General features: G+C 48.4%; 4 protein-coding genes across 4 annotated transcripts; all 4 read right to left on the minus strand.

The window, feature by feature from the left end:
• Positions 1 to 15818: 15818 nt before the first annotated feature.
• Positions 15819 to 16787, minus strand: LOC120395408 (olfactory receptor 51G2-like). The gene has a single exon (XM_039519771.1). The coding sequence runs from the start codon at positions 16752 to 16754 to the stop codon at positions 15819 to 15821; it is 936 nt and encodes a 311-aa protein (XP_039375705.1). The 5' UTR covers positions 16755 to 16787.
• A 19415-nt stretch (positions 16788 to 36202) lies between these two features.
• Positions 36203 to 37171, minus strand: LOC120395409 (olfactory receptor 51G2-like). Its single transcript, XM_039519772.1, has one exon. It carries the CDS (start codon positions 37136 to 37138, stop codon positions 36203 to 36205), a length of 936 nt encoding a protein of 311 aa, XP_039375706.1. The 5' UTR covers positions 37139 to 37171.
• Positions 37172 to 50925: 13754 nt separating this feature from the next.
• On the minus strand, positions 50926 to 51909 carry LOC120395407 (olfactory receptor 51G2-like). The gene has a single exon (XM_039519770.1). It carries the CDS (start codon positions 51874 to 51876, stop codon positions 50941 to 50943), a length of 936 nt encoding a protein of 311 aa, XP_039375704.1. The 5' UTR covers positions 51877 to 51909; the 3' UTR covers positions 50926 to 50940.
• Positions 51910 to 67695: 15786 nt separating this feature from the next.
• Positions 67696 to 68634, minus strand: LOC120395388 (olfactory receptor 51G2-like). The gene has a single exon (XM_039519753.1). It carries the CDS (start codon positions 68632 to 68634, stop codon positions 67696 to 67698), a length of 939 nt encoding a protein of 312 aa, XP_039375687.1.
• Between the last annotated feature and the right edge of the window lie 2719 nt (positions 68635 to 71353).

The following is a 71353-nucleotide window of genomic DNA, read 5'->3' on the forward strand; positions in this document are numbered from 1 at the left end:
AATTTCCTACTATTGAAATAACATACACTAAGCAGAAGGGGACAGAGATCCAGAGATGGACGTCTTCCTGTCCAGGTATCCCAGTGAGAAGGAACACTGCAGAGTTGAATTTGGTTTCATTGACAGCTGACATAATGTAATGAGCAGATCCAAGGAGTTTTGAACTTTCCTTCCTGAAAGGAAAAAGAACAGGAAAGTAGACGTTATTTAATGAGATATCTTTCTGCTCTCAGTACAAGTCTGGAAACTCTCAGGAGCTAAAGAAAAATCAAGAAAAACAATGTTTTGGATTTACACCACCGGTAGCAAGATAGACATTCCCAGACTGGATCAGACCTGCAGTCCGTCTAGCCCAGTATCCAGTGGCCAGTTTCACATGCTTCAGAGGAAGGTGGAAGGACTCCTGCAATAGGCAGCTATGAGATAACCTGCTCTCAAAGTTTCCCCCTGACACCCGCTAGTTAGAGATAGGCATATTGGACTGCATTAGTAGGAACATTGCCAGCTGATCGAGGGAAGTGATTATTCCCCTCTATTCAGCACTGGTGAGGCTATATCTGGAGTATTTGGGGGGTCCAAAGAGGATGGAGCTCGGCTGTTCTCAGTGTTGGTAGATGACAGAACAAGGAGCAAAGGTCTCAGTTTGCAGTTGGGGAAGTCTAGGTTGGATATTAGGAGACACTACTTCACTAGGAGGATGGTGAAGCACTGGGATGGGTTACCTAGGGAGGTGGTAGAATCTCCATCCATAGAGGTTTATAAGGCTCAGCTTGTAAAGGTCCTGGCTGGGATGATTTAGTTGCTGTTGGTCCTGCTTTGAGCAGGGCATTGGACTAGATGACCTCCTGAGGTTTCCCAACCCTAATCTTCTGTGATTCTATGATTCACTCAACAAGGAGTTCATAGCATAAAACATTTCCAAATAGCATATGGAGTATTTCTGAAATACTTTCTAAAGCAAAACCCATTAAGCAGTAAAGTTTCCACTGCTCCTTCCTGTAGATTCCACCAACTCTGCTGCTGGCTTTCAATATACATGCATGTCATCAAAGTTTGATGTGTAAAATTTGTATTACAATGAAAAGTTTTGGCATAACATTAACACATCTGTACTTTCGCACACACATGTCAACCCATTCTTTCCCCTCTGATCTTCTCTCACAGATGATTTCTCAGATTAGAGTGGGCTTAAAATGTAGTGTCTCTCATCAAGATTTCTTCAGAAGCTGAAAAGATCACAGCGTCTCCACCCTCATTCAGTCACTGTCAGCAAACAAAAGTCTAGGAGCTCCTCTGTCCCTGGGTTAAGAGCTGACTGGTTCGCCTCAGGTTCTGTTCTGTCAGTCTGTAGCCTGTATCCGGAGTGTCTGAGTTGGCAGCAACCAGGGCTGAGTTCAGTATCTAGGGGTTCCATTTCAATACTGCAATACAAAACCGTCTCGAGTCCCCACCCAGTGACCTGGTGCCTCTAAGAGTCAACACTACCCCTCTTGCAAGCACGGAGTCTGAGTATAGCAAAATCCTTTTAATAAAGGAAGGAAACAATGTGGCATTATATTGGGGAAACAGAATTCATAACACAAACCATGAGCAAAGACCCACCCACAAGTAAGTTTGGCAATGTCCTTTTCCCCTCAGGGTCTTCAGTCCAGCAACCCAAAAATCCCCCAAAGTCCCAAGAGTCCAATACCCCAAAAGTAGCCCTCCCTGGTCAGTGCAGCCCCAGAATTCAGAAGTTTATCTGCAGAGTTTTACCTCCCAGCCTGGGCGGAAATGGAGGGTGTAAAGGGGCACCTTATGTGGAAAATACACATTCCCTGAACTCTCAGTCTCTAGTACATAGTAACCCAAGGAGCTGTTATTCAGGCAGGATGATGGTTTGCAGAAGTGGATTTCAAAGTCAAATGCATGAGTATTCATGGAAATGGAACGTGGTTTCCCACAGTAAAGTAGTCTATTACTCTCTCTCTCTCTGACTGTCTCTGTCCTGTATTCATAAAATCTGTAGCATCCAGGAATGGTATTGGGACAGACATGGCGCTGAGCTGCCATAATGAATGTGTCTGTTAAACCCGGTTGCTGGGATGTTTGCAGTATAACTATATTGGGTTAATTTTTGGGATGTTTATGTTAAGGCTTTATTGGATGTAACTAATACGGTTCTTCTCAATTTAATAGCAGGCTGCTGGAAAACAAACAGGATGGGAAGGCAGAGATAAAGAAAAGGAATCACTCAGTCAGCACTTCAGGGAGGTTGAGAGACAACACCGGAGCTACAAGCTGGAAAACGCCTATTTCTGGGATCCAGCCACATCACACAGCTTGTTTTGCCAGTGCTGGGAGCCTGTCCAGAGATGGGGCAGCTGTTGCTGAGAAGCTCTTCAGACTGCAAGGACGGACACCGCTGGGGAAATCTGAAGGCCCTTGGCCTGCCTGTGTCTGCATCAGAGAGGGAGGACTTGGGGTCAGAGACATGTACAGACTGTTCTTGGAAAACCGTCTTATTCTCCCATGTTATACTTTATTCTTACTGTTCAGAGTGTTTCAGTTCAAGAAGGCTGGCTGATCACTCATATCAGCATTAGTCACATGCTCACAAAGGAAGGAACCACAGGTGTGAAACACTCTGGGACCTGCTGGATAAGCACAGTCCCCCCACAGTGTGTTGTAGCCCAGGACCCAGTCTGAGAGTGGGAGTATCGCGGGATTCCACCCCAGGAGAGGGCAGGTTACAAGGTCTGACATCTGGCACTCAGAGACCAGAGAGGGAGCAGACATGCAGGTCATCCTGTAACTCTCAGGGGTATCTATAGGGCAGAAGTTTTGGAGCCTCAGCCAGTCAGGGAACAGAAATATGCCGTATGGGACCTGTTACCACAGAGCAACACAGCTCTGAATTCCTGCCTTCACAATCTAGCCAGACAATAAATCGTTTGAAAATGCATTTGCTGGTTCAATTTCCAGGAGCAAATAAACCTGAGGCGATTGGGAACTAGTCAGAGATATTCCGTGGGGTCTCCTCTCACTCAGCCCCTGGTAGGATCGGGCACAGAACACATGGCACCACGAGAAATGGGACCCCATTAGAAATCCTGACTCGGGGCATCGGGGTTATAACACTCTGAATGTCACATTTCTGTGTAGCTTGAATAACCCACTGAGGAGCATGGGCATATGTAGGGGAGGGGTTCCCAAGCTACCTAGCACTGCCTGCTCCCAGCCCCCTCACTGAGTCACCCCGGGAGCCCAGCTGAGTCCTCTGCCACTGCACAGAACATCTGCCAATGGATGCAGCTTTTACACATTACTTTGCATTTTAAAGATAGTGAAACCTCCCAACGTACCCAATTCCTGCTAGAAGGGGAGCCGCTGTCACCAGACGTCTTCACCCAAAAGGACAAGAAGTCAGTGCTGAGGTTGCACAGGCAGCAGACAGCATCTGTTCAGACAGGGAGGCAACTGTCTTTATGAAGCATGTTTGCACATTCCCTTGGGGGCCACTTGGCCATCAGGGAACCTCAGCTGCTTGGCTTCGTGTTTACCAGCTTTAACCCCATCACAGCCAATGGCAAATTGCAGGAGGCCAAATCACAGGGGACGTGCAGTGAGGCTACACAACTGGGCTGCAGTCTCTATTCCTGGAATCCAGGCTTGTCATTGCTGTTCGTATGGTTCCGATTAGTCACATGGTTTCTTTGGGGGTGGTGAGTGGTAACGATGCTGCTGTCACAGCTTTGACCTTGCTGAAATAAAGCAAACAATAATAATAATAATAATAACAATAATACTATAGGACCAGATTTCTCTCCGGCAGACCCCCTTCCTACAATACAAACCCATGGTGCAGGCCAGGAAAGGGAGATTTCACAAAACTCCGTACATGGAAATTTCCACCAGATCGTTGCAGGAGTCGTGGTCCCTTCCCTTCTCCCTGAGGAATGAAAGACAGGACCCAGGATCTAGGGATTCCCAAAGTTAGGCACAGATCTCAGTGATCCACTGGTAGCTAGGCCCCCCACCCACAGTCTCTGTTCCTTCACAACTGCTCTAGAACCCTTTCCAGCTCCCTGCTACCACAGGTTCATCAGAAAAGTGCTACCAGGGCCTGTCACAGTAGCCACTGCCCACGGGATCTGCTGAAGGGGCCTTGTACAGGGTGGTGGGGGCTGCACAGAGATGGGAAGGCTGGTTAGAGTAGCTGATGGGCACAATACCCCAGCCACAAACTGAGTCAGTGCGAACTTCATTTATGTTGCGTGGAAGCAGCAGATGAAAAGCTTCCCTTTTCTGTTGTGGATCCAAGGAGCTGCAGCTGGGAAATACCATGGCAGCAGAGCTTTCAGGGAAAAATTATCTATTTTGTATGAAACTTATCTAGTTCAGTATTGGACCAGTTAGTCTTTTGGCTTGCAGAACGTTCCCTGGCAATGGGTTCCACAGCTGACTGTACTTTGTGTAAAAAGTCCCTTATTTTGTTTTAAACCTGCTGCCGACTAACTTCCTGGGGTGACCCCTGGTTCTTATGAAGGGGTAAATAACACTTCCTGATTCACTTTCTTCACAACACCCATGATTTTATACACCTCTGTTTTATCCCCAAGCTGAAATGTTTCAGGCGTTTTAATGTCTCCTTATATGGAAGCTGTTCCATAGCCCTAAACATTTTTCTCACCCTTCTCTGTACTTTTTCAAATTCTAGTATATTTTTTTTGAACTGGGATGAAGAAAACTACAAAAACTAATCAAGGTGTGGGTATACTACGGATTTATATAGAGGCATCATGATATTTTCTGTCTTATCGTCTGTCACTTTCCTTATAATTTCCAACATTAGCAGGGGGTGGAAACCCCCGGCCCCACTCCTTCTGCCCCACCCCCACAGTCGGAGTGTTGACAGCCGCCCACCCCCCGCTCCTGGAGAAGCCCAGAGCTTCCACAGACGCCATGGCTGGAGCAATGAGCCTGTAGCAGGGTGGACCCTGCTCCTGCCCTGAGGGGTTTAAAAGCAGCCTGGCAGGGCTTGAGAGCTGCTGCTCTAGGCTGGGCTGATTGGGGAAGTGTCTGCAGTTGGGGCCATGCCCCAAACTGAGCCAAGGGCCTTATAAGAAGGCCAGGGAAGCTAGAAGCCAACAGAGTCTCTCTCTAGCTATAGAGGGAGATGGGCCTGGCTGCAGGGAGTTGGACACAGGGTACCTGAGTGAGGCAGAGCTGGGGAAAGGCAGAGGAGCCGGGGAGCTCCAGCCTGGAAAGCCCCAGGCTGTGGCCTAGCAAAGGGCTAACAGGTACTGGGGGTTGCAGAGGGCAGCCCAGGGGTAGGCCAAGGCAGCAGGTCCAAACCCCTTTGTCTGTGATGAGTGGCTGATACTGCAGTCTGCCCCAGGGCGCGGGGCTAGACAATGACTGGCAGTAGCCATACACTGAGGCAAGGTGGGGATAGAGGGTGGGGGTTCCCCGAGGAGGGGAGACCCTAAGAGAAAGAGGTTACTGCCAAGGGGTGGCACCCCATGTAAAAGGGCACTGGGTCCAGGGAGGGACACGGGGGCCAGAGAACAGGGAGATCACCAGCCTGCAGAGGGTGCTCCAGTGCTGGACTGAGCTAATTCCCAGAGTCACCAGCAGGAGGCGCTGCAGGGGTGAGTCCGACCCGTCTACAGAGCCCCTCCAGCCAGGGCTGGCTCTAGGCACCAGCGCTCAAAGCATGTGCTTGGGGCGGCATTTTCCCAGGGGTGGCTCTCCACCACCGCCTTTTTTTTTGGCTTGGGGCTGCAAAAAGCCAGGAGCCGGCCCTAGCCAGAGCCCTGCCACTGGAGAGCCAGAGCATCGTCCCCTGGAGCCGAGCCCGGGCTGCGGCGGCGAGAGAGGCTCCCGGAGTGTGTGAGGAGCCGGGGAGGGAGGGAAGCAGGACCTGGGATGCAGGGAGGGAGAAGGGGCCCTGCTGCCACCACTGCTGCTGCCCTGAGTCTCCCCAGGGTGGTGCGGCGTTTCCCCGCCCAAGTGGGCTGTGCAGGGCGCTGCCGGGCTAGGCAGGGGGCGCGGATCCCGGCTCATGCGCTGACAGGGCGAGTGGCTGGGCAGCCCGAGCTGCCAGGGAACTGCCACCAGCCCCTCCTGCCCCCGGACCCAGCCCGTCACGCACCTCCCCCACCTCAGCCTGCCCTGGGCGGGGAGAGGCAGAGCCCAGCTCCGAGCGGGGCAGCGGGGGATACTGCCCCGCCAGGGGACCCCCGCGGCTCGGGCACCTGGGGGTCAGTGTCTGTCCTCTCGGCTCCGCCTGCGCGGGGCTGGGGAAGCAGCTGTCAGCGCCTGCCTCTCTCAGCCCTTGCACCCCCCATCCCGCTCGCAGCCCCTCCACTTGTACCTCCCTCCATTGCTCCTTCGCTGCACCCCTTCCCCTTGTACTCTCCCTTCCCCCGCACCTCTCCCCTTGTCCCATCCCGCAGTCCTCTCCTCCCACACCTCCCCCTTCCCCTGCACCTCTTCTCCCGCAACCCTGATATCCCCTCTTCTCCTCCACCCTCCTCCGCAAGTACATCACACCCCGCTTCTCTGCCAGTGTAGAGCCCCCAAGCATCCCCACATCCACTCCTCTGCCTGAACCCTCTTTACTAGATCCCCAGCCCTTTCCGGGTACAAGGTTTGAGGGTTAGTCCCTGTGCCTTCCATGTGCATTTGGAGCACTAAAGATGGGGTTGCAGGGGACGGGCAAGGGGGGTGTTGAGATTTATACTAAAGTGAAATAAAAATAGGAGAAACGGTTTGATCCTCACTGCAAGCGTAAACAACTCCACCAGAGAGGTCCTTTGGGGCCATCTGCCTGTCCCAAGTCAGGGTAAAGGAGGAGGGTTGGGCGTGGGGCTAGCAACTCCACCCTGTAAAAATCAGCTTGCTACAGAAACGCCAACAATAGAGTTAACAGAGACTTTTAGCCTGGAAAAAGAAGGGTCTTCAACTCGAAGATGCATGACGCTGGGTGGTGAAAGCCGCGAGGAAGCCACTAAGCCGACCACCCTTCTTGCAGCCAGGAGGATTACCATCGGCACATGGAACGTGAGGACCATGTACGAGTCAGGAAAGACGGCGCAGGTTGCAGCAGAGATGAGGAGCAACAACCTGACCCTACTAGGCATTAGCGAGACAAGATGGACGCAAGCTGGACAGAGACGACTGTTGACAGGAGAGCTGTTGCTGTATTCAGGACATGAAGAGAGCGACGCACACCACACACAGGGAGTAGGCTTCATGTTGTCCAAGCAGGCACAGAGAGCACTGATTGGTTGGGAGGCACATGGTCCCAGGATCATCACAGCATCCTTCAGAACTAAAATGAAGAGGATTAAGATGAATGTTGTTCAGTGCTACGCTCCAACCAATGACAGTGAAGAGGAGGACAAAGACTACTTTTACAACAGACTCCAGAAAATATTAGAGACTCTCCCAGACAAAGACATTACCATCCTTATGGGAGACTTTAATGCCAAAATTGGACCTGATAACACAGGATACGAACAAGTCATGGGGACCCATGCTCTGGGAGAGATGAGTGAGAATGGAGAGAGATTTGTGGATCTGTGTGCACTTAACAATCTGGTCATAGGAGGCAGCATCTTTCCTCACAAGCGGATCCACAAGAGTACCTGGGTATCGCCAGCAGGCATGACAGAAAACCAGATCGACCATGTCTGCATTAGCAAGAAGTTCAGAAGATCCTTGCAGGACGTTAGAGTTAGAAGAGGAGCAGACGTGGCGTCCGACCATCACTTAGTGGTGGCCAGATTGAAGCTGAAGCTGAAGAAGAACTGGATAGACGCGTCAGACAGAAGAGCGAAGTACAACGTCAACCTTCTGAAGGACCATAAGACCAAGGAAGATTTTGGATTGACGCTGAAGAATAAGTTTTCAGTACTACAGGATCGGTCTGAGGAAGAGGAAGACAGTGTACTCCACAGATGGCAGAAAGTGAGAGACACACTTAGGTCAGCATGCCAGGAAGTGCTTGGAATTAAGAAACACCAGCAGAAAGAGTGGATCACAGCAGAGTCCTTGACAAAGATAGAAGACAGAAAGAAGAAGAAGGCAGCAGTCAACAACAGCAGGACTAGAGCAGCAAAGGCCAAAGCTCAAAAGAGTATGCTGAAGCCCACAGAGCAGTGAAGAGGAATATTAGGAAGGACAAGAGAGATTATGTGGATGGACTGGCAGCAGAAGCAGAGCAGGCAGCATACAGCGGTAACATGAAACAGCTGTACGATACTACCAAGCGACTGTCTGGAAAATTCAGCAAGCCAGAACGTCCCGTTAAAGACAAGCAGGGAAAGTCTATAACAGGAATAGAACTACAGATGAACAGATGGGCGGAGCACTTTGAGGAACTCCTGAACAGACCAGCACCACCAAATCCACCAGACATCGACCCAGCCAACGAGGACCTCCCAATCAATTGCGATAAACCAACCAGAGACGAGATCAGAAAAGCCATCACCATGATGAAGAACAGGAAGGCGGCTGGACCTGACGATATCCCAGCAGAGGCCCTGAAAGTAGACCTGGATGCCTCAGTGGAAATGCTGTACCCTCTTTGAGAAAATATGGGAAGAAGAAGTGATTCCGGCTGACTGGAAAGAGGATATCTCATCAAAATCCCCAAGAAAGGAGACCTCAGCAACTGTGCCAACTATAGAGGAATCACACTCCTGTCGGTGCCAGGAAGGTCTTCAACCGAGTCCTCTTAGAGAGAATGAAGGATGCCGTCGATCCACAGCTACGAGATGAACAGGCAGGTTTCCGGCAGAACAGATCATGCACGGACCAGATAGCAACGCTCCGCATCATAGTCGAGCAGTCTATGGAGTGGAACTCCTCGTTGTACATCAACTTTGTTGACTATGAGAAAGCATTCGATAGCGTGGATCGAGAGACCCTCTGGAAGCTCCTTCGGCACTATGGCATCCCAGCAAAGGTGGTCAACCTGATCAAGAATTCATACGACGGCATACACTGTAGAGTGATCCACGGAGGGCAGCTCACAAACAGCTTCCAGGTGCGAACCGAGTCAGACAAGGATGCTTGTTGTCACCACTTCTCTTTCTTCTCGTCATCGATTGGATTATGAAGACATCCACTTACAAGCGTAGGAATGGAATCCAATGGTCATTGTGGACCCAGCTTGATGACCTGGATTTTGCCGACGACCTTGCACTCCTTTCGCACAGTAAACAGCAGATGCAAGAGAAGACCAACGTAGTGGCAGCCACGTCATCACAGGTTGGCCTCAACATCCACAAGGACAAGACCAAGATCCTTAGGATCAATTCCATCAGCAACGACCCAGTCACACTGAATGGAAGCCCCCTGGAAGAAGTGCAGTCCTTCACCTACCTAGGTAGCATCATCGACCAGCAGGGTGGCACAGACGCAGACATCAAAGTAAGGATTGGTAAGGCAAGAGCAGCCTTCTTACAGCTCAAGAACATCTGGAGCTCCAGAGAGTTGTCTTTGGCAATAAAGATTCGACTGTTCAACTCCAACGTGAAATCAGTCTTACTGTATGGAGCTGAAACCTGGAGGACAACCAAAACAACCACCAGGAAGATCCAGACCTTCATTAATAGCTGCCTCAGAAGGATTCTCCAGATCCGCTGGCCAGACACCATCAGTAACATCCACCTCTTGGAGAGGACCCATCAACTCCCAGCAGAGGAAGAAATTAGAAGGAGAAGGTGGGGCTGGATAGGACATACACTACGCAAGCAGCCAACCAACATCACCAGACAGGCACTGCAGTGGAACCCCCAAGGCAAGCGGAAAAGAGGCCGCCCAAGAAATACCTGGCGACGCGACCTTCAGGTTGATAGCAAAAAAATGGGCTATACCTGGAACCAGCTAGAGCGAATGGCCCAGGATAGAAGACTATGGAGATCTGTTGTTGGCGGCCCATACCCCGGTTGGGGTGACGGGCATGAATGAATGAATGCAAGCGTAAACAGGGATTGCTGTGGTGAACGAGGAGGTCACGCTTGGGGGGGAACCCAGGGCTGGAGCCGCAGGGGGTGCGGGTGGGGTGGGGCGGAAAGCCCAGGGCTGGGGTGGGGGCAGCCAATTTTTTTTTTGCTTGGCGTGGCAAAAAACCTAGAGCCGGCCCTGCCTCCAGCCCAGATGTTGGAGGATTCCTGAGGTGGCAGGAGCCACCTCAGCCTTGCTAAGCCTACTCTCCTGAGACCTCAAGTCGCCCCACAGCAAAAGCTTGTCTCTTCCCAAAGAAGCTCAGCTTTTTATATTCCCATTGCAGGTTCCAGGGTAGCTGAGGAGGTGGCTGTGAAACTGTCCCTGATAAGAATCATAGTGGTATGCTTCTGATATGATTATGACACAGTTATATGCATCTTGTACATAAAAGGTCTTATGAGGTTTCTATGGAAAAATTATGGTTTGCAGACTATGTTGATCCTATTTGTATGCCTGTATCATTTTGGCATCTGAAGTTATTAATATTGATTATGTATCTGTATTTCAAATCTAGTTACACCTCAAGAATATGATAGAATATCAGTGTTAGAAGGGACCTCAGGAGGTCATCTAGTCCAACCCCCAACCTGGGTGACACCCACTAGGAAAAATTCTTACACTCCAGACAGCCGGATGAGAAGGGCCTATTCCAGGTAATGGGACGCTGGGGGAAACAACAGTCTTTAGGCGAAGGTTATAACCCATCTGGTGAGCCTTCCTGAGAATGCTTGCTACCGTCTATGGATAATGCATGCTATGACTCAGCCGGGCTTTCAAGGACATGGAACCCAGACCACAAGACACTAAACTCCATATTGGTACCTGTATTTTTCTCCTATATAATGTGGGGAATGACATCATCTCTTGGCCTCACTTGTTACCCGGGGTTCTTTCAACCCAAAGCTCTTGGTAACTTTTACTCTGTGAGAGGAGATGTCAGGAAACAAATCAGGGGAGACACGGCCGTCCGACCAATGGCTGGCACACACAGGACAACACAAGAGTGCTTTCACTTAAAACTAAACTTTACTTAGTCTCAAGCACTTTCATACGTCCATAACAGGTCAGTAAAACACTCCCAACCCTTGATAATTACCAAAGCTGAGTGTGGCTTTCAAATGACACAGTGGCAGCCTGTCTGTCATTGGGGAACAGAAGATGCATCCAGAGGGAAAGACCAGTCCCGAAGAGTCCCCAAACAAGTCCCCTTATTTATACATTAGTAATAGAATGACATGTCCCTTAAAGGAACCTTCTTAAGTGAGCATTTCAATGATCAAGCAGAAGTTCCTTCTGATTATTGATTAACCAGGTGTGAGTTTTTCCAGAGCCTGCAGCCTTGAGACCCCAAGAGATATTCCTGGGGCACATCCTGCTCTTCTAAAATGTATCAGCAACTTCAACTCTATTCTTATCAGGAAGGATGCAGGGTCAAGCTGCCCTTTCTGTGGCACCCAAAACCCCGTCCCCTCCTGCCTTGGTCAAGCTGAGATTGCTGAATGGCCAATTTACAGCTTGCTGACTAGGCTGCCTTTAACAATAAGCCATAGTGGTTTCAAACAAAGACTGAACTGGGGGAAATCCTAGTCCCATGCTAAAGGGATTTCTAGCCTGCGTATGGAAACTTGGTGGACAGCTTGTATCATCAGTCAGGTTGAGAAATTGATAATTCATATCCAGTTTATCTAGCATGTTAACCTTAGTTCGTGTTTTTGTTTATTTGCTAGGTAATCTGCTTTGATCGGATTTCTATCACTTTTAATCACTTCAAATCCATCTTTTTTTAAATTAATAAACCTGTGTTATGCTTTATCTTTACCAGTGTGTTTTGAATAAAGTGTCTGGGGAAAATCTCATCTCTGTGTACAAAGGCTGTTGCATATATTTCCCACATCAAGGGGAAAGTGACCTGTATTAATGAGCTTATTCTGTACAGACTCCTGTGCAGTGCAAGGTGGTATAATTTTGGGTTTATACTCCAGCAAGGGTGCAAGGCTGGATAGCCGGGAAATTGGCTGTTGTCTCCTGCCTGTCTTGGAGTGGCTGAGGTAAAGCGCTCAGGAGGCTCAGTTGGGCGTGCGGTGCCACCTGCTGTCGTGTTGGGTGATAACAGGGCTTGAAGGGACTGTGTGTCACCAACAAAGCAGTGTAACATTGGGCAGCCCAGCTGGAGGGTTCAGAGGCACAGCGGTTCCCACAGCTCCCAGACTGCACCCCGGGGGTGACAACCTGTCACGTGTGTTACTCAGCTTCCTGGTTTCACAATTTCCATGGAGTGCAGCGAGATTACTGAAGAAGCTGAGTAGCCCATACTGCCTCCTCAGCTACCCTGGAACCTGCATGACACAATAAAAATTTCCCTGTGCGAACCCTGCAACTGCTGGGCAGTGGCGACAGCAGCATCAGGGGAGGCTCAGCCTGTCTTGGCCTCTTATATTCACCACCTATGGTTCCCAGCACTCTCTTTGCTTTTTTGACTGATGCTGCACACTGAGTGGATATGTTTAGAGAACTATCCAAAATGACTCCAAGATCTCTTTTTTGAGTGGCAATAGCTAATTTGGCACCATCATTTTGCCCGTACAGTTGAGATTAGATTTTTCTAACATGTGTTATTTTTTTGCATTTAAAATCACTGAATTTCATCTGCCATGTTGTTGCCCAATCCGCAGGTTATGTGAGATCCCTTTGTAACTCTTCATGGTCTGCTTTGCACTTAAATATATTGAATAATTTAATCTCATCTGCAAATTTTGCCATCTCATTGCTTTCTCCTTTTTCCAGTTCATTTATGAATATGTGGAACGGCCTTGACCCACTCCAGAGCCCAGGACGACCCCACAATTTACATCCCTCCATTCCAAAAACTGACCATTTACTCCTACTCTTTGTTTCCTAACTTTTAACCGGTTACTTATCCAGGAGAGACCCTTCCTTCTTTTCCCATGACTGCTTACTTTTCTTAAGAGCCTTTGTTGAGGGAGCTTGTCAAAGTTTTTCTCAAAAGTCCCAGTACACTATATCACCTGTTCTAGATCACCCTTGCACACGTTTGCTAGTCTGCTGAAAGAATTCTGATAGATTGGTGAGGCATGATTTCCCTTAGCAAAAGACACGTTGACTGTTCCACAGCAAATGATGTTCATGTGGGTGTCTGATAATTCTGTTCTTTACTATAGTTTAAACCAATTTCCCTGATACTAAAGTTAGGATGACTAGCCTGTAATTGCTTGGATCACATCTGTAGCCTTTTAAAAAAAATCAGCATGATATTGTTGGAACTTTGTGGTTCCTAATGAGTCAGATGCTGGGCAGAATGAAGGGACTTCGATGTGATGCGATTCAATTCCATGCAATTCAATTCAATTCAACAAGGCTTTATTCAGTGTGTACAAAAGGAAGCCCCGGGTACAAAAAATTAGGCAGAGTCCCTCCAGCAACGAGCCCCTCCCCTTGCTATTTTATAGCACATGGCACTTACATAACAAGTTATATAACATGAACCTCTAACCAATCATATTTAACCTTTTCATAAATAGATTTGTTTATCACATGGTCATAGTTCTTCATTCCACATGTGAGCTCACCCCCCGCCCCCTGGCCTTCTCTAGAACGTTCCTAGAGTGGTGAGCCACAGCATGCTTCCCAATGCATAAGCACCCTGCAAACCACATTTTATCCAAAATGAACACAAGCAAACCCTTCAATATTATCTACCATTCACCCTGTACAAAGCCTAACATATACCACAGTTAGTAGTTCTGAAATTTGATATTTGAGTTCCTTCGGAACTATTGGGTGAATGTCATCTGGTCCTGGTGCCTTTTAATGTTTAGTTTATCAGTTTGTTCTAAAATCTCTGTGATGGGCTGTCCCCGCTGGGGTGCAGTGTGGAAGCCGGTGGAATCACTGAACCCCCTATCCATTCAGCTCGGTTGGGCTCTCCACAGTGCTCTTCTGGTGACAAAACAAGCTGCTCCAGGCCCTGCTATCATCCAACATGACAGCAGCTGGTGCCAAAAACCAACTGAGCTACCTGAGTGCTTTACCTAAGCTACTCAAGGACAAACAGGAGACAACAGCCAATTTCCCATCTCCCCAGCCTTCTATTGCACAGGGATCTGCAGAATACATGCTCATTAATATAGATGGCTATTATCCACCTGTGCAGAGGCTCAGAGACAGCCAGTGGCTTTCCCACAGTCTCACACAGCAAGGCAATCAACCCTGTTGTCCTGAGTCACAGAGCCATACCAGGCCACAGGCCCAGCCTTCCAGCTATCTGACCGGTGACAGGCCTGCCTCAGTTCTCTGCTGTGCCACAGAGCTCCCACCTGAGCTGTAGAGAGCGGGGAGGGCCAGGAGCCTGTTACAGGGATTTGATCCTCTGGCCTGTTCTTCCGCTGCTTCAGTGGAGTTTAGAGCAGCCTGGGGGCTGGGTTGCAAGAGTGCAGCCCACTCTGGCCAAGATCCTGTGGACCACACTTCCTGAATTGGGCAGGGGAGTCCCAGAATACAGCATTCAAGTCTCAGTGTGGGCTGCAACACTCCGGAAAAGCATTTGTCCAAATGCCCTGTGGTGCCGATCCACTCCTGTTCATGGGCAGAGCCCACTTTTCACTGTTGGCAGACTTTATCCGGCCCTCGCTATGAGGCCCCGACCCTGCTCCTTTTTCCCCAGAGGCTGGGTCCCCTGACCAGGGCAGATGGAGGGTCTGGGGTTCCCCAGAGCGGCACTTGCTGCCTGGGCTTCTTTTACCACAGCCTGGCTCTGACATCTGCCCTGGCCAGTGGGTGGGGCTTTGGGGAAGAGAGGAGCAGGAGGTGGGAGTTCAGGGGGAGGAAGAGGGCCAAGGTGAGGCCATTGAGGGCTCTTGCATGTGCGTTGCTTTTTCCTTTTGAGAAAGTGGTCACGCTACACTGAACGGGCTGGACTGCGACAGGAGGTTGCTGTGCCTCTGTTGGGGAGCTGAGGCCCTTTTCCAACCCTTTGCATTGCTGAGGCAGCAGAAATGCAGGGGAGGGGAATATAGGCCTGAGTCTCTTCCCAGGACTCCTGTGTGCCAGACCCTCACTCACTCACACAGCCAGGTCTGCAGCACTTTCTTGTGGAGGGGGCTCTGCAGGTGTGCTGTGTGCAGAGACACCAGTGGTGGTGGTGGTGGTTGGGCGGGTATGGGAATGGCTTCCCTTGTGGCTCCTGCATTAATGAGGTCTCTGGTATAATTCAGTTGCAAGCACCTGGCTGAGGGAGTGGGGGAAGGGTGGGTGTCTATGTCCCTTGAATAGCCCCTGTCCACAGCTGGTGCAGCCCCCATGGATCACGCAGCACCCAGAGCGCTCAGGAACGGCGAGCACTGTGACCACAAAACATCTCTGCAGCTTTTTTCATGGCCCAAGGATGTTTAACCACAGACGGGACAGTGACAGGCCAGGTGTAATGAGAAACAACATGCAGGTCCCTTCTCTTTACGGAGAGTATTGTCAGGGATTCTGAGTCTGGAGCAACTACTGATACGTTATTTATGGGCCAACATACTACCGGTCCCCTGGCTCTCCACAAACACAGTCACTTGGTAAATACTGCTGCCTGCCTTGGTCTCCTTCCCCAGTGCCCTGTCCTCCTCTACAGTGGGTGGAAACAACCCCTATACCATTGCATTAGGCCTTAGACCCCATCTGAACATGTCTGTACAGAGTGGAGATCACTAGCTCATGTATCACAGATATAAGGGTACAGGATGGAATAAGTCACCAGGTCCTGTGTTTCTTGTTTCCTATGTCACCAGCACTGGGGCGGGTGCTAAACTGACCCTTCACTTCACGAATACCCTGATTATCCTCGAACGAAGGTGTTTGCTTTTCACACTGTACACGATTGGGTTCATCAGAGGAGGAACCAGAATGTAGACGTAGCCCAGGACAATCTGAAGCAAGGGAAAAGAGCCATTCCAGTATCTGTGTATCAAAGTCAGGCTGAACTCTGGTGTGTAGAAGAGCAGGACGGCACAGAGGTGAGAGACGCAGGTGTTCAGGGCTCTGATGAACTCTGTGTGGGACGCGATGCTCAGCACTGTTTTGAGAATCATCACATATGAGAGAAAAATGAGCAGCGAGTCCAACACCACCGTTATGACTGTAATAAACAAGCCATAGATGCTGTAGACTCTGATATCCGAACAAGCCATCATCATGACCTCTTGGTCCATGCAGTAGGAATGGGAGAGGATATTCACTCGACTATATCTGAAGTGTTTCAGGAGAAGGGGGAGTGGGAGCATTACGGCCACCCCTCTTAGCACACACACCAGTCCCATCTTGGCTATTCTCGGTAGGGTTAAGATGGAAGAATATCTCAGCGGGTCACGGATCGCAATGAAGCGGTCAAAGGCCATCAACAAGACCGTGGAGGATTCAATGCATTGAAATGACTGGATAAAGAACAACTGGGCAAAACAGGCATCAGAGCTGATCTCTCTAGAGTTAAACAAGAATATGCCCAGTATCGTTGGCATGGTGGCTATCAATAAGCCAAGGTCTGTGACACCCAACATGGAAAGGAAAATGTACATGGGCTCATGAAGGCTTGGATCTGTTTTTATAATGAACAGAATGACTGAATTTCCTACTATTGAAATAACATACACTAAGCAGAAGGGGACAGAGATCCAGAGATGGACGTCTTCCTGCCCAGGTATCCCAGTGAGAAGGAACACTGCAGAGTTGAATTTGGTGTCATTGACAGCTGACATAATGTAATGAGCAGATCCAAGGAGTTTTGAACTTTCCTTCCTGAAAGGAAAAAGAACAGGAAAGTAGACGTTATTTAATGAGATATCTTTCTGCTCTCAGTACAAGTCTGGAAACTCTCAGGAGCTAAAGAAAAATCAAGAAAAACAATGTTTTGGATTTACACCACCGGTAGCAAGATAGACATTCCCAGACTGGATCAGACCTGCAGTCCGTCTAGCCCAGTATCCAGTGGCCAGTTTCACATGCTTCAGAGGAACGTGGAAGGACTCCTGCAATAGGCAGCTATGAGATAACCTGCTCTCAAAGTTTCCCCCTGACACCCGCTAGTTAGAGATAGGCATATTGGTCTGCATTAGTAGGAACATTGCCAGCTGATCGAGGGTAGTGATTATTCCTCTATTCAGCACTGGTGAGGCTACATCTGGAGTATTTGGGGGTTCCAAAGAGGATGGAGCTCGGCTGTTCTCAGTGTTGGTAGATGACAGAACAAGGAGCAAAGGTCTCAGTTTGCAGTGCGGGAAGTCTAGGTTGGATATTAGGAGACACTACTTCACTAGGAGGCTGGCGAAGCACTGGAATAGGTTACCTAGGAGGTGGTAGAATCTCCATCCATAGAGGTTTATAAGGCCCAGCTTGTAAAGGTCCTGGCTGGGATGATTTAGTTGCTGTTGGTCCTGCTTTGAGCAGGGCATTGGACTAGATGACCTCCTGAGGTTTCCCAACCCTAATCTTCTGTGATTCTATGATTCACTCAACAAGGAGTTCATAGCATAAAACATTTCCAAATAGCATATGGAGTATTTCTGAAATACTTTCTAAAGCAAAAGCCATTAAGCAATAAAGTTTCCATTGCTACTTCCTGTAGATTCCACCAACTCTGCTGCTGGCTTTCAATATACATGCATGTCATCAAAGTCTGATGTGTAAAATTCATATTACAATGAAAAGTTTTGGCATAACATTAACACATCTGTACTTTAGCACACACATGTCAACCCATTCTTTCCTCTGATCTTCTCTCAGAGATGATTTCTCAGATTAGAGTGGGCTTAAAATGTAGCGTCTCTCATTGAGATTTCTTCAGAAGCTGAAAAGATCACAGCGTCTCCACCTCATTCAGTCACTGTCAGCAAACAAAAGTCTAGGAGCTCCTCTGTCCCTGGGTTAATAGCTGACTGGTTCGCCTCAGGTTCTGTTCTGTCAGTCTGTAGCCTGTATCCGGAGTGTCTGAGATGGCAGCAACCAGGGCTGAGTTCAGTATCTAGGGGTTCCATTTCAATAATGCAATGCAAAACCGTCTCGAGTCCCCACCCAGTGACCTGGTGCCTCTAAGAGGCAACACTTCCCTCTTGCAAGCACGGAGTCTGAGTATAGCAAAATCCTTTTAATAAAGGAAGGAAACAATGTGGCATTATATTGGGGAAACAGGATTCATAACACAAACCATGAGCAAAGACCCACCCCCAAGTAAGTTTGGCAATGTCCTTTTCCCTCAGGGTCTTCAGTCCAGCAACCCAAAAATTCCCAAAGTCCCAAGAGTCCAACACCCCAAAAGTAGCCCTCCTGGTCAGTGCAGCCCCAGAATTCAGAAGTTTATCTGCAGAGTTTTACCTCCCAGCCTGGGCGGAAATGGAGGTGTAAAGGGCACCTTATGTGGAAAATACACATTCCCTGAGCTCTCAGTCTCTAGTACATAGTAACCCCAGGAGCTGTTATTCAGGCAGGATGATGGTTTGCAGAAGTGGATTTCAAAGTCAAATGCATGAGTATTCATGGAAATGGAACGTGGTTTCCCACAGTAAAGTAGTCTATTACTCTCTCTCGCTCTCTGACTGTCTCTGTCCTGTATTCATAAAATCTGTAGCATCCAGGAATGGTATTGGGACAGACATGGCGCTGAGCTGCCATAATGAATGTGTCTGTTAAACCCGGTTGTTGGGATGTTTGCAGTATAACTATATTGGGTTAATTTTTGGGATGTTTATGTTAAGGCTTTATTGGATGTAACTAATACGGTTCTTCTCAATTTAATAGCAGGCTGCTGGAAAACAAACAGGATGGGAAGGCAGAGATAAAGAAAAGGAATCACTCAGTCAGCACTTCAGGGAGGTTGAGAGACAACACCGGAGCTACAAGCTGGAAAACGCCTATTTCTGGGATCCAGCCACATTACACAGCTTGTTTTGCCAGTGCTGGGAGCCTGTCCAGAGATGGGGCAGCTGTTGCTGAGAAGCTCTTCAGACTGCAAGGACGGACACCGCTGGGGAAATCTGAAGGCCCTTGGCCTGCCTGTGTCTGCATCAGAGAGGGAGGACTTGGGGTCAGAGACATGTACAGACTGTTCTTGGAAAACCGTCTTATTCTCCCATGTTATACCTTATTCTTACTGTTCAGAGTGTTTTGGCTCAGTAAGGCTGGCTGATCACTCATATCAGCATTAGTCACATGCTCACAAAGGGAGGAACCACAGGTGTGAAACACTCTGGGACCTGCTGGATAAGCACAGTCCCCCCACAGTGTGTTGTAGCCCAGGACCCAGTCTGAGAGTGAGAGGATCGCGGGATTCCACCCCAGAAGAGGGCAGGTTACAAGGTCTGACATCTGGCACTCAGAGACCAGAGAGGGAGCAGATATGCAGGTCGTCCTCTAACTCTCAGGGTTATCTATAGGGCAGAAGTTTTGGAGCCTCAGCCAGTCAGGGAACAGAAATATGCCGTATAGAATCTGTTACCACAGAGCAACACAGCTCTGAATTCCTGCCTTCACAATCTAGCCAGACAATAAATCGTTTGAAAATGCATTTGCTGGTTCAATTTCCAGGAGCAAATAAACCTGAGGCGATTGGGAACTAGTCAGAGATATTCCATGGGGTCTCCTCTCACTCAGCCCCTGGTAGGATCGGGCACAGAACACATGGTACCACGAGAAATGGGACCCCATTAGAAATCCTGACTCGGGGCATCGGGGTTTTAACACTCTGAATGTCACATTTCTGTGTAGCATTGCTTTGAATGTCACATTTCTGTGTAGCTTGAATAACCCACTGTGGAGCATGGGCATATGTAGGGGAGGGGTTCCCAAGCTACCTAGCACTGCCTGCCCCCAGCCCCCTCTCTGAGTCACCCCGGGAGCCCAGCTGAGTCCTCTGCCCCTGCACAGAACATATGCCAATGGATGCCAATGGATGCAGCTTTTACACATTCCTTTGCATTTTAAAGATAGTGAAACCTCCCAACGTACCCAATTCCTGCTAGAAGGGGAGCCACTGACACCAAAGTTCTTCACCCAAAAGGACAAGAAGTCAGTGCTGAGGTTGCACAGGCAGCAGGCAGCATCTGTTCAGACAGGGAGGCAACTGTCTTTATGAAGCATGTTTGCACATTCCCTTGGGGGCCACTTGGCCATCAGGGAACCTCAGCTGCTTGGCTTCATGTTTACTAGCTTTAACCCCATCACAAGCAATGGCAAATTGCAGGAGGCCAAATCACAGGATGTGCAGTGAAGCTACACAACTGGGCTGCAGTCTCTATTCCTGGAATCCAGGCTTGTCATCACTGTTGGTATGGTTCCGATTAGTCACATGTTTTCTTTGGGGCTGGTGAGTGGTAACGATGCTGCTGTCGCAGCTTTGACCTTGCTGAAACAAAGCAAATTTTAATAATAATAATAATTAATAACAATAATACTATAGGACAAAATTTCTCTCCGGCAGACCCCCTTCCTACAATACAAACCCATGGTGCAGGCCAGGAAAGGGAGATTTCACAAAACTCCGTACATGGAAATTTCCACCAGATCATTGCAGGAGTCGTGGTCCCTTCCCTTCTCCCTGAGGAATGAAAGACAGGACCCAGGATCTAGGTATTCCCAAAGTTAGGCACAGATCTCAGTGCTCCACTGGTAGCTAGGCCCCCCACCCACAGTCTCTGTTCCTTCACAACTGCTCTAGGACCCTCTCCAGCTCCCTGCTAGCACAGGTTCATCAGAGATGTGCTACCAGGGCCTGTCACAGTAGCCACTGCCCACGGGATCTGCTGAAGGGGCCTTGTACAGGGTGGCGGGGGCTGCACAGAGATGGGAAGGCTGGTTAGAGTAGCTGATGGGCACAATACCCCAGCCACAAACTGAGTCAGTGCGAACTTCATTTATGTTGCGTGGAAGCAGCAGATGAAAAGCTTCCCTTTTCTGTTGTGGATCCAAGGAGCTGCAGCTGGGAAATACCATGGCAGCAGAGCTTTCAGGGAAAAATTATCTATTTTGTATGAAACTTATCTAGTTCAGTATTGGACCGGTTAGTCTTTTGGCTTTCAGAACATTCCCTGGCAATGGGTTCCACAGCTGACTGTACTTTGTGTAAAAAGTCCCTTATTTTGTTTTAAACCTGCTGCCGACTAACTTCCTGGGGTGACCTCTGGTTCTTATGAAGGGGTAAATAACACTTCCTGATTCACTTTCTCCACAACACCCATGATTTTATAGATCTCTATTTTATCCCCAAGCTGAAATGTTTCAGGCTTTTTAATGTCTTCTTATATGGAAGCTGTTCCATACCCCTAAACATTTTTCTCACCCTTCTCTGTACTTTTTCAAATTCTAGTATATTTTTTGAAATGGGATGAAGAAAACTACAAAACTAATCAAGGTGTGGGTATACCACGGATTTATATAGAGGCATCATGATATTTTCTGTCTTATCATCTGTCACTTTCCTTATGATTTCCAACATAAGCGGGGGTGGAACCCCCTGGCCCCACTCCTTCTGCCCCACCCCCCACAGTCGGAGTCTTGACACCCGCCCACCCCCGCCTCCTGGAGAAACCCAGAGCTTCCACAGACCCCACGACTGGAGCAATGAGCCCCTCCAGCCAGGGCTGGATCTAGGCACCAGCGCTCCAAGCATGTGCTTGGGGCGGCATTTTCCCAGGGGTGGCTCTCCACCACCACCGTTTTTTTTTGGCTTGGGGCTGCAAAAAGCCAGGAGCCGGCCCTGCCAGAGCCCTGCCACTGGAGAGCCAGAATATCGTCCCCTGGAGCCGAGCCCAGGCTGCGGCGTTGAGAGAGGCTCCCGGAGTGTGTGAGGAGCCGGGGAGGGAGGGAAGCGGGGCCCGGGATGCAGGGAGGGAGAAGGGGGCCTGCTGCCACCACCGCTGCTGTTCTGAGTCTCCCCAGGGTGGCGCGGCGTTTCCCCGCCCAAGTGGGCTGTGCAGGGCGCTGCCGGGCTGGGCAGGGGGCGCGGATCCCGGATCGCGCGCGGACAGGGCGAGTGGCTGGGCAGCCCGAGCTGCCAGGGAACTGCCGCCAGCCCCTCCTGCCCCCGGACCCAGCCCGCCACGCACCTCCCCCACCTCAGCCCCGCGCTGCCTGCCCTGGGCGGGGAGAGGCAGAGCCCGGCTCTGAGCGGGGCAGCGGGGGATACTGCCCCGCCAGGGGACCCCCACGGCTCAGGCACCTGGGGGTCAGTGTCTGTCCTCTCGGCTCTGCCTGCACAGGGCTGGGGAAGCAGCTGTCAGCGCCGGCCCCTCTCAGCCCTTGCACCCCCCTCCCGCTCGCAGCCCCTCCACTTGTACCTCCCTCCATTGCTCCTTCGCTGCACCCCTTCCCCTTGTACTCTCCCCCAGCCCTCTCCTCCATCACCTCCGCCTCCCCCTGCACCTCTTCTCCCGCAACCCTCCTGATGCCCCCTCTCCTCCTCCACCCTCCTCCGCGGGTACATCACACCCTGCTTCTCTGCCAGTGTAGAGCCCCCAAGCACCCCCACACCCGCTCTGCTGCCTGAGCCCTCTTTACTAGATCCCCAGCCCTTTCCGGGTACAAGGTTTGAGGGTTAGTCCCTGTGCCTTCCATGTGCATTTGGAGCTGTTGTGTATTTGGTTGTCATGGCTTTTGTTACTATGGCAACTGAGTTAGACTATTAAGGGATAGCTCAGCCGGTTTCAACCGGCTGTGTGAGCTCTCTGTATATCTGTAAATAAAATGGAGGTTTTGGTTAGCTGCCTGCTCTCTGGCCTCAAGTGATTGCTTCCTACACCGGCTGCCCCAAGGATATAACACTGGCGACGAGGGTGAGACTCCGGTGCTGCTCCAATAACAGAAGGAAGTAGAAGTTAAGGTAAAGAACAAACAAACAAAAAAACTGCTTGTTTTCACTGACTGTGAAAGTGAAACTAAAAATCATGGCTACTCTGACCAGGCCCCTGGAGCCTTTTGATGAGAATACAGAGCAGTGGCATGTGTATACTGAGCGTTTTGAGCTTTTTGGTATTGCAAATGACATTACAGAAGCGAAGAAGGTGCCAATATTCTTAACTGTTGTAGGGGCTAAAACCTACTCTCTGCTATGCAGCTTACTACACCCTGTTAAGCCTGAGACTAAATCTTACAGTGACATTGTGGAAATCCTGGGGTCTCATTTCTCCCCAAAACCACTGGTAATTGCTGAAAGATATAGGTTCCACAAAAGAGACCAAAAGGAAGATGAAACAGTTGTACAATTTGTAGCCATTTTAAAAAAGCTAGCAGAACACTGTGAATTTAAAGAGATGTTAAATGATGCCCTGCGTGACAGGTTAGTGTGTGGCCTCTGCAGTGAAGCTATACGGAAGCGCCTACTGACAGAGGCTCAGCTACTTACAGAAGGCTGTTGATATTGCTGTCTCCATGGAACTGGCTACAAGGGAGGCACAATACATCGGTGTATCCCCTAGGGTGCAAAAAGTGTCACAAGAACTGACCCACAAAACGGTGCAGAGTCAAGAATGTTACCGCTGTGGTAAGCTGGGTCACCAGGCATCAGAATGCTGGTGTAAGGACCTGGTGTGTCGACACTGTGGCAAAAAGGCACACATTGAGTATGCCTGTAAACAAAAGAAAAAGAGGCCTGTGGTCTGGCCGACAAAAAGAGGAACCTTGCATACCCTAGAGCAGACCCAGGATGATCAAGGTGACACCTCCTCACAAGAGGAAGTGCCACTGCATGTTTTGTCTTTGGCAGCGGGCTCACATGAATACTGGGTAACCCCTTTATTGGAGGGCAAACCTATACGCATGGAACTAGACACCGGTGCAGCTGTCTCGCTGGTTCCTGAGACTGTGTATAAGGAAAAGCTACAGCATCTTCCGCTTAAGGCAACAAAACTGTTCTGAAGACGTATACAGGTGAAGCTGTGCCCATGTTGGGCACTATTGATGTTAAGGTGGAGCTCAATGGACAGGCGGCTAAATTGCCACTGTTTGTGGTGAGAGGTGACTACCCAGCCTTAATGGGTAGGTCTTGGCTTGGGAAGATTCAGCTGAACTGGGCAGAAGTGCACCGGATGACTAAAGAAGAAACCAGTCTAACCCCTATACTAAGGAAACATGCTGCTGTTTTTGGAGATGATTTGGGAAGTATGAAGGGAATCACTGTGACATTGAACATTAAACCTGGCAGTCCACCAAAATATCTGAAAGCCCGAACTGTGCCATATGCCATCAGGCCAAAAGTTGAAGCAGACCTGGAGTGCCTGGTCACCAATGGAGTCCTAATACCAGTTACCCATAGCTCATGGGCCACTCCTATCGTTCCAATAGTGAAGAAAGATGGCTCTCTCCGGATTTGCGGTGATTTTAAAGTCACTGTCAACCCAGTGTTGTGTGCAGAGCAATACCCACTTCCCCGCATCGATGACGTCTTCGCAGGCCTGGCTGGGGACAAAGTTCAGTAAGATTGCTCTGAGTCAAGCATATTTACAGATGCACGTCGATGAAAAGTCCCAAGAGCTGTTGACTATTGTGACTCATAAGGGGCTTTATCGATACTGTTGCCTACCCTTCGGAATCACATCGGCTCCCGCCCTGTTCCAGAGGGCTATGGACCAGATCTTGTGTGGCTTGTCAGGAGTTCAGTGCTATCTGGATGATATCCTGGTCACTGGAAGAAATGAAGAGGATCACTTAAAGAATTTAGAGGCTACCCTACAAAGACTGGAAGAGTATGGCCTACGAGTTCGCAAAGACAAGTGTGAATTCTTCAAGCCCTCTGTTGAATATTTGGGACACATCATCGATTCTGCAGGTCTTCATAAGGCCCCTGCAAAAGTTAAAGCTATTGTGGAGGCTCCCCCACCTCGAAATGTAAGCCAGCTGCGCTCATTTCTAGGACTACTGAACTATTACGGGAAGTTCATCTCACAGTTAGCCACACTGCTAAAACCACTTCATGAGCTCCTGGGGCAGAACAAGGCCTAAAAGTGGACTGAAGCCTGTGATGTTGCATTTAACAAAGCTAAGGATGCATTGTTAAATTCTGAAGTTCTAACGCACTTTGATCCATCCTTACCCCTGCAATTGGCCTGCGATGCTTCCACTTATGGAGTGGGAGCGGTCGTGTCACACATTATGCCTTCGGGAGAAGAAAGACCTATTGCTTTTGCTTCACGCACTCTAAGCAAAGCAGAAACTAACTACGCCCAAATCGAACGTGAGGCATTAGGAATTGTTTTTGGAATTAGGAAGTTTCATCAGTACCTGTTTGGGCAAAAGTTTACTCTTCTTACAGACCATCGACCTCTGACATCAATTTTTGGACCCTACACAGGCATTCCCCCATTAGCTGCTAGTCGTATGCAACGTTGGGCATTGATACTTTCTGCACACACATATGAAATCAAATATCGGAAATCCACTCTGCACGGCAATGCAGATGGCCTCTCAAGGTTGCCTTTACCGGTCAAACATCAAGATAGTGCCCAAAAGGAAATCTTCTACTTTGAACAGGTAGAGAATACACCCATCACTGCTACTCAGATAAAGAAGGCAACCCGCGTTGACCCAGTATTATCCCAAGTTATGGACCTGGTGATGCATGGAAAAACTCGACAAACCTCTCCGGTCTCACCCGACCTTGTTCCCTACATGTCCAGGCGGACGGAGTTATCGGTCCAATCTGGTTGTTTGTTGTGGGGGAGGCGTGTCATTATTCCACCACCCCTGAGATCACAGATGTTAGAACAGCTACATTCCGGTCACTGTGGAATAGTGCGCATGAAGGAAATTGCACGAAGCTATTTTTGGTGGCCTAGATTGGACAGTGCTATTGAAGAGAAGGCAAAAGCTTGTATGTCATGTCAGGGTGTAAGAAATGCACCCCAGTGGGCACCCCTACACCCATGGGACTGGCCTGAAAACCTGTGGCAACGTATTCATGTTGACTTTGCTGGCCCCCTTGAAGGAAGCATGTTCTTGGTGGCAGTAGATGCCCATTCTAAATGGCCAGAAGTCTCTATAATGCAGTCCACTACTGCAGAGAGTACTATCCAAAAACTACGAGGACTCTTTAGTCATTTTGGTCTGCCAGAACAACTTGTGAGCGACAACGGACCGCAGTTTGTCTCTCAGGAGTTTCAAAATTTTATGAAGGCAAATGGGATACACCACATCACGTCAGCACCATATCATCCGTCCACCAACGGATTAGCTGAAAGATTTGTGCAGACAATGAAAAACGCTTTGAAATCAGCAAAGGGACAACACTCCATTCAAAAGCGTCTGGATACCTTCTTACTTTCCTATAGAAACACACCTCATGCTACGACCCAGGCTTCCCCAGCCTTTCTAATGATGGGACGACAGCTGCGCACTTGCTTTGATCTGCTGAAACCTTCTGAACCCAGACAAACTGTGCAACATCACCAGCAATATCAAGTCATCAGACGGGCACCCAGAGCAAAAGACCGAACCTTTAGCCCAGGACAGCCAGTTTTGGCTCGGAATTATACTTCCAGAGCTAAATGGGTCCCGGCCACAGTCATCACTCAAACAGGACCTGTTTCCTATACAGTCCGGACTGCAGAGAATCTTACCTGGCGGCGACATGTAGATCAGCTGTTGCCAGGTCATGCCAGTCTTCAGGACCCATCTGCAGTTGAGGGGTCTGACTTCACCCCTCCTGGTGAGACACCGAATCATGAGTCACCTGTTCCTGACTGTTCTCCTCCATTACTGCCGGCAGCTGAGATACCCCTTTGCCCAGCACGAGCTGATACCACCTCCTCACCTATTCGTGCTGCGGACCTTGAGCCCCTAGTACTTTCGGGTGCAACAACACCAGAAGTTCGCCGTAATCCACCTAGAGACAGAAGGCCTCCTCATTGGCTGGATCTTTAGTTAGGGCGAACCCACGGTTATGGGGCAAAATAATCCCCAGGGTTTAGCTGGGAATGGAGGCAGTCTACTCTCCTTCTCTAGTTTAGTGTGTGTTTTATTTAGGGGATGTTCTTATTAGGGGGGGAGGAATATGTTGTGTATTTGGTTGTCATGGCTTTTGTTACTATGGCAACTGAGTTAGACTATTAAGGGATAGCTCAGCCGGTTTCAACCGGCTGTGTGAGCTCTCTGTATATCTGTAAATAAAATGGAGGTTTTGGTTAGCTGCCTGCTCTCTGGCCTCAAGTGATTGCTTCCTACACCGGCTGCCCCAAGGATATAACAGGAGCACTAAAGATGGGGTTGCGGGGGACGGGCAAGGGGGGTGTTGAGATTTATAGTAAAGTGAAATAAAAATAGGAGAAACGGTTTGATCCCCACTTCAAGTGTAAACAGGGTTTGCTGTGGTGAACGAGGAGGTCACGCTTGGGGGGGAACCCAGGGCTGGAGCGGCAGGGGGTGCGGGTGGGGTGGGGTGGGGTGGGGTAGGGGGGAAAGCCCAGGGCTGGGGTGGGGGCAGCCAATTTTTTTTTTGCTTGGCATGGCAAAAAACCTAGAGCCAGCCCTGCCTCCAGCCCAGATGTTGGAGGATTCCTGAGGTGGCCGGAGCCTTGCTAAGCCTACTCTCCTGAGACCTCAAGTCGCCCCACAGCAAAAGCATGTCTCTTCCCAAAGAAGCTCAGCTTTTTATATTCCCATTGCAGGTTCCAGGGTAGCTGAGGAGGTGGCTGTGAAACTGTCCCTGATAAGAATCATAGTGGTATGCTTCTGATATGATTATGACACAGTTATATGCATCTTGTACATAAAAGGTCTTATGAGGTTTCTATGGAAAAATTCTTCTTTGCAGAATATGTTGATCCTATTTGTATGCCTGTATCATTTTGGCATCTGAAGTTATTCATATTGATTATGTATCTGTATTTCAAATGTAGTTACACCTCATAGAATATGATAGAATATCAGGGTTAGAAGGGACCTCAGGAGGTCATCTAGTCCAACCCCCAACCTGGGTGACACCCACTAGGAAAAATTCTTACACTCTAGACAGCTGGATGAGAGGGGCCTATTCCAGGTAATGGGACACTGGGGGAAACAACAATCTCTAGGTGAAGGTTATACCCCATCTGGTGAGCCTTTGGGAGAACGCTCAGGACCGTCTATGGATAATGCGTGCTGTGACTCAGCACGGCTTTCAAGGGCATGGAACCCAGACCACATGACGCTAAACTCCATATCGGTACCTGTATTTTTCTCCTATATAATGTGGGGAGTGACATCATCTCGTCCTCACTTGTTACCCGGGGTTCTTTCAACCCAGAGCTCTTGGTAACTTTTACTCTGTGAGAGGAGATGTCAGGAAATAAATCAGGGGAGACACGGCCGTCCGACCAATAGATGGCTGGCACAGACAGGACAACACAAGAGTGCTTTCACTTAAAACTAAACTTTACTTAGTCTCAAGCACTTTCACACATGCATAACAAGTCAGTAAAACACTCCCAACCCTTGAAAATTACCAAAACTGAATGTGGCTTTCAAATGACACAGTGGCAGCCTGTCTGCCACTGGGGAACAGAAGATGCATCCAGAGGGAGAGACCAGTCCCGAAGAGTCCCCAAACAAGTCCCCTTATTTATACATTAGTAATAGAATAACATGTCCCTTAAAGGAACCTTCTTAAGTGAGCATTTCAATGATCAAGCAGAAGTTCCTTCTGATTATTGATTAACCAGGTGTGAGTTTTTCCAGAGCCTGCAGCCTTGAGACCCCAAGAGATATTCCTGGGGCACATCCTGCTCTTCTAAAATGTATCAGCAACTTCAACTCTATTCTTATCAGGAAAGATGCAGGGTCAAGCTGCCCTTGCTGTGGCACCCAAAACCCCTCCCCTCCTGCCTTGGTCAAGCTGAGATTGCTGAATGGCCAATTTACAGCTTGTTGACTAGGACGCCTTTCACAATAAGCCATAGTGGTTTCAAACAAAGACTGAACTGGGGGAAATCCTAGTTCCATGCTAAAGGGATTTCTAGCCTGTGTATGGAAACTTGGTGGACAGCTTGTATCATCAGTCAGGATGAGAAATTGATAATTCATATCCAGTTTATCTAGCACGTTAACCTTAGTTCGTGTTTTTGTTTATTTGATAGGTAATCTGCTTTGATCGGATTTCTATCACTTTTAATCACTTCAAATCCATCTTTTTTTAAATTAATAAACCTGTTTTATGCTTTATCTTTACCAGTGTGTTTTGAATAAAGTGTCTGGGGAACATCTCAGCTCTGTGTACAAAGGCTGTTGCATATATTTCCAACATCAAGGGGAAAGTGACCTGTATTAATAAGCTTATTCTGTACAGACTCCTGTGCAGTGCAAGGTGGTATAATTTTGAGTTTATACTCCAGCAAGGGTGCAAGGCTGGATAGCCGGGAAATTGGCTGTTGTCTCCTGCCTGTCTTGGAGTGGCTTAGGTAAAGCACTCAGGAGGCTCAGTTGGGTGTGCGGTGCCACCTGCTGTCGTGTTGGGTGATAACAGGGCTTGAAGAGACTGACTGAGTCACCAACAAAGCAGTGTAATATTGGGCAGCCCAACTGGAGGGTTCAGAGGCACAGCGGTTCCCACAGCTCCCAGACTGCACCCTGGGGTGACAACCTGTCACGTGTGTTACTCAGCTTCCTGGTTTCACAATCTCCATGGAGCGCAGCGAGATTACTGAAGAAGCTGAGTAGCCCATACTGCCTCCTCAGCTACCCTGGAACCTGCATGACACATCATAATAAAAAGTTCCCTGTGCGAACCCTGCAACTGCTGGGCAGTGGCCACAGCTGCACCAGGAGGCTTAACCTGTTTCAGCCTATTATATTAACCCCAATGGTTCCCAGCACTCTGTTCGCTTTTTTGACTGATGCTGCACACTGAGCAGATGTTTTCAGAGAACTATTCACAATGACTCCAAGATCTCTTTCTTGACTGGCAATAACTAATTTGGCACCATCATTTTGCCTGTACCGTTGGGATTAGGTTTTTCCAATGTGCGTTATTTTTTGCATTTATCAACACTGAATTTCATCTGCCTTTTTGTTGCCAATCCCCAGGTTATGTGAGATCCCTTTGTAACTCTTCATGGTCTGCTTTGGACTTAAATATATTGAATAATTTGATCTCATCTGCAAATTTTGCCACCTCATTGCTTCCTCCTTTTTCCAGTTCATTTATGAATATGTGGAACAGCCCTGGCCCCACTCCAGACTCCAGGACGACCCCACAATTTACATGCCTCCATTCTGATAACTGACCATTTACTCCTACCCTTTGTTTCCTAACTTTTAACCAGTTACTTATCCAGGAGAGACCCTTCCTTCTTTTCCCATTAATGCTTACTTTTCTTTATAGCCTTTGGTGAGGGACCTTGTCAAAGTTTTTCTAAAAGTCCCGGTACATTATATCATCATTAACAGGTGTATTGTGAGCAAGACACGAGAAGTCATTCTTCTGCTCTACTCTGCACTGGTTAGGCCTCAACTGGAGTATTGTGTCCAGTTCTGGGCACCGCATTTCAATAAACATGTGGAGAAATTGGAGAGGGTCCAGAGAAGACCAACAAGAATGATTAAAGGTCTTGAGAATATGACCTACGAAGGAAGGCTGAAAGAATTGGGTTTGTTTAGTTTGGAAAAGAGAAGACTGAAAGGGGACATGATAGCAGTTTTCAGGTATCTGAAAGGGTGTCATTAGGAGGAGGGAGAAAACTTGTTCACCTTAGCCTCTATTGATAGAACAAGAAGCAATGGGCTTAAACTGCCGCAAGGGAGATTTAGGTTGGACATTAGGAAAAAGTTCCTAACTGTCAGGGTAGTTAAACACTGGAATAAATTGCCTAGGGAGGTTGTGGAATCTCCATCTCTGGAGATATTTAAGAGTAGGTTAGATAAATGTCTATCAGGGATGGTCTAGACAGTATTTGGTCCTGCCATGAGGGCAGGAGACTGGACTCGATGACCTCTCGAAGTCCCTTCCAGTCCTAGAGTCTATGAATCTATGAATCTAGATCACCCTTGCACACATGTTTGTTAGTCCGCTCAAAGAATTCTAATAGATTGGTGAGGCATGATTTCCCTTAGCAAAAGACATGTTGACTGTTCCACAGCAAATGATGTTCACATGGGTGTCTGATAATTCTGTTCTTTACTATAGTTTAAATCAATTTGCCTGGTACTAAAGTTAGGATTACTAGCCTATAATTCCCTGGATCACCACTGTAGCCTTTGTTTTAAAATCACTGTGATGGGTTGTCCCCCTTGGGGTGCAGTCTGGAAACCAGTGGAATCACTGAACCCCCTATCCATTCATCTCGGTTGGGCTCTCCACAGTGCTCTTCTGGTGACACAACAAGCTGCTCCAGGCCCTGGTATCATCCAACATGACAGCAGTTGGTGCCTAAATCCAACTGAGCTACCTGAGTGCTTTAACTAAGCTTCTCAAGGACAAACAGGAGACAACAACCAATTTCCAATCTCTCAAGCCTTGCACCCTTACTGAAGTAGAAACCCAGATTTATGCCATCTTGTATTGCACAGAAATCTGCACAATGCATACTCATTAATATAGGTGGCTTTCCCCGCGATGTGGGAAAGATATGCAAAAAACTTTATTTACAGAGCTGAGATTTTTCAAGACACTTCACTCAAAACACACTGATTATGGTAAAACATAACACAAATTTATTATCTCGAGAAAGGTAGATTTTAAGTCATTATAAGTGACAGCAAATGGATCCAAGCAGATTACATGGCAAATAAATAAAAATGCAAAATAAGCCTAAAATACTTGACAGACTGGATATGAATTAGCAATTTCTCCACCTGGCTGGTGATACAAGCACACCACTGAGTTTTCATGCACAGCCTAAAAATCCCTTTAGCCTGGGACCCAGCACTTCCCACTGTTCAGGTTTTTTTCTTCATTTGTTTCCATGAGTTCTCTTGTGTGGGGAGTGAGGGGGGCGAGAGAGGATGTCGCTCTTCACCTTGTATAGTTTTCCAATACGGTGGGAACCCTTTGTTTCAAGCCAAGTTCCCAGCCCAGTTTGTGGAAAAATACTGGAACCAAAATGGAGTTCAGTGTCATATGGTCTTGTCCCATATCCTTGCATGCCCTGCTGAGTCATAGCAGCCATTACTCATAGACTGGCTGAAACGTCACAGGAAGGCGAAGCTCTTTCATGGTTCATAGTCTTTGCTGATGAGCCATCAGCACTGTCTAGCTTCTTCATTGTAGTCCTTGAAAGGCTACTTGAGGGTGTTACCCAGAGTAAGCATGTTTGAAATACAGATTTATAGTTACTATTCATAACTTCAGCTACAAAAATGATACATGCACACAAATAGGACAATCAAAATCTGTTAATCATAACTTTTCCAGTGACACTGGTCAATATCTTGTACCAGATTAATCATAATTATGATACCACTATGATGAATATGGGGTGCAGCATCACAACCTCTTCTACTGACATGGCAATGTGGGAGTTCCTCAGATTTGTAACCTCAAAAGAATGGCTCTGGTGGGAATCTCCCTCTCATCCTCTGCAGTGAAGACTAAGGCAAAACATTCACTTATGCTCTGCACAACAGCCTCATCTTTCTTGAGTGCTCCTTTAGCAGCTCAATTTTCCAGTAGTCGCACTGATTGTTTGGCTGGCTTACCGCTTCTAACATACGTAAAAAAACCTGCTTTTAGTTTTTGTGTCTTTTGCTCATTGCTTTTCAGATCTCCTACACTAGGTACTCGGTATCACTAAGCCCCTTCATTAAGTGTGAGTCACACTGCCAACAAATCATGAGATTGGTTTAGAAATAATGAGATTTAAATAGACACTAATGTGGGGTTCATTTTCACTTTGCTTTGGTTTATGAGCCATTGGGGTCACCTGCTTCAGATTTTCTAGATTTTCTGCAGGTCATTTGTTTAAATAAACTTCTTAAAGAAAACCAAAAGCTGAGAATCCTGCACAGTGTCTTGATTGCACAGGTTGGAGCTTTCATAAAGACGGGAAATAGTGGGAGACTCACAGTAAAATCCCAAGAGGTGGCATTGCTGGCCATATCTCAAGTGGAGATAAAAACAAAGGCACTGAGAGTTGGTAATTTGACATTTCTTGTCACACAGTCCATCAGTGGCAGAGACGGTGTGGCCCTCTGCACTGGACTACAGAGTCCCCAGTTTTAAGGAACAAGGTTACGACACACAAAGCCGGACATAACAGTGACAGGCTCACAGAGTCACTGGGTACCTGAGACACAGCTCAGAGGTAAGCAAGGCCAATCCGATTCTTAATAGATGGGGTCGTGACCCAAGCCCAGCTCAAAATGTCTGCTGCTAACTCCCTGAGAGCATCTTCCCATCTGTTTGCCCCTTTCTTGTGGAAGCAGCCTTTGCTGAAACGTGTGTGAGCCTGGGCCCAGTCACCGTACTGCTCAGCCGTGTCCATGTTACAGGGACAAGGTGTGGAGCTGACCTGTGCCCTCAGACTGCTTTCTCCCAGCCAGACCATCTAAGATGAAGCCCACGTGGCTGTTGCTCCATTGCTTGTCAGTTAGACCCATTCAGCCTCAAGGGCTCGCAAACACCGGTCCGGTGACTGCTGAAACTCCCAGCATAACTGTGACACTCCAACACTCCCCTCAGAAGTCCATTACCAACCCCTCACTGTCACCCCCGAGCACCCCCACATCTGCCACAGACACCACAGTGCTGGAGTCACAGGGCTTCCCAGAAGCAGCTGTCATAGGAGGCTGTGGTAAGAGGCCTTTTATAGACAAATGTCAGAGGTGTTGCTCTGTGGAACCCAGACACAGCCCTGATCTTAGAGTCTCAGAGTACCTGAGCACCTGGAATGTATTTATCCTCCTGCCACCTCTGTGAGGCAGGGCAGGGCTTTTATCCACCTGTGCAGAGGCTCAGGGACAGCCAGTGGCTTTCCCACATTCTCACACAGCAGTCACAGAGCAGTGCCAGGCCACAGGACCAGCTTTCCAGCCATCTGAGCGGTGACAGGCCTGGCTCAGTTGTCTGCTGTGCCAGCAGAGCTCCCACCTGAGCTGTAGAGAGCGGGGAGGGCCAGGAGCCTGTTACAGGGATTTGATCCTCTGGCCTGTTCTTCCGCTGCTTCAGTGGAGTTTAGAGCAGCCTGGGGGCTGGGTTGCAAGAGTGCAGCCCACTCTGGCCAAGATCCTGTGGACAGGGGCCACCCCAGAGTGCCCCTTGGGGCCAGAGGTAGCAGAGCAGGCTCCCTGCCCTTCCCTCTAAGGTCCTTGCCATGACTTACTCTCAGCCTGGGATACATAAAACAAGAGCCCGTTCGGTGGGGTCACATTAATTCAGTCTTCTCCAAAACATAGGCTCTCCTACCCTCCAGCCCCATTCTCCCCCTTTACTCAGGAGCCCCCCACCCCCCTGCTTGCTGGGGTCAGCCTTGTTCCAGGCTTGCTGCAGCCTCACTGGCTTCTCCCCAGCTGGTACCCATGATATCTCAGTCCCTCTCCCCTGGGCTGAGCGAGGGCAGCTGTCCATCCCCTGCTTGTGTTGCCTATGTTTCCAGAGAGGATGCAGCCTGCCTGCCCTCCTAAGGTTCCTCCTGTTTCACATGGAGTGAAGGGAGCCCTGCCCTGCCCTACTAGGCCCTCGTCCCAGGCCCTTAAGAAACCAGTAGCCTGGGATTTCCCAAAGCACTAACTATTCCCCAGGACCACATTCCTCTCTCTCACTAGCTGGCTCTACAAAGCTTCTGTCAGCTCCAAAAGTCACAGGAATCTTATAGGATCACACTCTGTATCAACGGTTCACTGACCCCTCTAATCTCTCCTAGCATAAAGGGGACAGTCCCCAACACGCAATCTCTAATGGCCACTGAATTAAGGTTGACCACACTTCCTGAATTGGGCAGGGGAGTCCCAAAATACAGCATTCAAGTCTCAGTGTGGGCTGAAACACTCCGGAAAAGCATTTGTCCAAATGTCCTGTGGTGCCGATCCACTCCTGTTCATGGGCAGAGCCCACTTTTCACTGTTGGCAGACTTTATCCGGCCCTCGCTATGAGGCCCTGACCCTGCTCCTTTTTCCCCAGAGGCTGGGTCCCCTGACCAGGGTAGATGGAGGGTCTGGGGTTCCCCAGAGTGGCACTTGCTCCCTGGGCTTCTTTTACCACAGCCTGGCTCTGACATCTGCCCTGGCCAGTGGGTGGGGCTTTGGGGAAGAGAGGAGCAGGAGGTGGGAGTTCAGGGGGAGGAAGAAGGCCAAGGTGAGGCCATTGAGGGCTCGTGCATGTGTGTTGCTTTTTCCTTTTGAGAAAGTGGTCACGCTACACTGAATGGGCTGGACTGCGACAGGAGGTTGCTGTGCCTCTGTTGGGGAGCTGAGGCCCTTTTCCAACCCTTTGCATTGCTGAGGCAGCAGAAATGCAGGGGAGGGGAATATAGGCCTGAGTCTCTTCCCAGGACTCCTGTGTGCCAGACCGTCACTCACTCACACAGCCAGCTCTGCTGCACTTTCTTGTGGAGTGGGCTCTGCAGGTGTGCTGTGTGCAGAGACACCAGCGGTGGTGGTGGTGGTTGGGCAGGTATGGGAATGGCTTCCCTTGTGGCTCCTGCATTAATGAGGTCTCTGGTATAATTCAGTTGCAAGCACCTGGCTGAGGGAGTGGGGGAAGGGTGGGTGTCTATGTCCCTTGAATAGCCCCTGTCCACAGCTGGTGCAGCCCCCATGGATCACGCAGCACCCAGAGCGCTCAGGAACGGTGAGCACTGTGACCACAAAACATCTCTGCAGCTTTTTTCATGGCCCAAGGATGTTTAACCACAGACGGGACAGTGACAGGCCAGGTGTAATGAGAAACAACATGCAGGTCCCTTCTCTTTACGGAGAGTATTGTCAGGGATTCTGAGTCTGGAGCAACCACTGATACGGTTATTTATGGGCCAACATACTACCGGTCCCCTGGCTCTCCACAAACACAGTCACTTAGTAAATACTGCTGCCTGCCTTGGTCTCCTTCCCCCAGTGCCCTGTCCTCCCTCTACAGTGGGTGGAAACAACCCCTATACCATTGCATTAGGTCTTAGACCCCATCTGAACATGTCTGTACAGAGTGGAGATCAGTAGCTCATGTATCACAGATATAAGGGTCCAGGATGGAATAAGTCACCAGGTCCTGTGTTTCTTGTTTCCTATGTCACCAGCACTGGGGCGGGGTGCTAAACTGACCCTTCACTTCACGAACACCCTGATTATCCTCGAACGAAGGTGTTTGCTTTTCACACTGTACACGATTGGGTTCATCAGAGGAGGAACCAGAATGGGGACGTAGCCCAGAACAATCGGAAGCAAGGGAGAAGAGCCATTCCAGTATCTGTGTATCAAAGTAAGGCTGAACTCTGGCGTGTAGAAGAGCAGGACGGCACAGAGGTGGGAGATGCAGGTGTTCAGGGCCCTGAGGAACTCTGTGTGGGACACGATGCTCAGCACTGTTTTGAGGATCATCACATATGAGAGAAAAATGAGCAGCGAGTCCAACACCACCGTTATGATTGTAATAAACAAGCCATAGATGCTGTAGACTCTGATATCCGAACAAGCCATCATCATGACCTCTTGGTCCATGCAGTAGGAATGGGAGAGGACATTCACTCGACAATATCTGAACCGTTTCAGGAGAAGGGGCAGTGGGAGCATTACGGCCACCCCTCTTAGCACACACACCAGTCCCATCTTGGCTATTCTCGGTAGGGTTAAGATGGAAGAATATCTCAGCGGGTCACGGATCGCAATGAAGCGGTCAAAGGCCATCAACAAGAGCACGGCGGATTCAGTGCATTGAAATGACTGGATAAAGAACAACTGGGCAAAACAGGCATCAGAGCTGATCTCTCTAGAGTTAAACAAGAATATGCCCAGTATCGTTGGCATGGTGGCTATCAATAAGCCAAGGTCTATGACGCCTAACATGGAAAGGAAAATGTACATGGGCTCATGAAGGCTTGGATCTGTTTTTATAATGAACAGAATGACTGAATTTCCTACTATTGAAATAACATACACTAAGCAGAAGGGGATAGAGATCCAGAGATGGACGTCTTCCTGCCCAGGTATCCCAGTGAGAAGGAACACTGCAGAGTTGAATTTGGTGTCATTGACAGCTGACATAATGTAATGAGCAGATCCAAGGAGTTTTGAACTTTCCTTCCTGAAAGGAAAAAGAACAGGAAAGTAGATGTTATATAATGAGATACCTTTCTGCTCTCAGTACAAGTCTGGAAACTCTCAGAAGCTAAAGAAAAATCAAGAAAAACAATGTTTTGGATTTACACCACCGGTAGCAAGATAGACATTCCCAGACTGGATCAGACCTGCAGTCCGTCTAGCCCAGTATCCAGTGGCCAGTTTCACATGCTTCAGAGGAAGGTGGAAGGACTCCTGCAATAGGCAGCTATGAGATAACCTGTTCTCAAAGTTTCCCCCTGACACCCGCTAGTTAGAGATAGGCATATTGGGCTGCATTAGTAGGAACATTGCCAGCTGATCGAGGGAAGTGATTATTCCCCTCTATTCAGCACTGGTGAGGCTACATCTGGAGTATTTGGGGGTATCCAAAGAGGATGGAGCTCGGCTGTTCTCAGTGTTGGTAGATGACAGAACAAGGAACAAAGGTCTCAGTTTGCAGTGGGGGAAGTCTAGGTTAGATATTAGGAGACACTACTTCACTAGGAGGCTGGTGAAGCACTGGGATGGGTTACCTAGGGAGGTGGTAGAATCTCCATCCATAGAGGTTTATAAGGCCCAGCTTGTAAAGGTCCTGGTGGGATGATTTAGTTGCTGTTGGTCCTGCTTTGAGCAGGGCATTGGACTAGATGACCTCCTGAGGTTTCCCAACCCTAATCTTCTGTGATTCTATGATTCACTCAACAAGGAGTTCATAGCATAAAACATTTCCAAATAGCATATGGAGTATTTCTGAAATACTTTCTAAAGCAAAAGCCATTAAGCAGTAAAGTTTCCACTGCTCCTTCCTGTAGATTCCACCAACTCTGCTGCTGGTTTTCAATATACAGGCATGTCATCAAAGTTTGATGTGTAAAATTTGTATTACAATGAAAAGTTTTGGCATAACATTAACACATCTGTACTTTAGCACACACATGTCAACCCATTCTTTCCCCTCTGATCTTCTCTCAGAGATGATTTCTCAGATTAGTGTGGGCTTAAAATGTAGCGTCTCTCATCGAGATTTCTTCAGAAACTGAAAAGATCACAGTGTCTCCACCTCATTCAGTCACTGTCAGCAAACAAAAGTCTAGGAGCTCCTCTGTCCCTGGGTTAATAGCTGACTGGTTCGCCTCAGGTTCTGTTCTGTCAGTCTGTAGCCTGTATCCGGAGTGTCTGAGTTGGCAGCAACCAGGGCTGAGTTCAGTATCTAGGGGTTCCATTTCAATAATGCAATGCAAAACCGTCTCGAGTCCCCACCCAGTGACCTGGTGCCTCTAAGAGGCAACACTTCCCTCTTGCAAGCACGGAGTCTGAGTATAGCAAAATCCTTTTAATAAAGGAAGGAAACAATGTGGCATTATATTGGGGAAACAAGATTCATAGAATCATAGAATCATAGAATCATAGAATTCAAGATCAGAAGGGACCATTATGATCATCTAGTCTGACCTCCTGCAAGATGCAGGCCACATAAGCCGATCCACCCACTCCTTAGCAAGTGAACCCTGCCCCATGCTTCGGAGGAAGGCGAAAAACCTCCAGGGCCATAGCCAATCTTCCCTGGAGGAAAATTCCTTCCCGACCCCAAATATGGCGGTCAGCTGAACCCCGAGCATGCGGGCAAGACTCTCCAGCCAAACCCTCTGGAAAAGGTTATATCATACCAGGCACATAATTGACCTATTGACTAAGCCCGTTATCCTATCATACCATCCCCTCCATAAACTTATCTAGCTTAATCTTAAAGTCATGGAGGTCCTTCGCCCCACTGTTTCCTCGGTAGACTGTTCCAGTATTGCACTCCCCTGATGGTTAGAAACCTTCGTCTAATTTCAAGCCTGAATTTCCTGACTGACAGTTTATATCCGTTCGTCCTCGTGTCCACATTAGCACTGAGCTGAAATAATTCTTCTCCTTCCCTGGTATTTATCCCTCTGATATATTTAAAGAGTGTAATCATATCTCCTCTCATCCTTCTTTTGGTTAAGGAAAACAAACCGAGCTCCTCAAGTCTCCTTTCATACGAAAGGCCTTCCATTCCTCGGATCATTCTAGTGGCCCTTCTTTGTACCTGTTCTAGTTTGAATTCATCCTTCTTAAACATGGGAGACCAAAACTGCACACAATACTCCAAATGAGGTCTCACCAGCGCCTTATATAACGGGACTAGCACCTCCTTATCCCTACTAGAAATACCTCGCCTAATGCAACCCAAGACCGCATTAGCTTTTTTAATGGCCACATCACATTGCCTACTCATAGTCATCTTGCGATCAACCAGGACTCCTAGGTCCTTCTCCTCCTCCGTTACTTCCAACTGGTGCGTCCCCAGCTTGTAACTAAAGTTCTTGTTAGACATCCCTAAATGCATAACCTTACACTTCTCACTATTGAATTTCATCCTGTTACTAATACTCCAGTTTACAAGGTCATCTAAATCTCCCTGGAGAATATCCCGATCCTCTTCCGAATTGACAATACCCCCCAACTTGGTGTCATCCGCAAACTTTATCAGCCCACTCCTACTCTTGGTTCCCAGGTCAGTAATAAATAGATTGAATAAAATCGGACCCAAAACCGAGCCTTGAGGAACTCCACTGGTAACCCTCCAACCGGACAGTTCCCCTTCAATACTACCCTCTGCAGTCTCCCTTTAACCAGCTCCTTATCCACCTCTGGATTTTCACTTCGATCCCCATCTTTTCCAATTTAACCAGTAATTCTTCATGCGGTACCGTATCAAACGCCTTACTGAAATCCAGATATATGAGATATATTCATAACACAAACCATGAGCAAAGACCCACCCCCAAGTAAGTTTGGCAATGTCCTTTTCCCCTCAGGGTCTTCAGTCCAGCAACCCAAAAATCCCCCAAAGTCCCAAGAGTCCAACACCCCAAAAGTAGCCCTCCCTGGTCAGTGCAGCCCCAGAATTCAGAAGTTAATCTGCAGAGTTTTACCTCCTAGCCTGGGCGGAAATGGAGGGGCGAGGTGTAAAGGGGCACCTTATGTGGAAAATACACATTCCCTGAGCTCTCAGTCTCTAGTACATAGTAACCCCAGGAGCTGTTATTCAGCCAGGATGATGGTTTGCAGAAGTGGATTTCAAAGTCAAATGCATGAATATTCATGGAAATGGAACGTCGTTTCCCACAGTAAAGTAGTCTATTACTCTCTCTCTCTCTCTCTGACTGTCTCTGTCCTGTATTCATAAAATCTGTAGCATCCAGGAATGGTATTGGGACAGACATGGCGCTGAGCTGCCATAATGAATGTGTCTGTTAAACCCAGTTGTTGGGATGTTTGCTGTTTAACTATATTGTGTTAACTTTTGGGATGTTTATGTTAAGGCCTAATTGGATGTAACTAATATGGTTCTTCTCAATTTAATAGCAGGCTGCTGGAAAACAAACAGGATTGGAAGGCAGAGATAAAGAAAAGGAATCGCTCAGTCAGTACTTCAGGTAGGTTGAGAGACAACACCGGAGCTACAAGCTGGGAAGAGCCTATTTCTGGGCTCCAGCCACATCACACAGCTTGTTTTGCATGGGCTGGGAGCCTGTCCAGAGCTTTGGCAGCTTTTGCTGAGAAGCTCTTTAGAGTGCAAGAACGGACACCGCTGGGGAAATCTGAAGGCCCTGGGCCTGCCTGTGTCTGCATCACAGAGGGAGGACTTGGGGTCAGAGACATGTACAGACTGTTCTTGGAAAACCGTCTTATTCTCCCATGTTATATTTTATTCTTACTGTTCAGAGTATTTTAGCTCAAGAAGGCTGGTTGATCACTCATATCAGCATTAGTCACATGCTCACAAAGGGAGGAACCACAGGTGTGAAACCCACTGGGACCTGCTGGATAAGCACAATCCCCCCACAGTGTGTTGTAGCCCAGGACCCAGTCTGAGAGTGGGAGGATCATGATTCCACCCCAGGAGAGGGAAGGTTACGAGGTCTGACATCTGGCACTCAGAGACCAGAGAGGGAGCAGATATGCAGGTCGTCCTCTAACTCTCAGGGGTATCTATAGGGCAGAAGTTTTGGAGCCTCAGCCAGTCAGGGAACAGAAATATGCCATATAGGACTTGTTACCACAGAGCAACACAGCTCTGAATTCCTGCTTTCACAATCGAGCCAAAAAATAAATTGTTTGAAAATGTATTTGCTGGTTTAATTTCCAGGAGCAAATAAACCTGAAGCGATTGGGAACTAGTCAGAGATATTCCGTGGGGTCTCCTCTCACTCATCTCCTGGTAGGATCGGGCAAAGAACACATGGTACCTCGAGAAATGGGACCCCGTTAGAAATCCTGACTCACGGCATCGGGGTTTTAACACTTGGAGCTTGCTTTGAATGTCACATTTCTGTGTAGCTTGAATAACCCACCGTGGAGCATGGGCATATGTAGGGGAGGGGTTCCCAAGCTACCCAGTGCTGCCTGCCCTCCAGCCCTGTCACTGTGTCACTCCGACAGCCCAGCTGAGTCCTCTGCCGCTGCACAGAACATCTGCCAATGGAAACGGCTCACAGCTTTTACACATCACTTTGCATTTTAAAGATAGTGAAACCTCCCAACGTACCCAATTCCTGATAGAAGGGGAGCCACTGTCACCAGACGTCTTCACCTAAAAGGACAAGAAGTCAGTGCTGAGGTTGCACAGGCAGCAGGCAGTATCTGTTCAGACAGGGAGGGAACTGTCTTTATGAAGCATGTCTGCACATTCCCTTGGGGGCCACTTGGCCATCAGGGAACCTCAGCTGCTTGGCTTCGTGTTTACCAGCTTTAACCCCATCACAGCCAATGGCAAATTGCAGGAGGCCAAATCACAGGGGATGTGCAGTGAGGCTGCACAACTGGGCTGCAGTCTCTATTCCTGCAATCCAGGCTTGTCATCACTGTTGGTATGGTTCCGATTAGTCACATGGTTTCTTTGTGGGTGGTGAGTGGTAACGATGCTGCTGTCACAGCTTTGACCTTGCTGAAATAAAGCCAGTAATAATAATAATAATAATAATAATAATAACAATAATACTATAGGACCAGATTTCTCTCCGGCAGACCCCTTCCTACAATACAAACCCATGGTGCAGGCCAGGAAAGGTAGATTTCACAAAACTCCGCATGAAAATTTCCACCAGATCGTTGCAGGAGTCGTGGTCCCTTCCCTTCTCCCTGAGGAATGAAAGACAGGACCCAGGATCTAGGGATTCCCAAAGTTAGGCACAGATCTCAGTGATCCACTGGTAGCTAGGCCCCCCACCCACAGTCTCTGTTCCTTCACAACTGCTCTAGAACCCTCTCCAGCTCCCGGCCAGCACAGGTTCATCAGAAAAGTGCTACCAGGGCCTGTCACAGTAGCCACTGCCCACGGGATCTGCTGAAGGGGCCTTGTACAGGGTGGCGGGGCTGCACAGAGATGGGAAGGCTGGTTAGAGTAGCTGATGGGCACACCCCAGCCACAAACAGAGTCAGTGCGAACTTCATTTATGTTGTGTGGAAGCAGCAGATGAAAAGCTTCCCTTTTCTGTTGTGGATCCAAGGAGCTACAGCTGGGAAATACCATGGCAGCAGAGCTTTCAGGGAAAAATTATCTATTTTGTATGAAACTTATCTAGTTCAGTATTGGACCAGTTAGTCTTTTGGCTTTCAGAACATTCCCTGGCAATGGGTTCCACAGCTGACTGTACTTTGTGTAAAAAGTCCCTTATTTTCTTTTAAACCTGCTGCCGACTAACTTCCTGGGGTGACCCCTGGTTCTTATGAAGGGGTAAATAACACTTCCTGATTCACTTTCTCCGTAACACCCATGATTTTATAGACCTCTATTTTATCCCCCAAGCTGAAATGTTTCAGGCGTTTTAATGTCTCCTTATATGGAAGCTGTTCCATAGCCCTAAACATTTTTCTCACCCTTCTCTGTACTTTTTCAAATTCTAGTATATATTTTTTGAAATGGGATGAAGAAAACTACAAAAACTAATCAAGGTGAGGGTATACCACGGATTTATATAGAGGCATCATGATATTATCTGTCTTATCGTCTGTCACTTTCCTTATGATTTCCAACATAAGCAGGGGGTGGAAACCCCCGGCCCCACTCCTTCTGCCCCACCCCCACAGTCAGAGTGTTGACATCCGCCCACCCCCTACTCCTGGAGAAACCCAGAGCTTCCACAGACCCCATGGTGGGAACAATGAGCCCCTCCAGCCACGGCTGGCTCTAGGCACCAGCGCTCCAAGCATGTGCTTGGGGCGGCATTTTCCCAGGGGTGGCACTCCACCACCGCCTTTTTTTTTTGGCTTCGGGCTGCAAAAAGCCAGGAGCCGGCCCTGGCCAGAGCCCTGCCACTGGAGAGCCAGAGCATCGTCCCCTGGAGCCGAGCCCGGGCTGCGGCAGCGAGAGAGGCTCCCGGAGTGTGTGAGGAGCTGGGGAGGGAGGAAAGCAAGACCTGGGATGCAGGGAGGGAGAAGGGGCCCTGCTGCCACCACCGCTGCTGCGCTGAGTCTCCCCAGGGTGGCGCGGCGTTTCCCCGCCCAAGTGGGCTCTGCAGGGCGCTGCCGGGCTGGGCAGGGGGCGTGGATCCTGGCTCGCGCGCTGCCAGGGCGAGTGGCTGGGCAGCCCGAGCTGCCAGGGAACTGCCGCCAGCCCCTCCTGCCCCCGGACCCAGCCCCCCACGGACCTCCCCCGCCTCAGCCCCATGCTGCCTGCCCTGGGTGGGGAGAGGCAGAGCCCAGCTCCGAGCGGGGCAGCGGGGGATACTGCCCCGCCAGGGGACCCCCGCGGCTCGGGCAAGTGGGGGTCAGTGTCTGTCCTCCCGGCTCTGCCTGCACGGGGCTGGGGAAGCAGCTGTCAGCGCCTGCCCCTCTCAGCCCTTGCACCCCCCATCCCGCTCGCAGCCCCTCCTCTTGTACCTCCCTCCATTGCTCCTTCGCTGCACCCTTCCCCTTGTACTCTTCCGCAGTCCTCTCCTCCCACACCTCCCCCTTCCCCTGCACCTCTTCTCCCGCAACCCTCCTGATATCCCCTCTTCTCCTCCACCCTCCTCCGCGAGTACATCACACCCCGCTTCTCTGCCCGTGTAGAGCCCCCAAGCGCCCCCACACCTGCTTTGCTGCCTGAACCCTCTTTACTAGATCCCCAGCCCTTTCCGGGTACAAGGTTTGAGGGTTAGTCCCTGTGCCTTCCATGTGCATTTGGAGCACTAAAGATGGGGTTGCGGGGGGCGGGCAAGGGGGGTGTTGAGATTTATACTAAAGTGAAATAAAAATAGGAGAAACGGTTTGATCCTCACTGCAAGCGTAAACAGGGATTGCTGTGGTGAACGAGGAGGTCACACTTGTGGGGGAACCCAGGGCTGGAGCGGCAGGGGGTGCGGGTGGGGTGGGGCGGAAAGCCCAGGGCTGGGGTGGGGCAGCCAATTTTTTTTGCTTCGCATGGCAAAAAACCTAGAGCCGGCCCTGCCTCCAGCCCAGATGTTGGAGGATTCCTGAGGTGGCCGTAGCCTTGCTAAGCCTACTCTCCTGAGACCTCAAGTCGCCCCACAGCAAAAGCTTGTCTCTTCCCAAAGAAGCTCAGCTTTTTATATTCCCATTGCAGGTTCCAGGGTAGCTGAGGAGGTGGCTGTGAAACTGTCCCTGATAAGAATCATAGTGGTATGCTTATGATATGATTATGACACAGTTATATGCATCTTGTACATAAAAGGTCTTATGAGGTTTCTATGGAAAAATTATGGTTTGCAGACTATGTTGATCCTATTTGTATGCCTGTATCATTTTGGCATCTGAAGTTATTAATATTGATTATGTATCTGTATTTCAAATCTAGTTACACCTCAAGAATATGATAGAATATCAGCGTTAGAAGGGACCTCAGGAGGTCATCTAGTCCAACCTCCAACCTGGGTGACACCCACTAGGAAAAATTCTTACACTCCAGACAGCCGGATGAGAAGGGCCTATTCCAGGTAATGGGACGCTGGGGGAAACAACAGTCTTTAGGCGAAGGTTATACCCCATCTGGTGAGCCTTCCTGAGAATGCTTGGGACCGTCTATGGATAATGCGTGCTATGACTCAGCCGGGCTTTCAAGGACATGGAACCCAGACCACATGACACTAACCTCCTTATTGGTACCTGTATTTTTCTCCTATATAATGTGGGGAGTGACATCATCTATTGGCATCACTTGTTACCCGGGGTTCTTTCAACCCAAAGCTCTTGGTAGCTTTTACTCTGTGAGAGGAGATGTCAGGAAATAAATCAGGGGAGACACGGCCGTCCGACCGATAGATGGCTGGCACAAACAGGACAACAGAAGAGTGCTTTCACTTAAAACTAAACTTTACTTAGTCTCAAGCACTTTCATACGTCCATAACAGGTCAGTAAAACACTCCCAACCCTTGATAATTACCAAAGCTGAGTGTGGCTTTCAAATGACACAGTGGCAGCCTGTCTGCCATTGGGGAACAGAAGATGCATCCAGAGGGAGAGACCAGTCCCGAAGAGTCCCCAAACAAGTCCCATTATTTTATACATTAGTAATAGAATGACATGTCCCTTAAAGGAACCTTCTTAAGTGAGCATTTCAATGATCAAGCAAGAAGTTCCTTCTGATTATTGATTAACCAGGTGTGTTTTTTCAGAGCCTGCAGCCTTAAGACCCCAAGAGATATTCCTGGGGCACATCCTGCTCTTCTAAAATGTATCAGCAACTTCAACACTATTCTTATCAGGAAGGATGCAGGGTCAAGCTGCCCTTTCTGTGGCACCCAAACCCCCTCCCCTCCTGCCTTGGTAAAGCTGAGATTGCTGAATGGCCAATTTACAGCTTGCTGACTAGGCTGCCTTTAACAATAAGCCATAGTGGTTTCAAACAAAGACTGAACTGGGGGAAATCCTAGTCCCATGCTAAAGGGATTTCTAGCCTGCATATGGAAACTTGGTGGACAGCTTGTATCATCAGTCAGGTTGAGAAATTGATAATTCATATCCAGTCTATCTAGCATGTTAACCTTAGTTCGTGTTTTTGTTTATTTGCTAGGTAATCTGCTTTGATCGGATTTCTATCACTTTTAATCACTTCAAATCCATCTTTTTTAAAATTAATAAACCTGTTTTATGCTTTATCTTTACCAGTGTGTTTTGAATAAAGTGTCTGGAAGAAATCTCAGCTCTGTGTACAAAAGCTGTTGCATATATTTCCCACATCAAGGGGAAAGTGACCTGTATTAATGAGCTTATTCTGTACAGACTCCTGTGCAGTGCAAGGTGGTATAATTTTGGGTTTATACTCCAGCAAGGGTGCAAGGCTGGATAGCCGGGAAATTGGCTGTTGTCTCCTGCCTGTCTTGGAGTGGCTTAGGTAAAGCGCTCAGGAGGCTCAGTTGGGCGTGCGGTGCCACCTGCTGTCGTGTTGGGTGATAACAGGGCTTGAAGGGACTGACTGTGTCACCAACAAAGCAGTGTAACATTGGGCAGCCCAACTGGAGGGTTCAGAGGCACAGGGGTTCCCACAGCTCCCAGACTGCACCCCGGGGGTGACAACCTGTCACGTGTGTTATTCAGTTTCCTGGTTTCACAATCTCCATGGAGCGCAGCGAGATTACTGAAGAAGCTGAGTAGCCCATACTGCCTCCTCAGCTACCCTGGAACCTGCATGACACAATAAAAATTTCCCTGTGAGAACCTTGCAACTGCTGGGTAATGGTGACAGCAGCATCAGGGGAGGCTCAGCCTGTATTGGCCTCTTATATTGACCACCTATGTTCCCAGCACTCTGTTTGCTTTTTTGACTGATGCTGCACACTGAGTGGATATGTTTAGAGAACTATCCAAAAGGACTCCAAGATCTCTTTTTTGAGTGGCAATGGCTAATTTGGCACCATCATTTTGCCTCTACAGTTGAGATTAGGTTTTTCCAACATGTGTTATTTTTTTGCGTTTAAAAACACTGAATTTCATCTGCCATGTTATTGCCCAATCCCCACGTTATGTGAGATCCCTTTGTAACTCTTCATGGTCTGCTTTGCACTTAAATATATTGAATAATTTAATCTCATCTGCAAATTTTGCCATCTCATTGCTTTCTCCTTTTTCTAGTTCATTTATGAATATGTGGAACGGCCTTGGCCCCACTCCAGAGCCCAGGACGACCCCACAATTTACATCCCTCCATTCTAAAAACTGACCATTTACTCCTAATCTTTGTTTCCTAACTTTTAACTGGTTACTTATCCAGGAGAGACCCTTCCTTCTTTTCCCATGACTGCTTACTTTTCTTAAGAGCCTTTGTTGAGGGAGCTTGTCAAAGTTTTTCTCAAAAGTCCCAGTACACTATATCACCTGTTCTAGATCACCCTTGCACCCGTTTGCTAGTCTGCTGAAAGAATTCTGATAGGTTGGTGAGGCATGGTTTCCCTTAGCAAAAGACACGTTGACTGTTCCACAGCAAATGATGTTCATGTGGGTGTCTGATAATTCTGTTCTTTACTATAGTTTAAACCAATTTGCCTGATACTAAAGTTAGGATGACTAGCCTATAATTGCTTGGATCACATCTGTAGCCTTTTAAAAAAAAATCAGCATGATATTGTTGGAATTTTGTGGTTCCCAATGAGTCAGATGCTAGGCAGAATCAAGGGACGTCGATGTGATGCAATTCAATTCCATGCGATTCAATTCAATTCAACAAGGCTTTATTCAGTGTGTACAAAAGGAAGCCCCTGGTACAAAAAATTAGGCAGAGTCCCTCCAGCAAAGAGCCCCTCCCCTTGCTATTTTATATCACATGGCACTTACATAACAAGTTACATAACAAGTTACATAACATGAACCTCTAACCAGTCAGATTTAACGTTTCCATAAATGGATTTGTTTATCACATGGTCATAGTTCTGCATTCCACATGCTGAGCTCACCCCCCTCCCCCTGGCCTTCTCTAGAATGTTCCTAGAGTGGTGAGCCACAGCATGCTTCCCTATGCATAAGCACCCTGCAAACCACATTTTATCCAAAATGAACACAAGCAAACCCTTCAATATTATCTACCATTCACCCTGTACAAAGCCTAACATATACCACAGTTAGTAGTTCTGAAATTTGATATTTGAGTTCCTTCGGAACTATTGGGTGAATGTCATCTGGTCCTGGTGCCTTTTAATGTTTAGTTTATCAGTTTGTTCTAAAATCTCTGTGATGGGTTGTCCCCCCTGGGGTGCAGTGTGGAAGCCGGTGGAATCACTGAACCCCCTATCCATTCAGCTCGGTTGGGCTTTCCACAGTGCTCTTCTGGTGACAAAACAAGCTGCTCAAGGCCCTGCTATCATCCAACATGACAGCAGTTGGTGCCAAAAACCAACTGAGCTACCCGAGTGCTTTACCTAAGCTACTCAAGGACAAACAGGAGACAACAGCCAATTTCCCATCTCCCCAGCTTTCTATTGCACAGGAATCTGCAGAATACATGCTCATTAATATAGATGGCTATTATCCACCTGTGCAGAGGCTCAGAGACAGCCAGTGGCTTTCCCACAGTCTCACACAGCAAGGCAATCAACCCTGTTGTCCTGAGTCACAGAGCAGTGCCATGCCACAGGACCAGCGTTCCAGCCATCTGACTGGTGACAGGCCTGCCTTAGTTCTCTGCTCTGCCAGCAGAGCTCCCACCTGAGCTGTAGAGAGTGAGGAGGTCCAGGAGCCTGTTACAGGGGTTTGATCCTCTGGCCTGTTCTTCCGCTATCTCAGTGGAGTTTAGAGCAGCCTGGGGGCTGGGTTGCAAGAGTGCAGCCCACTCTGGCCAAGATCCTGTGGACAGGGGCCACCCCAGAGTGCCCCTTGGGGCCAGAGGTAGCAGGCTCCCTGCCCTTCCCTCTAAGGTCCTTGCCATGACTTACTCTCAGCCTGGGATACTTCTGTGGGGTCACATTAATTCAGTCTTCTACAAAACACAGGCTCTCCTACCCTCCAGCCCCATCCTCCTCCTTTACTCAGGAGCCCCCCACCCTCCTGCTTGCTGGGGTCAGCCTTGTTCCAGGCTTGCTGCAGCCTCACTGGCTTCTCCCCAGCTGGTACCCATGATATCTCAGTCCCTCTCCCCTGGGCTGAGCGAGGGCTGCCTGCCCTCCTAAGGTTCCTCCTGTTTCACATGGAGTGAAGGGAGCCCTGCCCTGTCCTACTAGGCCCTTGTCCCAGGCCCTTAAGAAACCAGTAACCTGGGATTTCCCAAAGCACTAACTATTCCCCAGGACCACCTTCCTCTCTCCCACTAGCTGGCTCTACAAAGCTTCTGTCAGCTCCAAATGTCACAGGAATCTTACAGGGTCACACTCTGTATCAACGGTTCACTGACCCCTCTAATCTCTCCTACCATAAAGGCGACAGTCCCCAACACGCAATCTCTAATGGCCACTGAATTAAGGTTGACCACACTTCCTGAAATGGGCATTCAAGTCTCAGTGTGGGCTGAAACACTCCGGAAAAGCATTTGTCCAAATGCCCTGTGGTGCCGATCCACTCCTGTTCATGGGCAGAGCCCACTTTTCACTGTTGGCGGACTTTATCCGGCCCTCGCTATGAGGCCCCGACCCTGCTCCTTTTTCCCCAGAGGCTGGGGTCCCCTGACCAGAGCAGGTGGAGGGTCTGGGGTTCCCCAGAGTGGCACTTGCTTCCTGGGCTTCTTTTACCACAGCCTGGCTCTGACATCCACCCTGGCCAGTGGGTGGGGCTTTGGGGAAGAGAGGAGCAGGAGGTGGGAGTTCAGTGGGAGGAAGAGGGCCAAGGTGAGGCCATTGAGGGCTCTTGCATGTGCGTTGCTTTTTCCTTTTGAGAAAGTGGTCACGCTACACTGAATGGGCTGGATTGTGACAGGAGATTGCTGTGACTCTGTTGGGGAGCTGAGGCCCTTTTCCAACCCTTTGCATTACTGAGGCAGCAGAAATGCAGGGGAGGGGAATATAGGCCTGAGTCTCTTCCCAGGACTCCTGTGTGCCAGACCCTCACTCACTCACACAGCCAGCTCTGCTGCACTTTCTTGTGGAGTGGGCTCTGCAGGTGTGCTGTGTGCAGAGACACAAGCGGTGGTGGTGGTGGTTGGTGGGGTATGGGAATGGCTTCCCTTGTGGCTCCTGCATTAATGAGGTCTCTGGTATAATTCAGTTGCAAGCACCTGGCTGAGGGAGTGGGGGAAGGGTGGGTGTCTATGTCCCTAGAATAGCCCCTGTCCACAGCTGGTGCAGCCCCCATGGATCATGCAGCACCCAGAGCGCTCAGGAACGGCGAGCACTGTGACCACAAAACAGCTCTGCAGCTTTTTTCATGGCCCAAGGATGTTTAACCACAGACGGGACAGTGACAGGCCAGGTGTAATGAGAAACAACATGCAGGTCCCTTCTCTTTATGGAGAGTATTGTCAGGGATTCTGAGTCTGGAGCAACCACTGATACAGTTATTTATGGGCCAACATACTACCGGTCTCCTGGATCTCCACAAACACAGTCACTTAGTAAATACTGCCGCCTGCCTTGGTCTCCTTCCCCCAGTGCCCTGTCCTCCCTCTACAGTGGGTGGAAACAACCCCTATACCATTGCATTAGGCCTTAGACCCCATCTGAACATGTCTGTACAGAGTGGAGATCAGTAGCTCATGTATCACAGATATAAGGGCCCAGGATGGAATAAGTCACCAGGTCCTGTGTTTCTTGTTTCCTATGTCACCAGCACTGGGGCGGGGTGCTAAACTGACCCTTCACTTCACGAACACCTTGATTATCCTCGAACGAAGGTGTTTGCTTTTCACACTGTACACGATTGGGTTCATCAGAGGAGGAACCAGAAGGTAGACGTAGCCCAGGACAATCTGAAGCAAGGGAAAAGAGCCATTCCAGTATCTGTGTATCAAAGTCAGGCTGAACTCTGGCGTGTAGAAGAGGAGGACGGCACAGAGGTGGGAGACACAGGTGTTCAGGGCCCTGATGAACTCTGTGTGGGACGCGATGCTCAGCACTGTTTTGAGAATCATCACATATGAGAGAAAAATGAGCAGCGAGTCCAACACCACCGTTATGACTGTAATAAACAAGCCATAGATGTTGTAGACTCTGATATCCGAAAAAGCCATCATCATGACCTCTTGGTCCATGCAGTAGGAATGGGAGAGGACATTCACTCGACAATATCTGAACCTTTTCAGGAGAAGGGGGAGTGGGAGCATTACGGCCACCCCTCTTAGCACACACACCAGTCCCATCTTGGCTATTCTCGGTAGGGTTAAGATGGAAGAATATCTCAGAGGGTCACGGATCGCAATGAAGCGGTCAAAGGCCATCAACAAGAGCACGGAGGATTCAATGCATTGAAATGACTGGATAAAGAACAACTGGGCAAAACAGGCATCAGAGCTGATCTCTCTAGAGTTAAACAAGAATATGCCCAGTATCGTCGGCATGGTGGCTATCAATAAGCCAAGGTCTGTGACACCCAACATGGAAAGGAAAATGTACATGGGCTCATGAAGGCTTGGATCTGTTTTTATAATGAACAGAATGACTGAATTTCCTACTATTGAAATAACATACATTAAGCAGAAGGGGATAGAGATCCAGAGATGGACGTCTTCCTGCCCAGGTATCCCAGTGAGAAGGAACACTGCAGAGTTGAATTTGGTGTCATTGACAGCTGACATAATGTAATGAGCAGATCCAAGGAGTTTTGAACTTTCCTTCCTGAAAGGAAAAAGAACAGGAAAGTAGATGTTATTTAATGAGATATCTTTCTGCTCTCAGTACAAGTCTGGAAACTCTCAGGAGCTAAAGAAAAATCAAGAAAAACAATGTTTTGGATTTACACCACCAGTAGCAAGATAGACATTCCCAGAATGGATCAGACCTGCAGTCCGTCTAGCCCAGTATCCAGTGGCCAGTTTCACATGCTTCAGAGGAAGGTGGAAGGACTCCTGCAATAGGCAGCTATGAGATAACCTGCTCTCAAAGTTTCCCCCTGACACCCGCTAGTTAGAGATAGGCATATTGGGCTGCATTAGTAGGAACATTGCCAGCTGATCGAGGGAAGTGATTATTCCCCTCTATTCAGCACTGGTGAGGCTACATCTGGAGTATTTGGGGGGTTCCAAAGAGGATGGAGCTTGGCTGTTCTCAGTGTTGGTAGATGACAGAACAAGGAGCAAAGGTCTCAGTTTGCAGTGGGGGAAGTCTAGGTTTGATATTAGGAAACACTACTTCACTAGGAGGCTGGTGAAGCTCTGGGATGGGTTACCTAGGGAGGTGGTAGAATCTCCATCCATAGAGGTTTATAAAGCCCAGCTTGTCAAGGTCCTGGCTGGGATGATTTAGTTGCTGTTGGTCCTGCTTTGAGCAGGGCATTGGACTAGATGACCTCCTGAGGTTTCCCAACCCTAATCTTCTGTGATTCTATGATTCACTCAACAAGGAGTTCATAGCATAAAACATTTCCAAATAGCATATGGAGTATTTCTGAAATACTTTCTAAAGCAAAAGCCATTAAGCAGTAAAGTTTCCACTGCTCCTTCCTGTAGAGATTCCACCAACTCTGCTGCTGGCTTTCAATATACAGGCATGTCATCAAAGTTTGATGTGTAAAATTCATATTACAATGAAAAGTTTTGGCATAACATTAACACATCTGTACTTTAGCACACACATGTCAACCCATTCTTTCCCCTCTGATCTTCTCTCAGAGATGATTTCTCAGGTTAGAGTGCGCTTAAAATGTAGCGTCTGTCATCGAGATTTCTTCAGAAGCTGAAAAGATCACAGCGTCTCCACCCTCATTCAGTCACTGTCAGCAAACAAAAATCTAGGAGCTCCTCTGTCCCTGGGTTAATAGCTGACTGGTTCGCCTCAGGTTCTGTTCTGTCAATCTGTAACCTGTGTCTGGAGTGTCTGAGTTGGCAGCAACCAGGGCTGAGTTCAGTATCTAGGGGTTCCATTTCAATAATGCAATGCAAAACCGTCTCGAGTCCCCACCCAGTGACCTGGTGCCTCTAAGAGGCAACACTTCCCCTCTTGCAAGCACGGAGTCTGAGTATAGCAAAATCCTTTTAATAAAGGAAGGAAACAATGTGGCATTATATTGGGGAAACAGGATTCATAACACAAACTATGAGCAAAGACCCACCCCCAAGTAAGTTTGGCAATGTCCTTTTCCCCTCAGGGTCTTCAGTCCAGCAACCCAAAAATCCCCCAAAGTCCCAAGAGTCCAACACCCCAAAAGTAGCCCTCCCTGGTCAGTGCAGCCCCAGAATTCAGAAGTTAATCTGCAGAGTTTTACCTCCTAGCCTGGGCGGAAATGGAGGGGGCGAGGGTGTAAAGGGGCACCTTATGTGGAAAATACACATTCCCTGAGCTCTCAGTCTCTAGTACATAGTAACCCCAGGAGCTGTTATTCAGCCAGGATGATGGTTTGCAGAAGTGGATTTCAAAGTCAAATGCATGAATATTCATGGAAATGGAACATCGTTTTCCACAGTAAAGTAGTCTATTGCTCTCTCTCTCTCTCTCTCTGACTGTCTCTGTCCTGTATTCATAAAATCTGTAGCATCCAGGAATGGTATTGGGACAGACATGGCGCTGAGCTGCCATAATGAATGTGTCTGTTAAACCCGGTTGTTGGGATGTTTGCAGTACAAACTATATTGGGTTAATTTTTGGGATGTTTATGTTAAGGCTTTATTGGATGTAACTAATACGGTTCTTCTTAATTTAATAGCAGGCTGCTGGAAAACAAACAGGATTGGAAGGCAGAGATAAAGAAAAGGAATCACTCAGTCAGTACTTCAGGGAGGTTGAGAGACAACACCGGAGCTACAAGCTGGGAAGAGCCTATTTCTGGGCTCCAGCCACATCACACAGCTTGTTTTGCATGGGCTGGGAGCCTGTCCAGAGCTTTGGCAGCTTTTGCTGAGAAGCTCTTTAGAGTGCAAGGACGGACACCGCTGGGGAAATCTGAAGGCCCTGGGCCTGCCTGTGTCTGCATCACAGAGGGAGGACTTGGGGTCAGAGACATGTACAGACTGTTCTTGGAAAACCATCTTATTCTCCCATGTTATACTTTATTCTTACTGTTCAGAGTGTTTTAGTTCAAGAAGGCTGGCTGATCACTCGTCTCAGCATTAGTCACATGCTCACAAAGGGAGGAACCACAGGTGTGAAACACACTGGGACCTGCTGGATAAGCACAGTCCCCCCACAGTGTGTTGTAGCCCAGGACCCAGTCTGAGAGTGGGAGGATCGCGGGACTCCACCCCCTGAGAGGAAAGCTTATGAGGTCTGACACCTGGCACTCAGAGACCAGAGAGGGAGCAGACATGCAGGTCGTCCTGTAACTCTCAGGGGTATCTATAGGGCAGAAGTTTTGGAACCTCAGCCAGTCAGGTAACAGAAATATGCCATATAGGACTTGTTACCACAGAGCAACACAGCTCTGAATTCCTGCTTTCACAATCGAGCCAGAGAATAAATTGTTTGAAAATGCATTTGCTGGTTCAATTTCCAGGAGCAAATAAACCTGAGGAGATTGGGAACTACTCAGAGATATTCCGTGGGGTCTCCTCTCACTCATCTCCTGGTAGGATCGGGCCCAGAACACATGGTACCTCGAGAAATGGGACCCCGTTAGAAATCCTGACTCGGGGCATCGGGGTTTTAACACTCTGAGCTTGCTTTGAATGTCACATTTCTTTGTAGCTTGAATAACCCACTGTGGAGCATGGGCATATGTAGGGGAGGGGTTCCCAAGCTACCTAACACTGCCTGCCCCTCAGCCCCATTACTGAGTCACCCCAACAGCCCAGCTGAGTTCTGTGCCTCTGCACAGAACATCTGCCAATGGAAACAGGTTGCAGCTTTTACACATCACTTTGCATTTTAAAGATAGTGAAACCTCCCAACGTACCCAATTCCTGATAGAAGGGGAGCCACTGTCACCAGACGTCTTCACCTAAAAGGACAAGAAGTCAGTGCTGAGGTTGACCAGGCAGCAGGCAGTATCTGTACAGACATGGAGGGAAGTGTCTTTATGAAGCATGTCTGCACATTCCCCTGGGGGCTACTTGGCCATCAGGGAACCTCAGCTGCTTGGCTTCATGTTTACCAGCTTTAACCCCATCACGGCCAATGGCAAACTGCAAGAGGGCAAATCACGGGGGATGTGCAGTGATGCTACATAACTGGGCTGCAGTGGAAGTCCTGCTGCAGGTTCTATTCCTGGAATCTGGGCCTGTCATCACTGTTCGTATGGTTCCGATTAGTCACATGGTTCCTTCGGGGGTGGTGAGTGGTAACGATGAAGCTGTCACAGCTGTGATCTTGCTGAAATAAAGCAAATAATAATAATAATATTGGACCAGATTTCTCTCTGGCAGCCCCCCTTCCTACAATACAAACCCATGGTGCAGGCCAGGAAAGGGGGATTTCACAAAACTCCGTACATGGAAATTTCCACCAGATCGTTGCAGGAGTCGTGGTCCCTTCCCTTCTCCCTGAGGAATGAAAGACGGGACCCAGGATCTAGGGATTCCCAAAGTTAGGCACAGATCTCAGTTATCCACTGGTGTCTAGGCCCCCCACCCACAGTCTCTGTTCCTTCACAACTGCTCTAGGACCCTCTCCAGCTCCCGGCTAGCACAGGTTCATCAGAGATGTGCTACCAGGGCCTGTCACAGTAGCCACTGCCTGCAGGATCTGCTGAAAGGGCCTTGTACAGGGTGGAGGGGGCTGCACAGAGATGGGAAGGCTGGTTAGAGGAGCTGATGGGCACAATACCCCAGCCATAGATTGGGCAGGAGATTTTGATCTTTCTATACCCTGAATCCATCCACAGAGTGAGTCAGTGCAAACTTCATTTATGTTGCGTGGAAGCAGCAGATGAAAAGCTTCCCTTTTCTGTTGTGGATCCAAGGAGCTGCAGCTGGGCAATATCATGGCAGCAGAGATTTCAGGGAAAAAATATCTATTTTGTATGAAACTTATCTAGTTCAGTATTGGACCAGTTAGTCTTTTGGCTTTCAGAACATTCCCTGGCAATGGGTTCCACAGCTGACTGTACTTTGTGTAAAAAGTCCCTTATTTTCTTTTAAACCTGCTGCCGACTAACTTCCTGGGGTGACCCCTGGTTCTTATGAAGGGGTAAATAACACTTCCTGATTCACTTTCTCCACAACACCCATGATTTTATAGACCTCTGTTTTATCCCCAAGCTGAAATGTTTCAGGCGTTTTAATGTCTCCTTATATGGAAGCTGTTCCATAGCCCTAAACATTTTTCTCACCCTTCTCTGTACTTTTTTAAATTCTAATATATTTTTTTTGAAATGGGATTGTTGGTGTCACTAGGCATGACTCTAGGTAACTCAGGAGGGTGGAAAACCATAAGTGTCAATAAAGCCTTTTGTAGTAGGCCTGAATGAACTAAAGTCACTCCATGTCTGACCAAAGTGCTTCCATGTTTATGTTTGAACTTTAATTGACCTAACAGGCCGGCAACAAAGAATGGTTATCAGTTACAACACCTTCACCAGAAGGTAATAACAAGGCCTGCTATAATGAGCCTGCTTGCTCAAAGAGGGAGTAAAACAAGATAACTGTTCACAGAAGAGTTACTAACGAGCTAAAGTGGTTTTGCCAAGTATGATTTAACCTGTTTAGTGTAAGTGCTATTGCAAAGTGTATTTGGTACATGTGAATAGACGGGAGGGGCAAGAAGGGGGGTAAAGGGGGATGAGGAGTGTGGGGGAATGGAAATGCTTAGCTGAAATCATGTATAAAGAGAGAGAGCTGTTTGTATCAGTGTGCAGGATTTGAGATTGCTATGTCTCCCTTGCACCTTATTTGGGGTCAAATAAACCTGGTTTGTTTCTCCACCCTGGTGTGTTAATTAGTGCGGCACACACCGGGCAACGAACCCCTGTTGCTGTCCTCGGGCCTCTGTGCCGGCAACAGGATGAAGAAAACTACAAAAACTAATCAAGGTGTGGGTATACCACGGATTTATATAGAGGCATCATGATATTTTCTGTCTTATCGTCTGTCACTTTCCTTATGATTTCAAACATAAGCAGGGGGTGGAAACCCCCGGCCCCACTCCTTCTGCTCCACCCCCACAGTTGGAGTGTTGACAGCCGCTCACCCCCCGCTCCTGGAGAAGCCCAGAGCTTCCACAGACCCCATGGCTGGAGCAATGAGCCTGTAGCAGGGTGGACCCTGCTCCTGCCCTGAGAGGTTTAAAAGTGGCCTGGCAGGGCTTGAGAGCAGCTGCTCTAGGCTGGGCTGATTGGGGAAGTGGCTGCAGCTGGGGCCACGCCCCAAACTGAGCCAAGGGCCTTATAAGAAGGCCAGGGAAGCTAGAAGCCAACAGAGTCTCTCTCTAGCTATAGAGGGAGATGGGCCTGGCTGCAGGGAGCTGGACACAGGGTACCTGAATGAAGCAGAGCTGGGGAAAGGCAGAGGAGCCGGGGAGCTCCAGCCTGGAAAGCCCCAGGCTGTGGCCTAGCGAAGGGCTAACAGGTACTGTGGGTTGCAGAGGGCAGCCCAGGGGTAGGCCAAAGCAGCAGGTCCAAACCCCTTTGCCTGTGATGAGTGGGCTGATACTGCAGTCTGCCCCAGGGCGTGGGGCTAGGCAATGACTGGTAGTAGCCATACACTGAGGTGTGGTGGGGATAGTGGGTGGGGATTCCCCGAGGAGGGGAGACCCTAAGAGAAAGGGGTTACTGCCAAGGGGTGGCACCCCATGTAAAAGGGCACTGGGTCCAGGGAGGGACACGGGGGCCAGAGAACAGGTGGATCACCAGCCTGCAGAGGGTGCTCCAGTGCTGGACTGAGCTAATTCCCAGACTCACCAGCAGGAGGCGCTGCAGGGGTGAGTCCGACCTGTCTACAGAGCCCCTCCAGCCAGGGCTGGGTCTAGGCACCAGCGCTCCAAGCATGTGCTTGGGGCGGCATTTTCCAGGGGTGGCACTCCACCACTGCCTCTTTTTTTTTGGCTTGGGGCTGCAGAAAGCCAGGAGCCGGCCCTGGCCAGAGCCCTGCCACTGGAGAGCCAGAGCATCGTCCGCTGGAGCCGAGCCCGGGCTGCGGCGGCGAGAGAGGCTCCCGGAGTATGTGAGGAGCCGGGGAGGGAGGGAAGCGGGACCTGGGATGCAGGGAGGGAGAAGGGGTCCTGCTGCCACCACCGCTGCTGCGCTGAGTCTACCCAGGGTGGCGCGGCGTTTCCCCGCCCAAGTGGGCTGTGCAGGGCGCTGCCGGGCTGGGCAGGGGGCGCGGATCCCGGCTCGCGCGCTGACAGGGTGAGTGGCTGGGCAGCCCGAGCTGCCAGGGAACTGCCTCCTGCCCCGGACCCAGCCCACCACGCACCTCCCCCACCTCAGCCTGCCCTGGGTGCACAAACAGGACAACACAAGAGTGCTTTCACTTAAAACTAAACTTTACTTAGTCTCAAGCACTTTCACATGTCCATAACAGGTCAGTAAAACACTCCCAACCCGTGATAATTACCAAAGCTGAGTGTGGCTTTCAAATGACACAGTGGCAGCCTGTCTGCCACTGGGGAACAGAAGATGCATCCAGAGGGAGACACCAGTCCCAAAGAGTCCCCAAAAAAGTCCCCTTATTTATACATTAGTAATAGAATGACATGTCCCTTAAAGGAACCTTCTTAAGTGAGCATTTCAATGATCAAGCAAGAAGTTCCTTCTGATTATTGATTAACCAGGTGTGAGTTTTTCCAGAGCCTGCAGCCTTGAGACCCCCAAGAGATATTCCTGGGGCACATCCTGCTCTTCTAAAATGTATCAGCAACTTCAACATTATTCTTATCAGGAAGGACGCAGGGTCAAGCTGCCCTTTCTGTGGCACCCAAAACCCCCTCTCCTCCTGCCTTGGTCAAGCTGAGATTGCTGAATGGCCAATTGACAGCTTGCTGACTAGGCTGCCTTTAACAATAAGCCATAGTGGTTTCAAGCACTTTACTGGTTTGCCAAAGTCTCCCCCTACACACTCCCCACACAAGAGAACTCCTGGAAACACTTGAGGAACAAAGACTGAACTGGGGGAAATCCTAGTCCCATGCTAAAGGGATTTCTAGCATACATATGAAAACTTGGTGGACAGCTTGTATCATCAGTCAGGATGAGAAATTCATAATTCATATCCAGTCTATCTAGCACGTTAACTTTAGTTCATGTTTTTGTTTATTTGCTAGGTAATCTGCTTTGATCGGATTTCTATCACTTTTAATCACTTCAAATCCATTTTTTTAAAATTAATAAACCTGTGTTATGCTTTATCTTTGCCAGTGTGTTTTGAATAAAGTGTCTGGGGAAAATCTCATCTCTGTGTACAAAGGCTGTTGCATATATTTCCCACATCAAGGGGAAAGTGACCTGTATTAATGAGCTTATTCTGTACAGACTCCTGTGCAGTGCAAGGTGGTATAATTTGGGGTTTATACTCCAGCAGGGGTGCAAGGCTGGATAGCTGGGAAATTGGCTGTTGTCTCCTGCCTGTCTTTGAGTGGCTTAGGTAAAGCACTCAGGAGGCTCAGTAGGGTATGTGGTGCCACCTGCTGTCGTTTTGGGTGATAACAGGGCTTGAAGAAGCTGACTGTGTCACCAACAAAACAATGTAAGATTGGCCAGCCCAACTGGAGGGTTCAGAGGCACAGCGGTTCCCACAGCTGCCAGACTGCACCCCGGGGGTGACAACCTGTCATGTGTGTTACTCAGCTTCCTGGTTTCACAATCTCCATTGCAGCGAGATTACTGAAGAAGCTGAGTAGCCCATACTGTCTCCTCAGCTACCCTGGAACCTGCATGTCACATAATAATAAAAAGTTCCCTGTGCTAACCCTGCAACTGCTGGGCAGTGGCCACAGCTGCACCAGGGGAGGCTTAGCCTGTTTCAGCCTATTATATTCACCACCTGTGGTTCCCAGCATTCTGTTCGCTTTTTTGACTGATGCTGCAAACTGAGCAGATGTTTTCAGAGAACTATCCACAATGACTCCAAGATCTCTTTCTTGACTGGCAATAGCTAATTTGGCACCATCATTTTGCCTGTACCGTTGGGATTAGGTTTTTCCAATGTGCGTTATTTTTTGCATTTATCAACACTGAATTTCATCTGCCCTTTTGTTGCCCAATCCCCAGGTTATGTGAGATCCCTCTGTTACTCTTCACGGTCTGCTTTGGACTTAAAAATATTGAATAATTTGATCTCATCTGCAAATTTTGGCACCTCATTGCTTCCCTCTTTTTCCAGTTCTTTTATGAATATGTGGAACAGCCCTGGCCCCACTCCAGACCCCAGGACGACCCCACAATTTACATCCCTCCATTCTGATAACTGACCATTTACTCCTACCCTTTGTTTCCTAACTTTTAACCAGTTACTTATCCAGGAGAGACCCTTCCTTCTTTTCCCATTAATGCTTACTTCTCTTTATAGCCTTTGGTGAGGGACCTTGTCAAAGTTTTTCTAAAAGTCCCGGTACATTATATCATCATTAACAGGTGTATTGTGAGCAAGACACGAGAAGTCATTCTTCCGCTCTACTCTGCGCTGGTCAGGCCTCAACTGGAGTATTGTGTCCAGTTCTCCAGTTCTGGGCACCGCATTTCAAGAAAGATGTGGAGAAATTGGAGAGGGTCCAGAGAAGAGCAACAAGAATTATTAAAGGTTTTGAGAACATGACCTACGAAGGAAGGCTGAAAGAATTGGGTTTGTTTAGTTTGGAAAAGAGAAGACTGAAAGGGGACATGATAGCAGTTTTCAGGTATCTGAAAGGGTGTCATCAGGAGGACGGAGAAAACTTGTTCACCTTAGCCTCTAATGATAGAACAAGAAGCCATGGGCTTAAACTGCAGCAAGGGAGGTTTAGGTTGGACATTAGGAAAAAGTTCCTAACTGTCAGGGTAGTTAAACACTGGAATAAATTGCCTAGGGAGGTTGTGGAATCTCCATCTCTGGAGATATTTATAAGTAGGTTAGATAAATGTCTATCAGGGATGGTCTAGACAGTATTTGGTCCTGCCATGAGGGCAGAGGACTGGACATGATGACCTCTCGAGGTTCCTTCCAGTCCTAGAGTCTATGAATCTATGAATCTAGATCACCCTTGCACACATGTTTGTTAGTCCGCTCAAAGAATTCTAATAGATTGGTGAGGCATGATTTCCCTTAGCAAAAGACATGTTGACTGTTCCACAGCAAACGATGTTCATGTGGGTGTCTGATCATTCTGTTCTTTACTATAGTTTAAATCAATTTGCCTGGTACTAAAGTTAGGATTACTAGCCTATAATTGCCTGGATCACCACTGTAGCCTTTTTTTTTAAAAAATCAGCATTATATTATCTACCAGTTACCTGGTACAAAGCCTGACTTATACCACAGTTAGTAGCTCTGAAATTTGGTATCATAGTTCCTTTAGATCTATTGGGAGAATGTCATCTGGTCCTGATGACTTTTAATGTTTAGTTTATCAGTTTGTTCTAAAATCTCTGTGATGCGTTGTCCCCCCCAGGGTGCAGTCAGGAAACCAGTGGAATCACTGAACCCCCTATCCATTCATCTCAGTTGGGCTCTCCATAGTGCTCTTCTGGTGACACAACAAGCTGCTCCAGGCCCTGGTATCATCCAACATGACAGCAGTTGGTGCCTAAAACCAACTGAGATACCTGAGTGCTTTACCTAAGCTTCTCAAGGACAAACAGGAGGCAACAACCAATTTCCAATCTCTCAAGCCTTGCACGCTTGCTGAAGTATAAACCCAGATTTATGCCATTTTGTATTGCACAGAAATCTGTACAATGCATACTCATTAATATAGGTGGCTTTCCCCGCGATGTGGGAAAGATATGCAAAAAACTTTATTTACAGAGCTGAGATTTTTCAAGACACTTCATTCAAAACACACTGATTATGGTAAAACATAACACAAATTTATTATCTCGAGAAAGGTAGATTTTAAGTCATTATAAGTGACAGCAAATGGATCTAAGCAGATTACATGGCAAATAAATAAATAATGCAAAATAAGCCTAAAATACTTGACAGACTGGATATGAATTAGCAATTTCTCCACCTGGCTGGTGATACAAGCACATCACTGAGTTTTCATGCACAGTCTAAAAATCCCTTTAGCCTGGGACCCAGCACTTCCCACTATTCAGATTTTTTTCTTCATTTGTTTCCATGAGTTCTCTTGTGTGGGGAGAGAGAGAGGGGAGAGAGGATGTCACTCTCTACCTTGTATAGTTTTCCAATATGGTGGGAACCCTTTGTTTCAAGCCAAGTTCCCAGCCCAGTTTGTGGAAAAATACAGGAACCAAAATGGAGTTCAGTGTCATATGGTCTTGTTCCATACCCTTGCATGCCCTGCTGAGTCATAGCAGCCATTACTCATAGACTGGCTGAAATGTCACAGGAAGGCGAAGCTCTTTCGTGGTTCATAGTCTTTGTTGACAAGCCCTCAGCACTGTCTAGCTTCTTCACTGTAGTCCTTGAAAATTTACTTGAGAGTGTTACCCAGACTAAGCATGTTTGAAATACAGATTTTTAGTTACTATTCATAACTTCAGGTACAAAAATGATACACGTGCACAAATAGGATCATCAAAATCTGCTAATCATAACTTTTCCAGTGACACCTCTCAAGACATATTTTGTACGAGATTCATTGTAATTATGATATCACTATGACGAATATGGGATGCAGCATCACAGCCTCCTCTACTGACACCACAAAGTGGGGAGCTCCTCAGATTTGTAACCTGAAAAGAATGGCTCTGGTGTGGGAATCTCCCTCACATCCTCTGCAGTGAAGACTAAGGCAAAACATTCATTTATGCACTGCACAACAGACTCATCTTTCTTGAGTGCTCCTCAATTTTCCAGTAGCCCCACTTATTGTTTGGATGGCTTACTGCTTCTAACATATGTTAAAAAAAATTCTCTTAGTTTTGGTGTCTTTTGCTCATTGCTTTTCAGATCTCCTACACTAGGTACTCGGTATCACTAAGCCCCTTCATTAAGTGTGAGACACACTGCCAAAAATTATGAGATTGGTTTAGAAATAATGAGATTTAAATAGACACTAATGTGCGGTTCATTTTCACTTGGCTTTGGTTTCTGAGCCATTGGGGTCACCTGCTTCAGGTTTTCTAGCTTTTCTTCAGGTCTGTTTAAATATACTTCTTAAAGAAAATCAAAATCTGAGAGTCCTGCACAGTGATTGCAGAAGTTGGGGATTCCAGAATGACAGGAAATAGTGTGTCTCCCTCAATAAAATCCCAAGAGGTGAAACTGCGGCCATATCTTCAGTGGAGCACCGAATAACAAGGGTACTGAGAGCTGGTTAATTGACATTTCTTGTCACACAGTCCATCAGCGACAGAGACGGTGTGTCCTTCTGCACTGGACTATGGAGCCCCGGGTTATAAGGAACAGGGTTATGACACAGACAGCCGGACATAACAGTAACAGGCTCACAGACTCACTGGGTACCTGAGACACAGCTCAGAGCTAAGCAAGGCCAATCAAATTGTTAATAGATAGGGTTGTGACCTAAGACCAGCTCCAAATGTCTGCTGCTATTGGACACAAAAAACCCCAATGATCTAGCTACCCCCTAACTTGGTAATGATGGAAATTTGTGTGCAGGGTGTGAGGTCTATCTATAGCGCTCAGTGCTCATGGAGCAGATGGGGGTCAGGATCAGACCAAGGGGCAGCCCAACAGGACTCAGTTTGGCCAGGCAACACTCTACAGGTCCTTTGCTCTCTGAAAGCATGTCCTGATTCCCCCCACTATAGCCAAGCTGCAGGGGTGACCCAGAACTCCAATGTCAAAGTGTGCTGTGCTAATGGCAGACCTCATCATGAAGGGTTGTTGGGAAAACTTCAGGTTCTCCACCCAGTTCCTTATGAAATCATCTTTATGAGACAGAGCTGAAATCTCCGTGATGAACACAAGCTATGCACAGACATGTCATTGGGCTCAATATGGGGTAACTGAATGAAATTCTGCAGAAGGTCGGACTAGGTGATCTAATGGTCCCTTCCGGCCATAAATTATATGAATCTATTAATCGTTGTCTTGAGTGGATCATTATCTTGGATGCAGCTTGAACAAGTTTCTCCTCTGAATGCTGATAGCGACTCAGTAAGTACAGATACTGGCCAAGAAGAATTGGGATTGTCACAGTAAAATTGTGTATATGGTCTCTTCACCCTCTAAATCAAGTCCTCTCCTGTCTTGGGGGGAATATCACAATTGTCCCACTCTTCCAGCTGGGAACAACACCTCATCAATGCTAAATGCTTATCACCAAGCAGGTCCAACTGGACACCTCAGTCTCTTCCCTTTGGGTGCTTGTGAGCAGAGCTCTAGAGTCACCGCCAGCCTCCTTAAAACTAGTAGCTTTATTAGCAAAGAGCAGAAAGCATTAGAAGAAATTATTTTAAAATATCAGGCAGTGGTCACATGTCTACATTCATCTATCTCACGTCTCACTACAAGCTAAGTTAGACAGGATTTGCTCACGAGATAGAGGAACAGAACTGGTCCAACGTACATTCTTTTGGGAAGCCAAGGAGCTCCTGGGACCCAGCCTAGTTTCCCTGTGTCTCTGAGAGCATCTTCCCATCTGTTTGCTCCTTTCTTGTGGAAGCAGCTTATGATGAAATGTGTGTGAGCCTGGGCCCAGTCACCATAGTGCTCAGCCGTGTCCGTATTACAGGGTCAAGGTGTGAAGCTGACCTTTGCCCTCAGACTGATTTCTCCCAGCCAGATGTCTAAGATGAGGTCCATGTGGCCATTTCTCCATTGCTTGTCAGTTAGACCCATTCAGCCTCAAGGGCTTGCAAACACCGGCCCAGTGACTGTGCTGAAACTCCCAGCATAACTGTGATACTCCCACACTCCCCTCAGAAATCCACTGCCTACCCCCCACTGTCACCCCCGAGCACCCCCACATCTGCCACAGACACCAACGTGCTGGAGTCACGGGGATTCCCAGAAGCAGCTGTCACAGCAGGCTGTGGTAAGAGGCCTTTTATATACAAATGTCAGAGGTGTTGCTCTGTGGATCCCTGACACAGCCCTGATCTTAGGGTCTCAGAGTATCTGATCACCTTGAATGTCTTTATCCTCCTGCCACCACTGTGAGGCAGGGCCGGCCTATTATCCACCTGTGCAGAGGCTCAGAGACAGACAATGGCTTGTCCACGGTCATGCACAGCAAGGGAATCAAACCCAGTTGTCCTGAGTCACAGAGCAGTGCCCTTCCAAGCGGTGACAGGCCCAGATCAGTTCTCCACTGTGCCACAAGAGCTCCAACCTCAGCTGCAGAGAGCGGGGAGGAACAGGAGCTTGTTACAGGGGTTTGATTCACTGGTCTTTTCTCCCACTGCCTCAGTGGACTTTAGAGCAGCCTGGGGGCTGAGCTGATATACGCCCGGTGGTAATGGCTTGCAAGTGCACAGCCCACTCTGGCCAAGACCCAGTGGACTGGGGCCACCCCAGAGTGCCCCCTTGGGGTCTGAGGTAGCATAGCAGGCACCCTGCCCTTCCTGTAAGGTCCTTGCCATGACTTACTCTCAGCCTGGGATACTGAAAACAAGAGCCCCCTTCTGTGGGGTCACATTAATTCCACCTTCTCCATTACACGGGCTCTCCTATCCTCCGGCTCCATCCTCCTCCTTTACTCATTAGCCCCCCACCACACTGCTTGCTGGGGTCAGTTTTGTTTCAGGCTTGCTGCAGCCTCATTGGCTTCTCCCCAGCTGGTACCCATGATATCTCAGTCCCTCTCTCCTGAGCTGAGCGAGGGCAGCTGTCCGTCCCGTGCTGGTGTCACCCATGTTTCGAGAGAGGATGCAGCCTGCTTGCCCTCCTAAGGCTCCTCCTGTTTTGCATGGAGTGAAGGGAGCCCTGCCCTGCCCTACGAGGCTCTTACAAAATCAGTAGCCTGGGATTTCCCAAAGTACTAACTATTCCCCAGGACCATCTTCCTCCCTCCCTCTAGCTGGCTCTACAAAGCTTCTGTCAGTTGCAAAAGTCACAGGAATCTTAAAGGGCCACACCCTGGATCAGGGGTTGATTGACCTCCCTAATCTCTGCTACCCATAAAGGAGATAATCCCCAACACTGAATGAGGGTGGACCACCCACCTGAATTGGGCAGGAGAGTCCCAAAATGCAGAGTTCGAGTCCCAGTGTGGGATGAAAGACTCAGAAACAGTATTTGTCTGGAATTCTCTGCAGTGCCGATCCACACCTGCTCTTGGCAGAGCCACCCTTTTCCCTTAGCCCCACCGCACTATGAGGCCCCACCCTGCTCCTCTTTCCCCAGAGGCTGGATCTCCTGAATGGGGCCGGTGGAGGTTCTGGGTTTCCCCAGAATGGCATTTGATCCCTGGGCTTCTTTTACCATGGCCAGGCTCTGACATCCAGCCTGGTCACTGAGTGGGGCTTGGCATAAGTGAAGGAGCAGGAGGTGGGAGTTCACAGGGAAGAAGAGGGCCAGGGGTGAGGCCATGGAGGGGCGGGACTCCTGAATCTGTCTTCCTAATTCGTTTTGAGAAGGTTGTCACCCTACCCTGAATGGGCTGGACTGGGACAGGAGATCGTTTTGACTCTGTTCTACCCCTTTGAATTGCTGGGGCAGCAGAAATGGAGGGGAGAGGAATATGGGCCTGAGTCTCTTGTCAGAACACCTGTGGGTCAGACTCTGACTCATACAGCCAGCTCTGCTCTGCTTCCATGTGGAGTGAGCTCTGCGGGTGTGCTGTGTGCAGAGACACCAGTGGTGGTAGTGGCGGGGCTATCTAAATGGCTTCTCTTGTGACTCCTGCAATAATGATGTCTCTGACATGCCTCAGTTACAAGCACCTGGCTGAGGGTGTGGGGGAAGGGTGGGTGTCTGTGCCCCTTGAATAGCCCCTGTCCCCAGCTGGTGCAGCCCCCATGGATCACACAGCACCCAGAGCGCTCGGGAAGGGCCAGGGGTGTGACTGCAGAACAGCTCTGCAGCTTTTTTCATGGCCTATGGATGTTTAACCACAGATGGGACAATGATAGGCCAGGTGTAATGGGAAACAACATCCACGTCCCTTCTCTTTATTGAGAGTATTGACAGGATTTCTGAGGTTGGAGCAGCCACCGATATGGCTCTTTATGGGCCAACATCCTACCAGTCCCCTGGCTCTCCACGAACACAGTCACTTTGTAAATGCTGCTGCCTGCCTTGGTCTCCATCCCCCAGTGCCCTGTCCTCCCTCAACACAGGGTGGAAATAACCCCTATACCATTGCTTCAGGCCTTAGACCCCATCTGAATCTGTCTATACAAAGTGTAGATCAGTAGCTCATGTCATTACAGATTTAAGGGTCCAGGATGGAATAAGTCACCAGGTCCTGTGTTTCTTGTTTCATATGCTACCAGCACTGGGGCGGGGTGCTAAATTGACCCTTCACTTCACGAACACCCTGATTATCCTCGAACGAAGGTGTTTGCTTTTCACGCTGTACACAATTGGGTTCATCAGAGGAGGAACCAGAAGGTAGATATAGCCCAGGACAATCTGAAGCAAGGGAGAAGAGCCATTCCCGAATCTGTGTATCAAAGTCAGGCTGAACTCCGGCGTGTAGAAGAGCAGGACGGCACAGAGGTGGGAGACGCAGGTGTTCAGGGCCCTGAGGAACTCTGTGTGGGACGCGATGCTCAGCACTGTTTTGAGGATCATCACATAAGAGAGGAAGATGAGCAGCCAGTCCAACCCCACCGTTAGGACTGTAATAAACAAGCCATAAATGTTGTTGACTGTGATGTCTGCACATGCCATTGTCATGACCTCCATGTGCAGGCAGTAGGCATGGGAGAGGACATTGGTTCGACAATATTGGAACCTCTTCACGAGTAGGGGGAGTGGGAGTATCACAGCCACCCCTCTTAGCACACACACCAGTCCCATCTTGGCTATTCTTGGCAGAGTTAAGATGGAGGCATATCTCAGCGGGTCTCGGATCGCGACAAAGCGGTCAAAGGCCATCAACAAGAGCACGGAGGATTCAATGCATTGAAGTGACTGGATAAAGAACAGCTGGGCAAAACAGGCATCAAAGCTGATCTCCCTGGAGTTAAACAAGAATATGCCCAGTATTGTCGGTATTGTGGCTATCAATAAGCCAAGGTCTGTGACGGCCAACATGGAAAGGAAAATGTACATGGGCTCATGGAGGCTTGGATCTGTTTTTATAATGAACAGAATGACTGAATTTCCTAATATTGAAATAACATAAATTAAGAACAAGGGGACAGGTATCCAGAGATTTTGGATGTCTTCCTGCCCAGGTATCCCAGTGAGAAGGAACACTGCAGAGTTGAATTTGGTGTAATTGACAGCTGACATAATGTACTGTTCAGATCCAAGGCGTTTTGAACTTTCCTTCCTGAAAGGAAAAAGAACAAGAAACTTGATGATATTTAATGAGACATCTTTCTGCTCTCACTACAAGTCTGGAGACTCCCAGGAGATGATGAAAAATCAGCAAAAACAAAGTATTGGATTTACACCACCAATAGCAAGATAGGCATTGCCAGACTGGATCAGACCTTCAGTCCATCTAGCCCAGTATCCACTGCCCAGTTCCACATGCTTCAGAGGAGGGTGGAAGGACTCCTGCAATAGGTAGCTATGAGATAACCTGCTCCAAATGTTTCTTCTGGCACCCACTAGTTACAGATACTTTGTGGTGTAAATCTGGAATGTTTAGAGCCATTCTAAGGCCTGGTCTACACTCAGCTGGGAATCCTGGGAGCAACAGGATGGTCTGTCCACGGACCCCTAAGAGTTTTTAGAAAAGCCCTCACTTGTGTAATTGGATTTTTTGGTTACCCATATAAACATCCAGTACTTCTTTGAATCCTGCTGGGTTCTTAGCCCCATTGATAGCTTGTGGCTGGGAGTTTCGCAGCCTACTTGGGCACTGTGTGATTTTACAATTATGATCTTCGCACAGAAACTCTTTCTGGCCCTCCACTTCTGAGTGTGGCCATTGTATAAAGTGCATGGTGAAAATGGTGATTATATTTATCTCTGTTGCATTAAGGATAGTTATTAACATGTTGCATTATATATATATATTTATATAAAATTATTTTCAAATTCTCCCAGTGATACACTCTGACCCCCAAGAATCTCTCCAGGAGAAGCTAAAGTGCTTTGTCTGGCCAATGTTGACTGAATAGAGAAAGTTTGATCATCCTACAGGTTTCTCTTCATCCTCACAGGAACTGCTCCCTCTCCCCGTGGAAGGGTCTGTAGCTATCTGCAAAGATAAAAGCTGACATGGACAGTTACTTCATCTGGGCGGGGAAGTGGTTGGCACCACAAACACTAGGTTTCCACTAATATCCTCTTCAGTGTGCAAGTTACTTCAGCCATGCTCGTGTAACAGCTAATGGTGAAAATTACACAAAATCGCTATTACCCTGCCCTTTCCTGCACCTCTGCTCCACTCTTTGCTCAAACACAGAGCAGTGGTGTTTTTCTCCGGACTTTTTGGAAAGTCTTGCATGGGTGTTGCAGAGGGATTGTGTTCATGACTCTGATTAGAAACAGCTTCTTGTTAGTTACCAGGAGACAGTATCATACAACTATTCAACATCTTTATTAATGATCTGGATGATGGGATGGATCACACCCTCAGCAAGTTCACAGATGACACTAAGCTGGGGGGAGAGATAGATATACTAGAGGGTAGGGATAGGGTCCAGAGGGACCTAGACAAATTGGAGGATTGGGCCAAAAAAAATCTGATGAGGTTCAACAGGGACAAGTGCAGAGTCCTGCACTTAGGATGGAAGAATCCCACGAACTGCTACAGGCTGGGGACTCCCTGGCTAAACAGCAGTTCTGCAGAAAAGACCTGGGAATTACAGTGGATGAGAAGCTGGATATGAGTCAGCCGTGTGCCCTTGTTGCCAAGAAAGCTAACGGCGTATTGAGGTGCATTAGTAGGAGCATTGTATCAGAGCCACAGGACTCTTTGCTGCTTCTAGTAGGAGCATTGTGAGCAGGTCGAGGGAAGTGATTATTCCCCTCTATTTGGCACTGGTGAGGCTACATCTGGAGTATTGGGTCCAGTTTTGGGTCCCCCACTACAGAAGGGATGTGGACAAATTGGAGAGATTCCAGCAGAGAGCACTGAAAATGATCAGGGGGCTGGGGCACATGACTTAAGAGGAGAGGCTGAGGGACCTGGGGTTATTTAGTTTGCAGGAGAGAAGACTGAGGGGGGATTTGATAGCAGCCTTCAACAAGTACCTGGGAGGGGGGTTCCAAAGAGGATGGAGCTCGGCTGTTCTCAGTGGTGGCAGATGACAGAACAAGGAGCAATGGTCTCAGGTTGCAGTGGGGGAGATCTAGGCTGGATATTAGGAAGCACTATTTCACTAGTAGGGCGGAGAAGCAGTGGAATGGGTTACCTGGGAGAGTGGTGGAATCTCCATCCATAGAGGTTTTTAAGGCCCTGTCATAAACAGATAGTTAAGGGTTAATGCCTCTTTTACCTGTAAAGGGTTAGGAAGTTCACCTAGCCTAGCTGACACCTGACCAGAGGAACCAATGGGGGAACAAGATGTTTCGAAAGGAAGGAGGGAAGTTTTCCTTTGTTTAGTCAGTTTTTCAATTTCATCCGGAGTGAAAAAGATCAAGGAACCAGCCTCTTATCAGAGTAGTAAGTTTTAGAAAGGAATAAATAGGTTTATGTTTATTTTCTTTGTAACTTGTCTTGGTACCATTAAGGGAATTATCAAATTTGGGTATTCTTGTGTGTATTAAAGTTTTTGCCCAGGGGAACATCCTCTGTGTTTTAAATCTGTTGTCTGTGAGAGTAGCTGGTATGCTAATCTCTCCCAGAGGGTTTTCTTTTATCTTTCTTTTCTTTAATTAAAAGCCTTTTTCTTAATACCTGATTGATTTTTCCTTGTTTTTTAGATCCAAGGGGGTAGGTTCTGGATGCACCAGGAGTTGGTGTGAGAAAGGAAGGGGGATGGTTAATTTCTCCTTGCTTTAAGATCCAAGGGGTTTGGATCTGTGTTCACAAGGGAATTCGGGAAGTTTCTCA

This window comes from Mauremys reevesii, linkage group 1, assembly GCF_016161935.1.
Source record: "Mauremys reevesii isolate NIE-2019 linkage group 1, ASM1616193v1, whole genome shotgun sequence".
Taxonomy (NCBI): domain Eukaryota; kingdom Metazoa; phylum Chordata; order Testudines; family Geoemydidae; genus Mauremys; species Mauremys reevesii.

What these genes read in the sequence shown, in the direction of transcription:
- LOC120395408 (XM_039519771.1), bottom strand. Translation starts at nt 16,754, where the DNA reads ATGTCAGCTGTCAATGACACCAAATTCAACTCTGCAGTGTTCCTTCTC.
- LOC120395409 (XM_039519772.1), bottom strand. Translation starts at nt 37,138, where the DNA reads ATGTCAGCTGTCAATGACACCAAATTCAACTCTGCAGTGTTCCTTCTC.
- LOC120395407 (XM_039519770.1), bottom strand. Translation starts at nt 51,876, where the DNA reads ATGTCAGCTGTCAATGACACCAAATTCAACTCTGCAGTGTTCCTTCTC.
- LOC120395388 (XM_039519753.1), bottom strand. Translation starts at nt 68,634, where the DNA reads ATGTCAGCTGTCAATTACACCAAATTCAACTCTGCAGTGTTCCTTCTC.